This window comes from Phoenix dactylifera, chromosome 16 (assembly GCF_051530095.1).
Source record: "Phoenix dactylifera cultivar Ajwa chromosome 16, Ajwa_hap1_PhDact_Kaust_v1.1, whole genome shotgun sequence".
NCBI lineage: Eukaryota > Viridiplantae > Streptophyta > Magnoliopsida > Arecales > Arecaceae > Phoenix > Phoenix dactylifera.
Window position 1 is genome coordinate 11768650 of NC_143205.1, and position 72089 is coordinate 11840738.

General features: G+C 37.6%; 4 protein-coding genes across 13 annotated transcripts in view; 1 reads left to right on the forward strand and 3 right to left on the reverse strand.

Annotated features, from left to right (window-relative positions):
* Positions 1-4642: 4642 nt before the first annotated feature.
* On the reverse strand, positions 4643-24204 carry LOC103707362 (eukaryotic translation initiation factor 4G-like). Of its 3 annotated transcripts, none has more exons than XM_008791815.6 (10): positions 24043-24204; positions 23590-23818; positions 23339-23454; positions 23034-23180; positions 22719-22786; positions 22553-22597; positions 20832-22187; positions 17424-20743; positions 5263-5457; positions 4643-5160 (listed from the first exon to the last, which is right to left on the reverse strand). In XM_008791815.6, exons 2-10 carry the CDS (start codon positions 23793-23795, stop codon positions 4830-4832), a joined length of 5784 nt encoding a protein of 1927 aa, XP_008790037.4. In that variant the 5' UTR covers positions 23796-23818; positions 24043-24204; the 3' UTR covers positions 4643-4829. The 3 variants fall into 3 exon arrangements, with proteins under 3 accessions (XP_008790037.4, XP_008790036.4, XP_088568240.2); XM_008791814.6 differs by having other exon boundaries at positions 23312-23454; XM_088712114.2 differs by lacking the exons at positions 4643-5160; positions 5263-5457 and adding an exon at positions 16214-16431 and having other exon boundaries at positions 23312-23454.
* A 6047-nt stretch (positions 24205-30251) lies between these two features.
* On the reverse strand, positions 30252-34954 carry LOC103707389 (65-kDa microtubule-associated protein 3-like). Of its 5 annotated transcripts, none has more exons than XM_026804771.4 (14): positions 34779-34954; positions 34614-34647; positions 33967-34058; positions 33355-33561; positions 32680-32928; positions 32355-32564; positions 32121-32276; positions 31856-32015; positions 31616-31767; positions 31447-31534; positions 31273-31346; positions 31098-31172; positions 30793-31015; positions 30252-30694 (listed from the first exon to the last, which is right to left on the reverse strand). In XM_026804771.4, exons 3-14 carry the CDS (start codon positions 34036-34038, stop codon positions 30432-30434), a joined length of 1929 nt encoding a protein of 642 aa, XP_026660572.4. In that variant the 5' UTR covers positions 34039-34058; positions 34614-34647; positions 34779-34954; the 3' UTR covers positions 30252-30431. The 5 variants fall into 5 exon arrangements, with proteins under 5 accessions (XP_026660572.4, XP_026660571.4, XP_038970696.3 ...); XM_026804770.4 differs by having other exon boundaries at positions 34614-34688; positions 34779-34870; XM_039114768.3 differs by lacking the exon at positions 34614-34647 and having other exon boundaries at positions 34779-34887.
* A 1800-nt stretch (positions 34955-36754) lies between these two features.
* Positions 36755-48005, reverse strand: LOC103707363 (eukaryotic translation initiation factor 4G-like). 4 transcript variants are annotated; one of them, XM_088712116.2, is made up of 11 exons: positions 47768-47878; positions 47365-47594; positions 47112-47260; positions 46796-46939; positions 46510-46577; positions 46348-46404; positions 44642-45967; positions 44432-44515; positions 41202-44290; positions 37297-37491; positions 36755-37203 (listed from the first exon to the last, which is right to left on the reverse strand). In XM_088712116.2, the coding sequence occupies exons 1-11, from the start codon at positions 47819-47821 to the stop codon at positions 36873-36875; spliced, it is 5727 nt and encodes a 1908-aa protein (XP_088568242.2). In that variant the 5' UTR covers positions 47822-47878; the 3' UTR covers positions 36755-36872. The 4 variants fall into 4 exon arrangements, with proteins under 4 accessions (XP_088568242.2, XP_008790038.6, XP_088568243.2 ...); XM_008791816.6 differs by having other exon boundaries at positions 41202-44515; positions 47830-48005; XM_088712117.2 differs by having other exon boundaries at positions 41202-44515.
* Positions 48006-59231: 11226 nt separating this feature from the next.
* Positions 59232-72089, forward strand: part of LOC103707364 (RNA demethylase ALKBH9B-like) — an 18666-nt gene continuing 5808 nt past the window's right edge. Inside the window, exons 1-2 of the mRNA XM_008791818.6 lie at positions 59232-59479; positions 59583-60071. Coding sequence (XP_008790040.3) covers positions 59332-59479; positions 59583-60071 — 637 coding nt within the window. The 5' untranslated portion in view covers positions 59232-59331. The remainder of the gene's footprint in view (positions 59480-59582; positions 60072-72089) is intronic.

A 72089-nucleotide genomic window follows, 5' to 3' on the forward strand; every position in this document is an offset into this window, starting at 1 on the left:
AGGGTTAGAAAAAGAAATTCGACTCAAATTGTATTAGGACGGACCTCATATTATAAATAGAGGTTGTGTACCTTATTTTTTTAATCATTAATAAAAGAAAAGGAGACTTAAGTCTTACTTTCAAAATTCTTCTATTTTTTTTTTAGTTATCTTTCGAGAGATTCGAGTTGAGCGAATTGAAGAAAATCTTCCTTCTTTCTGATCGGATCAAGTTGGTATCAAAGCTTTGGTTCTGTATATCAGAGCTCCACCATCCAATGAGGAGGACAAGGATGAGCAACCTACGAGTATGAGAAATCTTTCTTTCAACTATTTGAAGTTGAGGCTCGAATCAAGCTCCCTATATATGACGGGGTTGTTGAAGTGAAAAAGCTAGATGACTGGCTAGACCAATTAGATACATACTTTACTATCTATGAATACTCTAGCATCCAAAAGGTAGTTTTTGCCCATCTCAAGCTTTCTAGCCATGCTCTTGCCTAGTATAATTCGTATATGAGGAACAACGACGTTTCAAATCTGACATGGAATAAATTCAAGGGCCTAATCAAGAAGCACTTCTACCCATTTGGCCATGAGGAGGATCGGTTAATCATGACAGAAATATGATCGGTCTGTCCACGACTACACCACCGAATTTCACAAGCAAGCAATCTCACTTGAAATATCATTCGATGATTATGCAATTTTTTATGAAGTACACCGGAAGTCACCATGAGATTATCCAAAAGGAACTAAAACTCTTCAAAGTTGAAAACATCAGCGGAGCCAACATGAAGGCCAATTGAGGAGAAGAATCAGCCTAGTAAAAGTAAAAAAGGGCAACAAGTTCAGAAAAAGTGGCAAAAATCCATGTTAAGACAGGGAGCAAGGCAACAAGCATGCCTACATGACTCAAGAAAATTATTGCAATCATTGTGACCTCCGTGGGCAAGAAAAAATGTTAGAAACTTCACCTTGAGCTGCAACCGAAGAGAAAAACATAGAAAGATGAGGATTCCAAAAAGAAGAAAAAGACGGTTCTCAATACTGTAGATGTTGAGGAGCTGCCCAAGCTTGAGCAAGTAGACTCTAAATTGAGCTTGACAGCAAGAAAATCCGAGATAGCAACAGAAGCAGATCTATAGATGCAATAGGAACTCTTTTGCTTGAAGATTTGGATGAAGTAGATGATTGTTGAGGCCATTGTAGATCCCGAAAGCCAGAAAAATCTCATCTCTAAAATTTTGGTTCATAAGCTAGGGTTGCAGGCTAAGCCTCATCTACGTTCCTACTCTCTTAGTTGAATTCAGAAAGACGTCGAATTGAAGATCACAAAGTAGTACCTTCAAATTCGCTATAACTAAGAGGTATATCGTAGATGCAACTTGTGAAATAGTTCTTTTGGATATTTGCCGAATTATCCTTGGGAGCCCATACCTTTGGGATAGAGATGCAGTCTTTTACCAACATTTGAAGAAGTATCAGTTTGTGAAGGACGGGAAGAAGTTTATGATTAACGCTTCCAAAATACAAGAAAATGTAGACCTTCCAATTGCCGCCCAAGCGAAGCAACTTGTTAATGTCTGCAACATGTTTGTGATGATGGTACGAAAATCTGATAATACTTATGATATCGATCTACCGAGATCAAGACAGAGAGTCGACATAGTTGTCATCGACGAGGAAGGACAGCAAGAAGTGTCCCTACCACGAAGTTCAGATGCAAGAGCAGAGTAAGTGGTTCACTGAGACTTTAGAGCGAAGAAGAGCCAAGCCAGAAACTATCTCTAAGCAAAGCTAGATGGTTCAACCGTGAGATGGAAAAGCAGACATTTCTCCATCTTCTGTTTTGATTTGGCAAGAGCTAAATCTCCTAAACAAGAAAGCCCTGATCTAAGAACAAAAATATGCATTGAGATTGTTCTGTTGCTTCAATTGGGATTTGTGAAATAGTATAACAAATTCTTAAGAAAGAAACTACTGGATATGAACAATCCGGAATTAGGGACTCAGTGACGATGACTAGGTTTTGTGTGTTGTGCGTGTGTGTGTGTGTGTGTGTGTGTGTGTGTGTGTGTGTGTGTGTGTGTTCCATATTCTTTATTATTAGGAGGGAAGTCCAAACTTTAATTAGGATCTCCTGGCCCTATTTGTGTCATGTTTGGTATAAGGGTTTTAATTAGGATCGTGTAAGGGTCAAGTTTTCTGATCCAAACTTTTAAATGGTTCAAGTATGGATCCTAGTTTTGACCCAACTATGGTTATGAGAGCTAGTTCTGTTGAGTAGAAAAATTTTCAAGGGATTTAGTCATAATTTTAGAGGAGAATCGAATGATTGATCTTTTCTCAATACTATGTATTCAAATCATTTTAGAAAATATTTTATAAGAACGGTAAAGGCTTAATTTGATACGTTAAGATAGGTTTGTTAGTAATTTGAGTCTTCCAAAATAAATTACGCTGTGATCAAATGGGTTATCTCAAATGACCTGTGATGTGTATGGGTTGAGAAGTCTTTGATCCGAAGTTGGGACGGATCATGTATGAGCCAAGATTTTAAATATTATTGTCCTTACTTGACCTGACCCCGGCTTGAGCCAATCCATTATCACCCTACTTACAGGAGAAAAGGAAGAAGTACAATAGGCCGGTCTAAGACATGAACCAAGGACTCAAAATCTTAGAACAGGGTACTCAAAGTTGAAATCTCGAGGAATAAAACCACTCAGGACTTGAACCATACCTGCCGCTTGGGGAAGGAGACAACTACTAAAGTCATAATATACTCCTAATTATCATGGCACAACCATGAGCCACTTCATATACAGAATTTCATAAATAAATAAATAGGTTATATTTATATTCAATAATTTATAAAACTGACACTTACACTCAGTTAAATTAACAATATTAGTAAAACCGTTTATCTCATATAAAAAGTCAAAATTATCCTTGAGTGAGATGCTATGCTACTTAAAGTTATTTTAGACATTTGTATTATTTTTTTAACATAACATTTGGATCTTATTTAAGAATAATGATTTGACTAACGTTCTGTCGAGTTATGAGTTGAAATGTTGAACAAAACTAAACCTCGGAGGAATAACCGTAGATTTTTCAAACAATTGGGTGTAAGTGTAATTCACCTCTAATTTTAGAAGGGTTTTTATAATTTACTCTAAATAAAATGGTAGTAATGCAATAGCCTAGCTACACAAACTTCTATTAAATATTGGAAGATTTTCGCTTTTTTTCAGTGGCATATTAGTAAATTTTGCTTGGGTCATACACTAATGATGCTTCTGTAGAAACTGATTTTGCTTTGTGGATGTGATATCCTGCATTAAGTTGAGATTTCAGGTTTGTGTTACTAGATGGTCTGCTTCAAACAATTACCATTATCCATGCATCAAACAACTATGGATGACCAAACTAGACCCTCTGACAATTGAGGATAACTCACCCACACACAAATAAGAATACATATAGGATATTGAAAACAAATGCAAATGTAAAATGTATATTAGATTTTATAGCTGAATTGTTATTTTATGTTTTTTAACTCAAAAAAATAATATAAGCATCTCTTTTTTTTTCATCACCCTCATCTTTTTACAACAAAAAAATGGTACCAAAAACAACAAAGGTATAGCCGCATTGACTTAATTAACTGATGCCTTAATAAAAAAAATAAAGATGGAATAATGCATGAGGCTCCCATCACTATGAAGTCTCATCCTCCCCTGGGATTGTTCTGTGTTTTAAACCATGATACCTAGATTACAATTGAGCAACCTTATTATTGTACCAAGACTTACCCTCTCATATAACTACTCTAAAACATCCTAATAATCTTGCCATGCCATGTTGACCACTTTCAATTAATTATTAAGTATACACCAAATGTAACTATTTGAAAAAAAAAAAACAAACTAAAGACATATTGATGATGAAACTCATACTATTTTAGAGTTTATGTGCTACATAAGATTAAAAAGGATTGCAGACATATTTGCATATCCAGATACATATCAGATATTCGCGTATTATGCATCCACATGCATGTCCAATTTTTTGTGTCATATCCAAATGTAGAAATTATTCAAATGTTAATATTTATATACATATTCAGGCATAATTGAATTAATTAAAAAGGATCCAGATGCATTGCAGGTGCAAATGGATTCAGTTTCTGAAGTCATTGGGAAACATTGTACTGGTGACATGGTCTGTTGTCTTGCCTATGCTATTTACATTAATTACTTCAATAAATTGGATGGGGTTCGGTAACCCCTTAACTCCTTTTTCTTTTTTCTTAAAAAAAGGGTCCTTGAACAGATTTGTCTCCTCAATGTCTTTCATCCAAAAGACAACCAGCCTGCTAAAGGAACACTTCTCCAATCTCTTAATAACTTAATTCTTCCTTCCGTACTGGTTTTCTTTTTCTTGTTGCAGATGCTGTGGTATGGGTTTCATTGAATGTAATGGGCCTTCAACCCTCACACACACACATATACATACATATATATATATACATATATATACATACATATATATACATACATATATATACACATATATACACATATATATACACATATATAAACTCACTCATGTTGCTGAGACAAAACACAGGACAAAGTTGATAGACAATTGCTGGTTGATGCTTTCTAACAAGCTGCTCTAATAATGCTCTATTTCCACCAACAAACATGTTCTATGAAGGCATTGGAATATTAGAAAATAAAAAATAATAGATAATAAAGAACCTTAAAGGACAAGCATTTCCGCAGAAGTACCCCATAAGACCTAACAAGATAATCTAACCAAATATAGAGCATCTTCATCTAAAGAAATGCATCCAGTTTCTTTGCCTTGATCGGATGCGGTGGTCTGAAATCCTCCAAACGAAGATTGGAGCTCAGACATATTTCATTCAAAACAGCATCCCCTTTCTCCATTTTGATTACTTCCAGGATGCTGCCAAGGACCTCAGCTGCAAGCCCGATCCCCAATAAGCGTCCGGGCTCCTCTCCACCTTCATGGATTAATTTTCCTATATCTCTGAGTGGAACCACATTTTCCAATATAACTCTTGCAAAGATGCGGCCGAGAAACTCTGCTGCTCTGGGAGCATCATTTACAGCATCCTCCAGCAAGGTGAGAACAGAGACAAACCTGGAAAAAATGTGGAAGTTTTCAAGATTTCTTTCATCGAAACAAATGAATAGATGTTCCTTTCCTAACTTTTTATCGGGTTTTAACAACTGGCATTCATACCCCTGGATGAGCTGTACTTGACTTAACAGGCTATCTCGAGACTTGCAAAGGTTGACGAGAAGTCTAGCCAAGAGATCCCTCTCCATGTCTTTCCGCTCAAAGGAGTCGGTCACCCAGAGTGATATCATAGCTGGATAAAAGTTTGGACAATTCAGTTCTTTGATGCACAAAGATACCTCTCCCTCGTCCCTGGCACTGATGAGATGAAGCGGAACAGGAAAATAATCAGAAACCACTCTCCAATCAAGGTACAACAATTTAGGAACAAGTAGGGAAGGAAATACAACCTCACCACTCCAACTTAACATGCATGGCAAGTAATAGACAAGGCCCAAAGGGACCTTGAGAATCATAAACCAAAACACGAGGTTTGAGAAGTGAAAATTCATTTCAGGGGTAAAAGAATGCATGGCCTCAGGATTTTTTAAAAAGAAGCTACTCGAACTCATAAATTAAACAAAATTAATACAAAAATAAACAAATCCATAGCAAAAATCCCACTACACAAGCATGCTTTTAGGAAGATGGCTCTCAGCCCAGTCCTCCCCACAAAAATCCCAATTACTCAGGGAAAGTCATGTCCCCAGCAATGGGGAGCGAATATACTCTAGCGTCCACATCCAGACCATAAAACAATGAAGTGCATTCCAATATCTGCATCAATCTGGAAGCATTCATACCCAACATAAAAACACAACTTTGCTTCTAGTTTGCCTGTAGTAATGACAAATTTCCGACCAAAAAGCTAGATTTTTTTTTTTTTTTGTTGTTGCGCTTCTGTAAGGTTGGAATGCAATCTATGGTTGCTTATGCATGAAGTTCAACTCTTTGGTAAAATCTACACAAAGTTGGTAATGTTCAAACTAATAAGTTCTGGAAAATATATAAAAATCGAAATAACTCAAAATATACTTAATGAGGAAATGACTTAAAACATGGGGAAAAACCTCATCTCACGAAAAAAAAAAAAAACTAATTTCATATAGTTTGAAAGAGATATGGGAAATAAGGATGCTAAATGATATAAGAATGGAAAATTATATGCCTAATCATTAAATATAGATAAACCAGCATGACAAAGGGGAAAAGAATGCAATCACAGTTTAAAGAAATAAAGCAACAATGAAAGCTCCAAGATCATGCTGTACAATCAACGGGGAAAGAAGTGAAAATGGGATGGGGAAAAGGAAGATAATGAATGAGATGGGGAGAAAGAAGAAAAAAGAGGCAAGCAGCTGCAAATTTTTCTTGCACACTAATCATGAATGCTACACAGAGTGCCATATATTATTATAAAACATAGAAGAGAAGACATACATTTAGGATTTAGGTTAAAAGACCAGACGTAAACATTCCTGAAATTTGTTGATCCAACCAATGGAATTAATCTATGTTCTACCTGTTGGTGTAAATCTAAATTAATCTATATGATAAGATGACTAATGTTAAAAAGAGTGAAAACCTATAAGAAAAAAGCAAAGTATCTTTTCTCCTCATCACAGGGCTGCTGCCAGAGATCAGCTAAACTGGTGACTCCAACAATGAGAACCATAAGCAAACAAGTGTGGAAACGAAGGGGATGCCAGCTAACAAAGCACTACTGGCAAAATAATTGGCTGATTGGCTGGCAAGGTTAAAAGGCACTAATCTAGACTGGTTAATAGAGACACTAGAACCTAACATGCAGAAGATGCCAGAATTTACAGGGGTTTTCTCTTGATCATTAAGGATAGAAGATAATTGTCGATGAAAGGAAAAGGGGCCAGAAAATCCCACGTAGCATGACCAAACAACAGATACGCCTGCAATAGATGCTAAAAACTTAGCTAAGAAGAAAGATAAGTCTTATGCAGCACAAGTGGTAAACAGTGGAAGGTTATATCAAGATATGTGCAAGATAAGCAGCCAAGCAGTGTTACCTAGACACTCCAAATTTTGGGCCTCTTGACACGTCGGACACTTGGACACTTGGGAGTCGGAAAGTTTGACACTCCTTGACTCTTTCATACCATCAAATTTATGATGCCATAAATTATTACATGTCTAGTTTCGGCACTTCTATTTGAAAGTATTTAGTTAGAAACAATTTATGAAATTAAGGAGAGTAAGTCTAGCTTATAACATGTGCATATATCAATATACATCCACACATACATATTTAAGACATAGACATGTTCCTTATTTGTTTTTCAGAAGATTTCTATATCAGATTCTTTTGGACAATTGGACACCTAACATCTGACAGTAGTGTCATGTGTCCAAGTAATATTGCGGCTAAGACATGGATATTGATGTAAGTATTCATCTAGTATGTGGTCTTGTGCAGAGGGTTAACAAAATTATATGATAGCAATAAGTGGATTCAATGGACCTAGCCATCACAATGGTGAGTCAACATATGAAAGTCAAATAAATAGGCATAAGAGCCATACTGAGACCATTTTAAAGAAGGAAAACAAAATTTCAAACTCAAGGGTGGACAACAATCAAGAGAAGTCAAGGGCATAAACAATGACAAGTAAGAAAAAATGTGAAATGAAGGCAACACAATGGCACAAAATGTATATGCTGATTAGAGAATGAGAAAGCAAGGGCTCAAATAAGATGTCTGGACCAAATTAAGCAAAAAAAGCCTCAGGCAACCCTAAAGCTGCAGGAAACTAATGTCCAAACGAGACCATAAAATAAGTCCAACAAAAACAATGGATGATGGTACAGAGAACCAAATAAAGCAATAGAATCAAATCTCCAAGCAGAAAAGAAAGAATACCATGGACAAAGTGGCATACTAAAGACTTATGGGACAGCCATTGCAGGCTGGCAGGAAAGAATTAGGATCCAAGGGCTAGAAAGAGAAGGGGGTCCCATGGAATGGCTCGATGACCCAAAAAACCTATTTTTCCAGTCAAAGAAGAGTCAACCATTAAGATTTCTAAGATATTCCTTTGTAAGGCATTAGGGGGCTACCATGACACCGAGGTGTGAGCTCTGAATTATCAAAGGTAATGGGAACTGATTTAGATTTTGACTAAACCCACGAAAACCACAAAAAAGTTGAGAATTATATCATTTGGTGGTGAAACATTGAGGAGCATTTACACTACTAAAAAAAAAAAAAACAAGAAGACACTATGGAATGTTCCTAGCATGAAGATTGATGAGTGATCTTTTCTTAAAAAAAGAATAGGCAAAGAAACAGCAAACAGACACAAAGGATGCTAAATAAGTTCCACTAATAAAAGAAGAAAACTGTCAAATTGATTTGGACAATCAAACTGTCAATATTCTATCATCTCAACATCTCTTAGAAATTATGGCCCTAAACTGAGTGAAATGGAGAAAAGAATTCATGTAGGCGACCCAACTAGCTTAGGATTAAGGCTTACTTGAGTTCAGTTAAGACTGTCAATACTCCATGATGTAAAATTCAGGTCATTTGATAATAAAAAGTATAATGAAAGAATAAACTAAATCAAATGACACGTAAGTCAATCCTAAAGATTTTTGCAATTTACACTACCTACAGGGGGAAAAAATTCTTGAAACTTCACATTAAGCAGTAAAATTGTGATTCAAACAAATAGACATGGGATTAGGGAACCTTTAGACATATAGTTTCCTTCAAACCACACAATCGTTTCCAGTTTTTAAATAGTATTAGAAGTCTAGAAAAACCAGGGCTAGGACATCATGTGATCCAGTGCAAGCCATTTCTCCTATGTCAGGATTGGGCATCTTAACACACAATTTGGAGAGAAGACCCATACTCAACCCATCGTGTGATTCGATGCCTGATGAGGAGGTTCAAAGCCTAACTGGAATGCCCAATCCACAGTTCATAGAGAAATGACCTCTCGACCTCCTCTATCATTCCTGCAATTTTTCAGGACTCAGAAAGCAGTACTCAGAAGAAAGCTTAACGAGGAGAGCTAGGGTATAGACTCCTTACAAGCACAGCCTTGTTTTTAGCCACCATCACATCCTGGCCAAGTACGGCCAACATCCTGAGCCATCATCACTACCCACCCACCAGTACCCAAGCCCCAACACCACTCTACCACCTCCCAGGAGACCTTTTCCTTTGTGTACTCGAACATAGGTTAGGCTTTCTAACTTGGAAGATTTTTCTCTCTCATGGGACGAAAATCTGGGTCTTATCCCATGGGGTATATACCCCTAGTACCTCAATAGTCCCTCATAGAGAATTTTTAAAACAAGGAAATCAATAATGGTCAGTTGCTGATTGCAGAACATAAATCAATAAATTACCAGAAATTTTCTTGGAGAAAAATGTTTCTGTTAAAGTTTGGCCAACCATAAGCCAATACTTAAGCAGTGCAGTAAGAAGATCTTGATTAGAAGAAATGTTGTCAAGCATTGTTATTAAAATCCTAGAAACCACAATCTGAATCATATGATCTGCATTAAAATGGGTTCAAAGAATTTGGAGTTCAGATCTACAAAGAGGTTGGGAACAACATGGTTGCTTGAGGTGTCTGTCTCTGCAACAGAACAACTTCTATCACAGTCATTAGAGGAAATTTTTCTCAATAAAGACTTGGCATGTATAGGGACAATAGAAACAAGGATTGGCAATTTCCTTGGCAATAGGGGTGTTTATAGGTTGGGCCAACCCAAACAGCACGAAGGCCTAACCCAATTTTCATGGGCCTCAAAATCAAAAGCTAAACTTGCATGTTAGGCTTGGATTGAACAAACATACCAACAATCAATCAGTCTAGAATTGGGCTTGGGCTTTGAAAAAAGTAAGGATTTAGCTAAAATTTCAAGTCTGACATAGCATGGTTAGATTATTTTATATGAATATGATTGGACCTAGCTAATGCAATAGCATGGATCAAAGCCTAGTAGTCCTAGCAAGGACCGCCAAACCGGTACCGGGACCCGTACTGGTCAACGCCCAGTACGGTTCTGTACCAGTTCGGGTTGAACCAAACTGGTAGGGCGTGCCAAATATCCCCTCTAGATGAGAGTAGGTCCTCACAAGTGGGTCCGCATGAAATAAATCAAATTTGATTTGCCTACTACTCCGACCTTGGCCACACCCTTTTTTGTTTGAGTTCTCACTCTTTTCGAACTTTTTCTATGAATTTAAGTATAATTTGATGTTTTTTTGATGTTTTTCGGATGTTTTTTTTTAGGCTTTTTGATGTTTCTATGATTCCGGTTTAACCTAGATAATACATCCTAGATAATACATCTTATTACTTTAAAATGATACAAATCATAAAATGAAAACAACATAAAATATTCTCAAATCAAGATACAATCAATTACATACTTTTAAAGTCCAACATATATATGGATATCTAAAATCGGATCGAGTAGCGATGCATCTCGTAAATATCCAGATCATTAGCATAATCAGGAGGCACATCAACCCACTCCTCTAACCAAGGGGCATTGTAGTCTTATACGTTCATCCCATAAGAAATGTGCGCCGAGTTTTAAGCACTCTCGGATCCCTCACTGAAGCTCTGGCTAATAATACGGCTGTGGAGGGGTCTATCCGAATATGCCAACAGCAAATTCCGACTCGTAAGATGCTCCAGACTGTGTAGGATAGTAGCCACCGAAAGATGCCTCAAATGCTCTATATTTATATCCGTATCCGTATGAATCATAGGCTGTCTGTGGCTGCGGATAATAGAATCCAGTATACGATTCGAAATCTGATACGTTTATGGATCCTACTTCACGTGCGAGATCATCTGCAATTGCATCGTGTCCTCCTGAATGACCTCGAGAAGCCCATCTCCTATATGCAATCGTATTTTCACGGATTCTATCAGATCGTGTATCGTGATCCCTATCCTATATAGCATGCATAAATTAGAACTCACCGGTATATCGAAGACCACCCTGCGGCTGTCTCATAACCAGTAGCTTGCATGCCCCTAAATACGTTTCTAATTTTATAATTTTTTCTTATTTTTTATTTATTTATCAAATTTATTCTTTTTTAATCCAAATATATATTTTTAATTTTTAAAAATTATATAAAATCCAAAAATTAAATATTTTTATGTCAGCGTATATATTGTCCATAAATCTATATCATATAAAAAATCAAGTCCAAATCAAAAAATTTGGCATAATCTCTTATTTTGTAATTTTTGAACTATTTTTTCAAGCCCTTCCCAAAAAAAGAAAGGAAAGAGATAAGAGAGAGGAAGCACGCCTTATTTAACCTTGGCTCTTCCTTCTGATAGCCTGAATCAATGTTGTTTATGAATTTTTTAGAAAGGAGAAGCCTTGGCTCTATGTGGACTGACCGTTAGGAAAGCCTTCTCGGGCCTTCCCCTTCGGTGGCGTTGGGCTTTTAAAGCTAGCTCTAACACTGTGGCATGCCACAATAATGCCACAGTGTTCCTTGACTCGGTTCGCACCGAGTCGGCATCGAATCGGACGGAACCATTTTTAGAAAGCGAACCGACCTGATTTCGTACCGGGACGGTTTAGTACTGTCTGAACCGAGCAGTACGGCCTAATTTGGCAGACCTTGAGTCCTAGTTATCTAAGATTCAGAGTAGATTGATTATGCATCTGAAAAGTTTTATTTGCAGTTAGTTGCTACTTCATATGAGATTTTAAAGTTTTTAGCTAATCTTAAGGCCTGTTCTATAGTAACATATCAAGAAAAGCTGGATAATCCTGCTGGATGTGGATCGGGCAGCTCATTTGGGTACGGCCCACATCAACCTAGCCCTGCCCCCACCTTGCAAGTTTGTATCCTGCAAGGGTGGAAAATGGATTGTCGTGAGTCTTTTCTTTTCCCTTGCAGGTTACAGGCTGGAGGGACCAGTTGATGTGGGTTGTGCCCAGATGGGCTACTCAGTCCACAAATCTAGTGGGATTGATCTGGTTGTTTCTGTTGAATTACCTAAGCAAGCACCTAGGGGTTTCTAAAACTTTTAGGAATTTTAATATTCAACATTCGAGATAAAATTTCAGCACAGTTCAGCAATAGCTCATCCTAGTCACCAAATAAGAGAAACCAACCTAATGAAGCCCATATCGGATAAGAAGGCTCCGGACATCATGCACCATAGACAAGATAAAGGGATGCCTATTTCCACTTAGGTACATGAAAAGGATTGTGGGAAAATTAAAAAAATAAAAAAGTGTGACAGGAAAAGAGAGAAAGAGGGAGGAAAAGGAAAAGAGAGGAAAGAAGGAAAGAAACGAAAGAAAAGGAGATCATTACCTAGGCTGTCTGCTACTCTTTCTATCCCTTTTCCTAATTTTACAGTACATTTCTCCTTTATTTCCATCTTTTGGATCATATGATTGTCCTAAGGCCTATAGGATCTAGACTAGGATTTTTCTCATAGTATAAAAAGAAGAAGGATACAATGTAAAAAAGCAATAATGAACAAAACAAATTACATTTTCATGATTTTCTATTTCCTTCTTTTGTTCTCTTTGGGCTCAAAAATTCACCCCAAATCATGGATAAATGGTATGATTTCCTGCGGGCTTTTTTTTTAGCAAAAAAGATTGGAAAGGTAATTCTGATGCAACCGAAAAATCAGATCTTACCCGAAAATTAGATTTAGCCCCTCCAATGGATTCGATATGTAAACTGGGTCTACATTGAATTGGTAATCTTATCTTCTTCCTTGTAGAAGGTTATGGTGGCTTTGGCTTTAACTAAGAGAATGAAACATAAGTTCTATCATCAAATCCACAACCAAAGGGAGGCTTCCGTGCCATTAGTGGAAGACCTACCTGCACTTGTGGCAAGCATCTCAAACATCTGGATCATATAAGTTATCCCAATTTTTGGTATCTTAAGAGTAACAAAGGGTTCCAAGCAGTTTCTTTTCAAAAGAATCATTAGGTAAACTTCTTTTTGATTGAATACCTAGTTAAAATGTCCTTTTCATCCATCTTGAGAAGCTAGGGTTTGAAGGTACAATGAGAGGGAAAAGATTCAGGGAGTCTGATAAGGAAGCAAAGGCACTTGTTTGCCAGATGGAACATTTGTGTGGTTTCTTTCTAGTTGTCTACTTGAGCTTCGGCACCCTTTGAAAGACATGGCGATCAAAATTGCAAAATTGTTTTATAATAGGTTTTCTCTAAAAAGGTGTACCTTATACCCTTAGGACGTATATGCACTGAGAGATCATGAATCTAAAACTTTGCTTATGGTGTTTTTGATGTTGCTTCTACTTCTATAATAAGGTTTTACAAGGACTGTGATTTAAGTGTTTTAAGTTGTTTCTACTTCTATAATAGGGTTTTGCAAGGACTTTGATTTAAGTGTTTTAACGAGAGCTGAGAAGAACTCCACATGCTCAATTTTTGGTAAACTTTCAATGCAGAGAAACAGTTCAGTAAGAAGAAAAAAAATATTGAGATAACAAGCTCATGTCTCACGAGAACTAGTGTTAACCTAATCAGAAATAGGATTTAGTATTTAGACATGGAATCAACCACTTACTTGGAACAAACCATGCAAGTCCAACTTAGATAGAGAGTGGGTTTCAGTTTATAAGTTTGACTTAGAACACAATGTATTCAATCTCAAGGACAAAATTTTGCAAAACTTCATTGACCTGAAAGGAGGCTTAGGGCTGAATCAAGGACTTGCACCTAATCCTCAAACTCAGATTTTGGTGAGGGGCAGGTTGGTGATGAGTCAGATTAGATTTGAATTACCAAATTATTAGCACCGTCAATGAGCTTGCTTTCAGGTAAGATATATTTGTCAATTATAGGAAATACAAGTGCCACTTCCAAGAGTAGAAAGATTGCAAGTTGGATCGAGCAGGTTAAGGAGGTCACAAATTATATTCAGGGGTAGAACCATGATTTCTGAGAGATCATGCTAATGTTGGCTCACTACCAAAAATTGTAAAAAAAAAAATAATTAAATGAAGACAAAAATACATTAAATATATATTATACAGATAAAAATGTTTTGAAATATTTAAACAATTATGATTATATTAAAATTTGAAATTTTAAAATACTATAATTAGAAACAATGAAAAATAGCTTACTGGTGAACTCCAGTAAAGATTTCTATCACTTTTCATGCATCTGGTAACTGACTACTATCGATGGAGGAACGAAGAGACAGAAAAGGGAATTAAGTTAGGACATCATTCATCAAGATTATGATAAGGAGATTTGTTTGCAACTTCAAATTTATTCTAATTTAGTTGAGGGCCTTTTTTGCAAGCATTGACTACTCAGATATGATAGCAACTAAGAACTCTATGAGAGAAAAGAGCCCCAACCTAATCTGCAAGAAATTTAGTATTTTGGTAGCCTGAGCAGTTTAATACTAAGTACCCTCACACGCAATTCTCATGTTCCTATGTTTTGCACCCTCGGTTGCATTTGGATGCTGAATAGCTAACTATCACCTGCATAACTTTAACCTTCGGTATTCATCCCCTAATCAGCTAACCAGCGAATAACTTCATTTACTATTTGGATGGTGCTCCCATGGTTAGTGGGATAAAATAGTGGATAAAGCAAAGAGGGAGCAGGAGAGTTTTGGGTGGCGGAAGACGTTCCACCTTCCCCACCTTGAAATAACTTTAAACTGGTTAAGCACCCTTTTCACCCTTTGACCAAATAAGTTTATTCATCACGTAAAAAGTGGTATTGGCTGGTCAGCTAGATAACCATATATTATCTATCATTTAACCAACTTCCAAACACAGTCCTAGTATAATTTATAAATTAGAAAGTGCTGACTGGACAGGTTATTGTGAGAAAATTCTCTTTGGTTTATTTGAATTCCTAATTTGACCATCAATGGGCATCACATGGACTACGAGTGGGGAACTGAGCCAAGAGGGAAGGGGGCCATGATTGGGATTTGACTGATTTTAGCAGGAGACCAGAAGTGGAACTCAGTGGGGCCACTAGGCACACGATTGAGCGCCTAAGGGCATTAGAGTAATTGAGAGGGGACCATGGGCCATCTTCTATGTAATGCAGCTCCATCCCTGATCATATTTGACAATCCATTAAACCTAACTAGAAACCCCACCTTTACGCATCATAAGCAAGAGAGAAGAGAGAGAGAGAGAGAGAGAGAGAGAGAGAGAGAGAGAGAGAAGGGAGCAACAATAACTGTATCCAATGGCCATGGGATCTAGAGGCTTCAAGTGGCAATGGTAGAGTTAAAGTGTTTGTAGGTCTCTTTCTCTCCCCCCTCCTTTCCTCCTCCTCCTATTCCTCCTCACCTCCATTTCTTTCGATTTCTTTTTTCCTATTGTCACAACTAGAAACCTTTGCTTCTATGCATCTGAGCATATTGGAGGGAAAGAGCATAAGATGGCTCCTCATAGTCCCACCTTTTAGCACTAGAGCTCCTTCCCCTCCTGTTTCACCCTCTCTTGCTGACTTGTTGCATTACATCAAAAGAAAGTCGTCCACCAATAATGTCCTCAAATGATTGTTGTGTCAGAAGTGCACAATAGCAAGTAAATTGATGAATTATTGTTAGGTGATAGAACTGATCTTCATGACAACCATTATAACCAATGGACGTCTTCTACCTTATTTCTTCAAACATTAGATTATAAATATATTTTCTTGTATGAATTTTGGCTTTTCTATTGATAGATTGTTTTGAATAGACTGACATTTTTTGACTGATAGATCAATTAGGCATACTGGCATTCTTATTAATTGTTGTAATCAAAAAATAACAAAAATAAATGTGTAATAACTAGGTTTGTTAAAAATATTTGTTCATTCGTTGCAATATCCTTGTATCATTATCCCTTTTTTTTCAAATTTTGTGGTATACAGCATGTTCATATAATGCTATATCCTAATCAATTATCTCATTCCATCTTCATGCTTCACAGACAGGTATAGATAATAATCGATCATTGGTGAGTGCATTTAGGACAAAAAACAAGTTTCACCTCTTTCTGGCCTATTTTTATGTACTTGCTGCATAACATATTCCTAGTTATGTAATATTCTGAGTATAAGCAACATTAAATGAAATAAGTCCACAGTTAAAGCATTGCATTATTTAACTAGTATATCAGATATTACACTGTGACTAGCTGATAAATAAGTTTGGACAGAATTTGCCAATACGAACTGCTAGATAATGATTTAGAACAACCATGCAAACTAAAAGGCTGATAGAACATTGGATCTTCCAGTCTGCATGACAATATAGTCTAGTCAGTACTAAGACATTCAGAAACCGGTAAATAACTACGAAAACTGAACAGCTCCTTGAATGTTTAAATGGGTACCACATAGGTTGATAGGCATCACATAGCTGTTTGCATTACTGTTTACGAACTTTAAGTGCCGATTTTAAAAAATGAAACAAGGGAATGTCAAAAAGATTTGAAGATGATAATCAAAGAGTAGTAGTTGGAAAGAGTGTAATTCTGATGGTGCAAGAATATGGAAGAATGTCATCGGTCAGGTAGAGAGTGCAAACTAGGAACTAAGATAAAAGATACAAAAAAGGTCAAAAAAATTAAAAGAGCACACACAGATTTATGTCCTCAACAGGGAAAAATTAACATCAAGAAAAAATGATCATGAACTTTTATTTCCAGACAAGATTAGTGGCTAGTTTAAGTACAAAAAAAACAAACAATTCAGGAAATCAAATACTATTCAATACTCCAAGCCAAAAGCAAGACATCCAACATAGTTATAGCAGTACAAATTTATGAAATAGAATAACAAGACATATCACTTTATGAGACGCATGCACGTCATGGATGATATGTTTTGAAGCAATCTATATAGACAAGAAATATATATATAGTTCGAAGCAATCAATAAGGACAAGCAAAATATATGGCAAATTAGATTATGATAAAGACAAACTAAATATGCAAGTATCCCCTTTCAGAAAGATGAGAGGTTAGCGGCCAAATGAGTGTTTTAATATCCCATAACCATGTGAATTATCTACATAGTTGAAATATTTGTATCAGGATCAACTAAATTCCGTGTTACCCCTAAACAGGCAGTAAACCTACAACTGCCATGTAACCTTATTACTGTTTAACCTGCCTTCTATAATAATCTTCACCATCAGGCACAAAAACAATGGCATGCATCTTCATGATAACATAAAGATCTTCCAACAGTTCTCAGAAAAGTAAAAGTGAAACAAAAAAATATGGTACCTATAGAATTCCCTTATTGCTGATAATGACTTTTCTAGAAAAACCTCTTCAGACAATGGTTTTGCTTCAGAAGATGCAACCGCACTGCCACTTAAAGATCCCTGCGCATGACCAGCAGAAATGGTAGATGCCGCAGATCGTTCAAAAGAACGATCGGCAATCTTGTCCCTGCTTCCTAAATAAGTATTACGATCTTGAGGATTCAGTTGATCATGGCTTGCTCCAGAGAACCTATCTGGCATATATTTTGGCACCATTTCTTCTTTTAAGTTATAAGGTGTCCGATCAGGTGCTGGGCTGCAGCCATTTGGACCTGATGGCATTCTGCGACTATCACCAACATTTGAAGAAATATCAGCCATGGGAGCACCTGGCATCAAAGACTGTGCTCGAACAGACATGCCCCTAGCGAGACCACCTTGTGGGCCAAGGGTAATTGAATCATCATCAGTAAGTCTTTGAGGAAGGGGAACTGACAATGTTCTACTTTCAAATGGATGTCTATCCTCTGATCGAACATCTTGAGTTCCATATCCACGGACCTGAGGAGGTAAATTGCGTACACTACCAATCTGGGAGCTTGGAGAAGGTAATATAGTGGACCCCCTTGGACCATAATCAACAGGTGGTCCTCTTCTTGAGACGGAAATACCAGAACCACGAGTTGATCTGCTTGCTTGAGCGTGCCGCTCCTGAGCTGCATCTCTATGCACCTCCTCAATTTTCTTTGGGCCTTCAACTTTCCTTCTTTGTTGCCATTTATTCTTCCTCAGATCAATTGCATCCTTCAGCATGAACCTAACCCGAGATGATAGCTTCTGATTTATTGATAGTTTTGCCATCATGTCAAAATATGCGTCCATATGTTCCTTGGCCTTGGGGTGGTCTATCATCTCACCAATTGTACTCATCAACTTGCACAAAGCTTCAATATCTTCCTCATCAGGATTCTGATACTGCCCAAGCAATTTCTTGATGCATTCATGCATAATTCTCTCAGTCAACATTCTTTTCTTGTACAATTCCCCAATTAACCGGATATTTCCCAGCATACGCCTCCGTGCCTTGATCTTTTTCTCCTCCTTTTCCTGTTCAGATTTTTCAGTCTCACCTTCCTCTTCAGGTTTATTAGCCTCAGCTTGCTCTCTCTCACCTCTTTCAAATTCCTCTTGGCACTTGTTTAAGAGCAACCTTTTAAAGGTAATCTTTTCATTGCCCTCTGTGAAATCAGGTAATTCACGAGCAAGATGATAACAGAAATCAGCATACATCTCACAAAAAGTTGGCTCCATCAAAGCTTTGTCAAAAATCTGATCGATAACACCAGTAAGAGTAACAGTATTGTCAATATTAACCTCTTGGACTTGCTGAAATAGCTTCTCAAAATTCTGAGGCGTCAGCTTGTTCAGTATGCCTTTCAATTGCCTTTGCTTTGCCTCTTCTTCGTCATTCACCTTACCCACTAAATATCTATTCGGAGCTTTGTGCATTACTTGTGCAGGCGTTTGAGGAGAAGGAATTAACCCTCTTTGAGTGCCAGAACGCTGCCACCTGTCTGCATCAGCACCATTTCGTTGTATTCCTCCCTGAGTTGCCAGTGACTGCATTGGCCCGGAGGGAATCCCTCCAGCAAACTGACTAGATGACTGCCCACGTGGATGTCTCAAAACTCCTTGGTTAACTCCTTGTCCTGGCCGAAAGTTCATAATAGATGATCCATGAGCCATCTCTGGCCGAAGATCACGTACAGAAGCAAAAGAACTAGACGCTTTCATCCATTTATCATCATCCACAATGCCAACCATACGGCGATCCGCCCGGGAAGCTCCTGGAGATCTATCTGTAATCCTTCCAGGACTTGGGTAGGTTTCACGATCAACAATACGGGAAGCGCCAACTGAGACACTCATCAAAAAATCAGCTATATCAGATCTAATCTCAAACCCTGCAGGAAGATCAGCACATTGCTCAGAAAAGGTTAATAGAAAATCCCTGGAATACTTCTTCCTCATAGTCTCATTTCTGTTATCATTCTTTGCTTGACTAGCTTGCAGTCCATCCTCTGATATTCTCAATTTTGGGGTGGAGATATCGGCAGCATCTTCCCAATCATCCACTTCAACTTTACTCTGCTCATCTCCCTCAACAGCAACAATGTCTTTATCAGTATCAGCGGTCACATGTTTTCCATCCGCTACTGCAGAACTATCCACACTTTCTGAGCTATTAGTAATTTCATGTTTTTCTTCAGGACCCTTGTATGCAGTGTAAAGATCAGAAGTTCCCGCAGCTTCAGCCTTTGAAAGAATTTCTCTCTTCTTCTTCTTTTTCCCAGAAGCAGGCTTACCCCGGGGAGGCTCCAAAGAAGACTTATCCTTGGGTCCAGATGACAAAGCAGAAACCAGATCCCCACTAGACAGCTCCATAGCTTTTCCTTCCAGTTTTATGGTCACTTTAGAAGTAACAGGGGCTGAAATAGCAGCTGTCTCTGGTTGTGAGGCATCATGTTCACTCAAGCCAGCATCGTGGCTGTGTAATGCTTTACTTGTATTTGAGATGGCATCTGGAGAGGAAGGCTTTTCTTCTTCAACATTTACAGATGAAAGATGACATGAAGGAACCGCATCAGCTTCTGTGAAGTCTGAAGATGACCTAGCAGATATGTCTATTTCCTCAGTTGTCTTCCCAACCACTAAGCTTGGCTCCACTGCTTCATTGTGGGCATCAAACTGTTGCCTTTCAGCATCATAAGACTCACATACGGTTGAACTTTCTGAATTTTCTCCCCCAGCCCCATCTTGCTCGACCAGCTCAACTGGCTTTCCACCTTCGACACATTCAGTAGTGGCAGGTACTGGAAACACTTTAGAACTACCAGTCTCTCTTGAGGAATCACCAAATACTTCAGTTTCACCATTTTTATTCTTTGCCACTGTTTCTTGTCCTGGTTCAACATCCAACAAGATAGAATTTTCCCGACTAAATGTAGGATACAAATTCTCCTGTACAGTTTCATCCATCTCAAGACCACTAGATGTTGATGTCTCAGAATAACCTTTCTTTTTAACTAGAGTTATACTATCAGTTCTCCCAAAAACGTCTTGTAGTATTTCCTTCCCCAAAATAACTCCAGCTGATCCTGATTCAGTAGGCACTAATTGGCTTTCAACAGCTTTCAATATTCTGGCTTCAGTGGAACTACTCTGTTCTAAACCTGCATCTTCAGGATTTCTGGATATTTGCCAAGTTGCTGCATCTCCAGAGCCACCCTGGCTAAATGAAGACAAGTGCACACTACCTGCAGAATCAGATGTATCCACCTGCACCATCCAATCATCACCAAAAGTTGCACATAAAAATTACAATGAGAGGGAGAAGAAAAGAAAAGGAGTAAGAAACATGTCACACCTGTTGTTGGTGTTGCGAATGTCTGGGATCCTTCTTACTGGGCTTTTTCAGGTGATCCTTCAATGAGTCCGATCTTCGAATAGGTTCTTTTCTTCTGCCATCAGTTCCTGTCTCAGCAGATCCAGAATCTCCATGAGGAGCAACAAGAACTGGTGAGGTTGCAGCCTGTGTGGTTTCCAATGGCTGAGTAGATGATTTGGGCTGCTGAACAGAACTTTCTGGGCTGATTTTAATGTCATTTTGTGGATTGGAAGAAGTGGCTTCTCCAGAAGGCTTTGATATCTTAGGTGCTTCAGCATTGTTTATGGGTGGGCTAACTGTCATTAAAGTTGTCCCAGCCTTATTCCCATGCAGACCAACAACTGGCTTCACCATTCCCTGTACAGGAGCTGTTGGTTCAGATACTGGCACAGCTTCCACTTTTGGTGGTTCAGAAGGACTATGCAAAGAAGGTCCAGAATTGCTGCCAGCCATGGGCTTATGGACAGATGTGTTCATAAATGGAATGCCTTGGCCACTCTGGCCAACTGAATAGCTATATCTTGGTACCTGTGAACCAGAATGCAACTGGCTGCTTGTCAAAGGAAGAGAAGTTGAGCTAGGGAAGAACATCTGTGATGAGCTATAAGCATTAGGTTGCAATGGAGGATAGTAATGCGGGGGAGCAAGTGATGCAACTGGTTGAGATTGAGACGTTACATTAGGAAGGGGCCTTTGCCCTCCAGAACCACCATCTGCATATGAATCTGTCCTTCTGTCAAGTTTCAGCTCCTCATGCGTCTCTGGGTGAGTTATCTTTACAGTGGTCTTACGAGGAGCACCTAATTTTCCAGGCTGCTGTTGTACAAATTGGGGCGTGGCAATACCCATTCCCATGCCTCCTATCTGTGGAGGCAGCTGATGGCCCATTTGAGGTGCAAAGCCCAAGCCTTGTGCCTGGTGAATTATGGCCTGAGGCTGCAGAGGATGAGACTGGAGACCATGGAGAAACATCTGTTGTGGTACTTGGGGGATACTTCCAACAGGTAAAGTCATTGGCATTTGCAGTGAACTGGCTGCAGCACCCTGTGACTGCATCTGAGGGCTGGGCCCACCAAATTGCAGGGGAACTTGCGGATGTTGAAAGGCCACCGGCACAGACAACCCAGCCATGGGAAGAACAGAAGATTTGGGTAGTGGTACAGCAGGGGAACCTGAAATTTGTGTGTGCCCATCCTGCTTTACCTGAGCAGGAGGTTGAGATTCTCCTGTATTTGATTGGTTAAGACCACTCATATCCTTCTTAGGTTGTTGAGGATGCTGTGATCTAGAGGGTATAGGCACTTTCGGCATCATCCCGAATGAACCATGGCGAGCCTGCATGATTGAATTCAAGATTATAAAAGAAGAAAAATTGAAATTTGAAAAAAAAAAAAACGATAATGGTTATTAGGTGTCTATTTGACAGTGATCAAAACTTCCTCAAAATGCAGACTCAACATTTGGACAAAATGACCCAACCCAAGCCAGAGCAGTTATGCATCTGTTTGATATGTATCAAAAATCACAGTGTTTGATTCATCCAAACTTATAAAGCTACAAAGTGATACGAGTAATATGGAATATGGACAGCTACAGGAATATAATGTCTGTTCATCAATCATCAAAGCAAAATTAATTTGAATATCAACATACAACCCAATTTTTTTGTGTGAAAAGGTAACAGTACAGTATCAACAAACCTGCTCATCCAGATTAGGTGGAGCTGACGTAGTCCGAGCAGGAATCTACATTGATCATTTTGCCAAATCAGAAGGTGCATTGCAAAAAATAAAATAAAATAAAATCAACAGCAGCCAAAACAAATAGAGAAAAAAATAACTTGAAGCATAAAGCAAGAATATTTACCTGCATTCCATCCATGAGACCAGGACTTATAGACCCAAATTGGAGAATAAATGTCTTCGGTCCATCACCTGAAGGAAAGAAACATTTAACAAATGAACCTAATTGCAATAAAATTAAAAAATAGTTCTCACTGCAATAAATTAAAAAAAAATAGCTTTCACATTTGAAGATGACCTCCTGCAGAGATGTTATCACTATTTGCAAACCATGCACCAAAAACAGTCAGTATAGAAAGGAGAAAAGGCATCTAAACATACCCAACGCACTAGAGAGAAAACATTCAAATAATAATATTAATAAATGCACAAGAATTACCTTTGGCTGGAGTCACAGGGGCTGCTGCAGAATCTGAAGCTCCTGCAGCAGAACGAGGAATCGGAGCACTTGGGTGGGCTCGCGAACTTCTCGGGATGGGTGCATCCACAGGTCTCGCAGCACTTGGTGCTGGTGCATCAGACGGTCCTGAGCAACATGAAGACGAGTTAAATTTAAGGATATAAATATTTTTTCCCCTTTTTAAACCCAAGAATCAACCAAAATTGATAAATCTCAATATATAAAATAATCATAAATGAAGAAGAAATTCGAACAACCAAGCAAGGACGGCTGGACATAGGCACCATTCTGCACAGCCCGTGGAGCAACAGGAGCTGCAGAGGCAACGGCAACACTCGCCCCCGAACTCGAAGAATTTCCCCTGGATGACCCCCCTTGTCCATTTCCAGACTTCTTGAAACTAGAAAAACAACAACAAAGAACCAATAAAAACCCTAACTTTCGAATGTCTATTTGCCCAAATCAACAAATAAGGCGGATTCGATCGAGGAAGGACGGCATCACAGGCGGCAAGGTAGATGAAGTCTTTCTTTACCTCCGATTCGATGAGAGGGGCGGGTGGGTCGATGAAGAAGGGGGCAAAGAGGAGGAAGAAGAGAGCTGGGGAGGAGGGGCGGAACCGCCGCCGCCCTTCCCGCCGCCGCTGGAATATCCTCTGTGCTGGCCGGAGCTGCCGGAACGACCGCTCTTCCTCAGCTGCTGGCCGTCACTCCTATCTACCCTGGATTGATTGAAGGACATAAATCCGTCTTTCTTCCACCCACCTAGAACACCAAAAATCAATCTCAAACAACCAAAAAAAAATCCAGATCCCATGAATCGATCAAAACCGACGAAATAACCCTAGACTTTGCCGTCCCCAAATCCAGAAAAAATAAAACAAAACAGCACCAGAGATTCAAAAAAGTATCCCAAAACAATGATTAAAAAACCCAACTTTAACGCATTGGCAAACTCGATTTCGAGGGTTTTGAGATCAATCACTCACCTGAAGCCTGCGAAGGGATAGAATCGCGGATTCCGGGAAAGATTAGGGTTTCCCCTCGTCGCTATCGGGAGGAAAAACGGTCGAATAGGTTGGTGAAGCGAGCGTGGGGAAGAGAGAGAGACAGAAGCGAAGGATTCGAAAGGGTTTAATCGGAGAGAATACAAATATATGAGGGAAAATAAAAGGTTATTTATATTTATGTCACTATACCATAAGTAGTAGGAGAGAAGGTAATGAACTCCTCTTCTAAATGGGCTGGCTGATGGGCCTGGGCCCTGGCCTAAATTGTTCCATATGAAGCTTTCATTGATTCCAATTATTGATCAAGTGGACTCAACTTCTTCATGATTTGAGGCCATCAATCCATGAACTTAGGCAGCATTTGATTTGGCAATAAAGCAGGTATAAAGCTTGGCGTAAGTCTTATACATGTAAAACAGGTATACGCAACGCATACGAGAACTCAAGTGTAGGAATTCGGGTCGCGCATGATTTTTGTGGAGAAAATAAACTAGTTGAACCCCTAGCTAATAAGGGCTCGGGAGATATCATTTGTGTTAGAATGGTTATCCATGAGAGTTGTCGAGCAAGCCGACGTCAACAAGATGTATCGGAATTACAAGATTGTGACTCCACCTTTCTGTTACCAATAATTGCAAATATGCGAAGTATAAATTGTTATATCATCCAAATTTGCTTAGGCCCTGTTTGGGGGAGCTTTTGGAGGGCCAGAAAGCACTTTCTGGCCCTCCAAAAGTACTTTTAGATGAAAAACTGTGTTTGGTAAATTTTTCAAAAAGCTGTTTCAGCTTTTGCGGGAAGCTGAAAACAGCTTTTGGGAGGAAGCTCCAATTTGGAGCTTTTGGGAGGAAGCTGTTTCAGCTTTTTCGGAAAGCTGTATTTTTGACAAAAATGCCCATATTAAAATAACATAATTACATAGTTTGTCCCTTTATAAACCTAAAAATCTGCTGGAGCCAAGAACCCTAGCCGTCAGACTCCCTTCCATAAGAAAAGGTATTTTTCTTTTCAATTTTGTATGCATCTCTTGAACCACATTTTAGAAGAAAAAAATTTTAATCCTTTTCCATACCTTCCAAAATCATTCTATTGTTTTTTTTTTATCATCAACCTCGCGGCCCACGCTGAGGTCCTCCTCGAGCGTGGACCACGAAGAAGAGCCCCTGGACCGCGGAAAATTATTTTATGAGAAATTATGAAAAATTATTTTATACTAATAATTATAATATTTTATACCTTTATTTTTGTGTTATACTATAAATATAATATCATATTATATTATATCATAATACATTAATATGTTATGTTAAATAATTTAATATTATGTTATATTATGCAAAATTAATTTATACTAATAATTATAATATTTTATACCTTTATTTTTGTATTATACTATAAATATAATATCATATTATATTATATCATAATACATTAATATGTTATGTTAAATAATTTAATATTATGTTATATTATGGAAAATTAATTTATACTAATAATTATAATATTTTATAACTTTATTATTGTATTATACTATAAATATTATATTATATTACATTACATTATAATACATTAATATGTTATTTTAAATAATTTAATATTATGTTATATTATGAGAAATTAATTTATACTAATAATTATAATATTTTATACTTTTATTATTGTATTATACTATAAATATAATATATATTATATTATATCAGCATACATTAATATGTTATGTTAAATAATTTAATATTATGTTATATTACCAAATATTAATTTACTCTAATAATTATATTACTATTATGCTATATCAACATAATATTATTTTATATTACAATAATATTATACTATATCATATATTTATGTATTAATTTATGTTATGTTTTATTATGTTCTGTTGTATAATACTATGCAATGTCCTTTATGGTAATTTTGTCATATAAAAGTACTTTCTCAGTTTGTTTACCAAACACAAAATAAAGTACCACAGCACTTTACGAATGTAGTTACCAAACAGCAAACAGCTTTTTATAACAGCTCTACTTCAGACAGCTCTACTTCCAACAGCTCTACTTCTAACAGCTCTACTGCCAACAGCTCCCCCAAACAGGGCCACTATTGCCAAGTGTTAGTATATGAAGAAGAAGCCATTATTTATGCCTATCTCTTATTTTTCTAATGAATAAAAATATTCCTAACTAAGGTTACAACTACTTCAAGAGGCATAACTTTATTCCTGAATCAAAAGCAAGACCACAAGATGTCAATGGTCCCAATCTTGAATAGATGACGGTGGGCCAAATCTAAAAGCCCCTGGCCCAATATGTGAAGTAAATGCCAGCTTGCGTGTCTCAGGGAACACCGAGATCGGATATTTTGTGGTGTTTATTTGAAGTTCTTTCTTTTTTGAGGGAGCACTTGGATGCCATAAAGTAAGTAGTTCTTTAATAATTAATCAAAAGAAGGGCTTTAAGATGAACGCAGGGTGGATGCGAGTCGACGGCCGAGTCAACGTCAATGTATAGTTTAGAGCATGCATACAAAACGCACTAAGGTTTTGCTTACATGGGAAGTAAAGAAATGAAGTTTGGCTTGTGGATACCCACATTCATCTCTCTTGTTTATGTTTTATGGAAGGGAAATTGTTTTGTAGCACAGCCAGGTGGTGGCGTACTGAAGTCGCTTATGGGAGGGTTGCCTATTATTTTTCCACCATCAAAATTTGTCGATTTTTTTTTTATTGAACCTAGGGCATTTCAGAACTTGCTATTTTTGACTTTTTTTTTTAATTTGTATGAGTCTTCTGTTATAGTAAAATGAAATAAAATAAAATAAAATAATTTCTAGAGCAGAACCACAAATCGATCACTCGCCTGCCGAGAAATGAACATGGAATGTTTTGCAAATCCTCTATGAATATTTCTATGTATGTCTCATGAAATACCTAATGATGATTTGAGGCGATAATTTAAGAATTTTTTGCATGGATATCCTTCTAAATATCGAATTGTGCATGAATACCCTTCCAAAATTGATATTTACATGTATACCCTCGTAAAACTCTGTTATTGTATATATATCCCTAATATAACGGTTATTCTAACGGTGTTAAGAAAATCAAATTTATATTAATTAAAAATAAAAATAAAATTTTAAAATTACACCATTATTCCTGTCTTCTTTTTTGCTGTCGTGATCGTGATCTATTTGCATATCTACCCATTAAGGGTATTTTAGTCATTTTAATTTGAAACTGTTAATTTTTTAATGTCATTAGATAGTATGGGTATATATGCTAAAACAAACATAAAAAAAAGTTAGAATAGCAAAACAAATATTTTACGAGGGTTAATTTTGGAAGAGTATTCATGCAAAATCCAATATTTAGGAGGGTATTCATGCAAAAAAACCCATAATTTAACAACTCTATTTTTTAGGGGGAGAGATAATTTGACATGTCAAACATGTGCTTGGATCATTTATCTGCCACACCAGTGTTGAAAGATCCAGGACTACCTTAGAGATTGTTGCATATATGTTGGCTATTTTGAAGGTACATATTCTTTGAAACATGGGAAACATTTAACCTTGTATGATAATTTGAAAGTTATCTATCATCTAGGATGCATGAAAAGTGCATGTTGGTTCTCTGAAGATCCAAAGAGAATACATAAATGCAATCTTCTATATGTTGGTTAAACGTGAGTCCCATCAATCTAAACCTTAGCTACTCTTATTAAGGACATGTTGACCATCTAATAGGGATTTTTGCAGTAGTATAAAATAATAAGCATGGGATTGTATCGTCTCTTACAATAAATCACCATGAACCCATAATTACATGTATAATGAAGAGGTGTATATCTTCTAGAAAACATTGAGACCATGAAGCATTTGATTCGCTGAGACTTACTAACCTTAGCCACTTCATTCAATATGTTTATCTAAAGCTTTGTCTAACTTTGTGCATCTAGCAATGATGTATTGTAAAAAAGATTTATCTCACAAGTTTTTTCTCTCTGTCTTTCTTTCTAACTCTTAGAGAAGGAAGAACTCTTGTCCTTTGTGCGTCTCTCTTTCTAACTCTTAAAAATGGAAGAACTCAGTGCTCTTTGTGCATCTCTTAGGACATAAAATGACCATGCTACGGAGGGGTATAGCTCATAACAACACGAAACTAATAGCCATAATCTCAAATAACATAGAAGATTCAAATCCATCATCTATTAAATAATTGAATAAATGCTGGTTCAGAGCAACTAAATCTAAATTTAGATGCCAAAATCCATAACTTCAAAATTCAAAGAGTCGCCCGCTACAAATTTATAGTTAATTAAAGAACTAAAATTCTGCTACAAAATCGCAGCTTGATAGTGCAAACTCCAAGCCCAAACTATTCTTTATTCCCGGTAACCCTATTTGTCTAAAAAAGAAAAAAAAATAAAGAGAGATGTAAGCTACACAGCTCGGTAAATAAAACTTATACTACTATATCGGAACAAATATAAGTTTTTCTATGAACAATGCATCATTTAAAGAATCATAAATATTATAAAAATAGAGAATTTTATAATACAATATGATAAAACAAGTTATAAAGCCAATCATACACGCATAAATCATCAATATTTCAAAAACATGGTTCCAAGTATATTGTACAAATAAAATTATAAATCATTCTTTGTCAATAGTCATATCATAGTTCAAACCATTGCTTAGGGTCCGTGTTTGTAATCGACAGAGTATCATGTTCTATATGCCAACTTTATACCTGCTAGTAGGGCCTATGTTCGTACGGAACTAGTTCCGGATGTCGTTCTTCCCCAATTCTAGAGGTCATACATAGCTATCCAAGAGCCTTAAAAATATTTATAATTTTTTTTAAATCATACATGTAAGTAGATGAACAAGTATTAAATGTCATGATAAAAATTTGTATTCCATAAACAAGTTATTTTTGTTAAACAAATATTCATGGAACCACTTTTTGTAACAAATCATATGTTGATCCAATAATTTAAAAAAATATCATATCATCAATAACAGACTATATGCACAAAAAATATATGATAGTTTGAAAATTAATAAGAAGTATAAGATCTACTTACCTCATCCACTTTGAGCCTTCAAAATTTCTTAAGCGAGTCAGCTAAACCTATTTAAAGACATCAATCAGGCAATTAATTCCTCAATAACTATAATATTAGTAAAATGACAAGGAAAAGTGGATAAATGGCCAGGTGACAACATTCGACAGCTCCGAGTGAGTCAGGTCTAAATGATTCAATCAATGAATCATGAAGTACGAACTTGATCAAAACCAAGATCGTTTGATAGGGTGCATCAATAGTGACTTAGTGAGTTTTAAGGATTCTCAACAAGGGTCGAGGTGATCGATCCGATAGGCTGCCAGGGCACCGGGGCAGTAGGATTCATGCACTACATGTCATAAGCCAACTATTATTTTGTTTTCTATCAAGAAATATATCAAAATTTGGGTCAGTTACAGTCTCTGCTCTGCAGGATTTACGTAAAGAGCAGGCCACTTGTTCGATGATACTCCGAACTTCTTAGATGATTTATTCTCCTTCCTTCTCCATGGAACTTTAAAAATTCATGTAGAAAAATGGAGGTTGTGATCTAGGTCCTCAGTGCCAAGGGATGAGGACTACTTAGTTTCAGTGAGTGGATCTAGAGTTACAGGAACTTTCACTGATAAATTTTTAGGGTCTCCTAGCAACTCACTGCAAGAAGTTTAGCAAGGTAGCCACATTAATAAAAGAAACCTTCTCATTCCGACCATAATATTGACATGAATAAAAGAAAGACAATGAAGCCTAACTGGCCAATGCTAAATTTTTATGAAGTCCCATTATCCTACCTGTTTTGCCACTGCTATAGATGACTAGAGGAGCCTTTCATAGCTTTATAAGACTGATAGCCTAAACAATGTCTTATCATAAAACTTTTTGCAACAAAGGTGTCATCCTATTCAAATTTTTGTTCTCATGTTTTTAAGAGGAAAAATTTTACCAAAAGAACTAGAACCCACCGCATGGAAAATGTTCTACCAGTGAGTTGTAGGACTTTATTCCTTTAACCTATGATAATGACATAGAAACCTGAAAATCTTTGTATCTAAATGATTTTACAGCCTCCAAGACCATCCAATCTTTTCAACTATAGATTATGATTCAACAGTCACCTTGGAAACAAGAAGCTAATTTCTTTTTCGAGAAAGGAAATAGCAAGCTAAATTCAAGCCTGAATATGTTAAAAGTACAAGCTTCAAGAAGCCAGTCATAATTGACTTGCATCGATTACCGAGAGGAGGAAAAAAGACTCGCGAATAACAGATAGTGGTGGTATATCAAATCTTTACAAGCTTAAGATGAGCTTTTGATGACAAAGCCAGCTCTTCTCTCTTCAAAAGAGTACTCCATATCCTTAGGCATGTCTATGACTTCAGCTTGACAAATCACAGAGACTGGAGCATTAGTTTCTATCTTCATACAGCTCTTGCGAGTACCGATCTCCTCTTCAGCATTGTCAGAATTGCGCTTGGTGGGTGTGGATGGCATGTTGCTGTCTGAAACTACAGGAGAAAAAGGCTTACGGGGCATGGTTGTAGCATCCAGATCTCTCCTGACTACAAGCATTCAGCTGACACTGTCAAATAAAATAACACTTGATAATTCTGAGCTGCAACATTGATAAAACAAATGCTAAAGGAAAGCAGATTCTAACCAGCAGATAAGCCACTCCCATCATCAGACTTCCTGTGGGCATGTGAGGACTTCGCGGACTGCGGCATATCAGATTGCGACGTGGCTCCAGGTGTGGATGGTCTTCTACTTGGACCCGAAGAGAAAGTCCTAGTTACCTTTTTCATATTTTTCAAAGGGCTTGGCTTAGAGCCAAAAAGTGCTTCTTGCGCTGCAATAAGCTGACCCTGAAGTCTCCTCTGATCCTGCATCAAAATTATGTTACAAATGTGAGCCAAGCAGTGAGGATTCTATTTGAGTTTGATACTCGTAATGATAAAAGAATACCCTGTGTCTTTTGCGCTCTTGCTCTTTCTCCTGCCTCATAGTGGTGTAGTCTTCCAGCATCGACAAAAGTCTGACCTATAAGCAGTAGGGAAAAAGGAAGAGAATAGATGAGTAGTTTGGAATCGTCTGTCAAACTGAACCAAGATTCAAATGTGCAGCTATGAGAAATGCTTACACCATCATATATAAACTCATTGCCCCTTTCTTTCTCCCAAGCTGTAGTTTTGACTGACAATGCCTCTACCATTGCTGCTCCATATAGAAACAGCAAATAGGAGCCTTAAGTTTTGGTGTTTGAGAAATCAAAATTTCTCCAAAACTGTTAATAGTTAAAAACATAACTTCGAACCTGGAATTTTGCTGACAAGAGTGCGTGCTTTTTCAGCGCGCTTCAGTGCAAGGTGGGTACCTCTTCCGGCACTATAACGGCTCTCATCCTAAAAAACCATAGATAATGAAATATAACTACTCAAAAATATATAGTGGATAAATTTTCACCAATAGGTGGGTATTCAAACCCTATTGTACTCCTCCAGCCAGGACTCTTCTTCGCAAGCTGCCAGCCATTTTTCGACCCTTTCGAGCATATCTTTCCTGCTGAATGCCTCTTCTTTAGCAGCTGAAATTTGAAACTCAATCTGGCCAAGGATCAAAGAGGGGTCAGCATCACCTGCAATAGAAAAGATGAACAAAAGTTCAAGGAAGCAGAATCTGGTGATTTGAAGAACAAATTTAAAAAGAAAATATTAGACTAATACCGGTCTCAACAGCTTCATATGCAAATTCTGTTTCAGTATCTCCTTCTGCTACCAAATGTGCCCGCCTACGAATCTCTTCTAGCTCGCTTTTTTTTCTAAGGACAAGTTCTTTCATCTTGCTATTTTTCAGTTCTTCGAGCCTCAAAACTTCTGCCTCAACCTACATTTTAGATTCATTCCTGCTTTCATTCTTACAGTCAAACTAATCATGCTGCCGATGAGCATACAAAAGATGATCATCTCCGTACTTCAGATTATAACTCACATGTTTGATGAAGTCCACAGAAAGAGCATCAGGCTCTGTTATTTCATGTTCTGAAGCAGCTATATTACATGTTACATTCTGAAAATTTAGTTGCTCTTCAGTTGGTGTGTCCATCAGGTTCCACAGCTCCAACATAGTACTCGCAAGATCTTGAAGCTGTCACAGCTTAGATTTTTAATTAACAGAATGGATTCTTTATTAAAAAAAGGGCAAATTTTAATCTAAATCACTTGCCTTTTCCATTCTTTGCCGCTTAATATCTCGCAATCTCTGAATTGCAGAGGACAACCTTTCAATTGTATCATCACTAGTATTTTTGCATCCTCCAGTTTCATTCAGATTAGGGTCTACCTCACTAACCATTTGCTTGAAATCTTTACCAAGTACCAAACACAGGGAATTCAAAGTATTCAGGTGGTCCATGACCTTTCTGAGCCGGTCAGCCTATAGCAGTAGAAAATTAAGCAAAATAAGTTTCAAGAAAATAATGAACAAAAGAATGGTTCTGTGGAACTGATAACTATATAAATAGAATTATTTCTAAGAAATAAGCTCTAACCTTCTCCTCTTGAAGTAGCTGTAACTGCCCACGCAATTCTTCAACCCTTCTCACAGATAGGGCAGATTCATCAGCAGCCACGGTGGATAAATCATAACCTGTTGGCCTAATCTCGATTAATATCTCCCGTATCTGCTCCACAACTTCAAGAATTTGATTCTTTCTATTGTTCTTCCTCTTTTTCATCTCCTCTAGCTGTGGAATAATGGCCTTGAGCTCTTCCTTCAAGCTTCCAGCATTTTGATTCCACTGACAATGCAACCACAAGTAAGAACATAAAAAAAAAAATATCCCATGACTTATTTTATTACAGTCTTTGTGAACATGCCCCGATCACCATATATGTTTAAAAAGTTCCATTTCTTGCTGCCTGATCTGAGTCTACTAAAACAGAACATAGAAAGCACTTCAGTTCCAGTATTCTTTCCTTCTAATGTAGGACTCAAAGGTAGAGAGTTAAAATCAATCTCCCATACGACTGGAGAGAAGAGTTTGTATAAATATGTTTATATATATATATATTGGAGAAATGAGGAGGGTCTAGGAGTTTTAGTGATGCAAATGCAAATAGATAAAAAATGCAGACAGCTTTTTGCATAAAACAGTAAATCATCTGATAAAAAATTGGTTCTCTCATTGCACTTTTTTTATCAGAAGTTCAAAGAGTAGACAGACCTGCCAAACATGCACTGGTGGCTCACCCATTGCAGAACATATGGCTGCAATCTCTGCTTCAGCATCGGCAATAGCCTGCCGCAGCTGAGCTTTAGACCTGTTTGCCTGGTCAACTTTTCTTCTATATAACTCCAAGCACTCCTGTTCTAGCTCAAGTAGCATTTTATTCCTTTCAGCTTCAGATTCTCCAACTTCATCCCAAATTATCTGCAATCAATCATATCAACAGGCACAATGACCTTTATAGACTTCCAAACAAAGAAGTGATTGGCTGGATAAATTATGCATCTAAGATGGATGTAGCATGCTTCAAATTAAATCCAACACATCAACGAAAACATGATTCGATGCATCAAACATATGCTGTGCTAGAGGTTCTCTTTTTCTTTTTTTGAGAAACGAAGGGAGAAAAAGAATAAGAAGAACCTCTATCCATGTGAGAGATTCTGGAATGCACTGTTCAGATATTTTTCGAAACTATGATCATGTACCATTTTGCCATACTAACAATGCCTTCAGTAGGAAGAACATAATGACAAACATCAGCAACGATTGAAAACAAGGACAAGTAAACATATCCTGCATATAATTCATCGAGGCCTAAAAGCTTACCTTGAGTTCATGTAACAGCGATCCGTGAGTGCTCTCCATTTGTAAAGATTGTTGACTTGGAAGCTTAGCCATATGTTACACCAACTACTACTCTGCAAAAGCAACGGCAAGAAGACGGTTCAAGAGTTACTCGCAGAGGCAATTTTTTTCCCACATCATTCAATAAGAGGAGGATTTTCTTAATCCCTTTTTCCATCATTCAAATGTATCAGAATAAACAAAATTAAACCAGCAATCACCAGATAGGTCAAGTGCTTGAAAGGCATCAAACCTCAATTTCTTTCATGAATAATTTGATTTTCAAGGACAAGATGTAATTACAGTAGGGATGAATATAGTTTATCCTTGGTGCCAAATCACCACCATTTAGGATTGGAGGCAAATACTCCCATTAAAATAATTCTCAAATAAAAATGGGCATGAAAGGGGAAAAAAAGGCATTGAACGGATTGATTGCTTTCTCAATTATCTCTTATAAACCACATTTTAATACTGACGCAGTTATCAATTGTTTCATGAAACAAGCATCATTGCCCCCCAAACTTTTATTTCTCTGAATTACTGTTCTCATAATCGATGGATTTAAACTCCTAAATTCCTAAGAATTCAAAGCGCAGAAACCTGATAGATCTATAACAAGGAAATACCTTGGACAATTGAGGATACGAGGAACCAAATTGACTGTGGAGACGGCCCAAAAGTCAATTGAATTAAGGAAAAACCTGGCAGAACTAATGAGAACTCTGCATGGAATGGAAAACAAAAGCAAATGTGAAGAACAAAATAAAACGAGGATCCCAAAACGAACTAACCGGATGGATATATGTTGTCCGACAACAGAGAATCCAGCAAAACAACCAGAAGGCAACTTCTTCCTACGGCTTCATGGCTGAGAAACGAAAGGAGCAATTTTTTCAGAAAAGAAAACAAACCGGTGGTTTTGAGGATGACAGCGAAAAAGAGAGAGAGAGTCTTGCGCGGCAAAAGCAGCGGAAGACACGGACGGATCGGATTGCTTTGAGCCTCTGACAGCAACCGGGCTGGAAGTTAACATGGTCCCAGATGTGAAAACAAGACATTTAACGGCTTAACTGCTTCCGCTTAAATAGGAAACAAGCTGCGCTAAATTTCTCAAATCTATTGAGAGAAAGAAAAAGAAAAAGAACAAATTTGTTGTCTTTTCTGGTTTCTTATCCTCCTGGATCCTCATCTCAAGCAACCCATACCACCCTCTTCTCTCTGCCAAGACTTTGGCTTTTATATATATATATGATTGGCAACCAGCAGTTACCACCTTCTTACCTTCTTCTCTCTTCTATCTTCGTGCTGTCCGGCTCGTGGAATGTGAGACTTACGTTAGCATCCACTAGCTATGCCAAACACAAAACATTTATAGTTTGATACTCCATTATGATTATTATCACATTTTTATTGTTTTACTTTATATATTGTTTTTATTTTCTTGTTTATTTGCATATTGAATGAATTTATTTTGCTTCAATTATATCATTTTATTTACCACATGATTAAGTTGTGTTGTTCAAAAAATATTAAATATTATTTATGACATTTGTTTAAAATGCAAATAATTACTTTTATTTCTTATGGAAAAACTTCAAAAAATTTGCACGATGCATGTTGGTTGTTACTGAAAGGCTGCATAATCCAAAAAAAAACTAGTTATTTTTGAATCTCCTATCTTTTTCTTCTTCTCTAAACCGATTTTCTTGCTCATAGGGACATCCTGACATCCTACTAAAATTTGGGCTCATTATTCGAAATTTCACCTTAATACCAATAATTTCTAGATATTTATTCTACTCAAGTTGGTTATATAAAAATATAGATAATGGAACACAAGCATAAATGTAAACTCCAGTATACTGTTGCATGCCATTAATATGGGTCTCTTGTCAAGTAGGCTAGCACTGCCTTCAGTAACTAGCTGCATCATCGATTCATTGACCATTGAACTGCATTATGATACAAATACTGGCTGAACTAAGAAAGCATGGCCTATCATGCCATAATAGCACGGCAAACCCGAGGCTCCCCGGCTATTTCTCGACATCTTAAAAGTAATATTTTTAGCTTGCCATCATACTAATTTCCTAAGTGAATCCAATTGACATTATCCAAGTTCGATTCAAATTAAACTAATGGACGTCTTCTTTGAATTATCAAAAAAAATTACAAATTTTCTATTTTTTGACCAAATGACTCTCAAATTTCAATATATTATACTATTATTTAATTTGTTTATTATTCTTGAATTATTTGCAAATTTTACAATTTATTCACAAATTAGTTTCAACTAATTTTAAATATTTTGGTGTTACAAATTAATTAACAATATCATATACTATTACCAGAGATGATTTTTTTTTTACCATAATTTATTATTTTTTAACCTTCTATGCTGATTTTTAAGTAAATAAATTTATAAATATTTTAGAATGCTTATATTTTTGAAAAAAAATATTAATTTTCTCATTTTTCCTTGCCCCAACTCTTTTCAAATTTTTTATGATTTTTATTTTTATTTCTTTTCGAACTCCAACTCATTATATCCAACCAATTGGTTCCCTAACACTAAATTTGTGACTGATAACCATCCGCTTGGGCATGCTCCAATCAGGCCAAGACAGTCAATGGTTGGTACTCAGAAGTCTCTAATCTGAAGGGCCTTCCTGTTTAGACAAAAGGGCAAGGTTGAATGGCAGGTGTAGCCAATGCCCGTCAATTAGCAGCTCAATTGATGCTTTCTTTCCAATATTGAAGATGAGAATTCTATGAAGGCATTGGAAAATTTTTTTTTCAAAAAAAAAAAACTTACAGGAAAAGAATTTTTTGAGGAAGAGCCCTAAGAGAACCTATACATGATAAGCTAACCAAAAACAAAGAATCTAAAGAAATGCATCCAATTTCTTTGCCTTGATTGAATGCGGTGGTCTGAAATCCTCCAGCCGAAGATTGGAGATCGCACATATCTCATTCAAGACAGATTCCCCTTTCTCCTTCTTGATCACCTCCAAGATGCTTCCAAGGACCTCAGATGCAAGTCCCAGTTCTAATAAGCGCCCAGGCTCTTCCCCACCTTGGTGAATTAATTTTCCTACCTCTCTGAGTGGAACCACATTTTCCAATATAACTTTCGCAAAAACGCAGCCGAGAAACTCTGCTGCTCTGGGAGCATCATTCACAGCATCCTCCAGTGAGGCCAGAGCAGATTCAAACCTAGCAAAAAAGCGAAAAGCTTGTAAGATTTCATTTCTCGAGTCAAATATTGCTTTTGTATCTTCATTGGGTTTTAACAACTAGCGTTCCTACCCCTGGATGAGTTGTACTTGATTCAGCAAGCTATCTGGAGACTTGCAAAGGTTGACTAGAAGTGTAGCCAAGATATCCCTCTCCATGTCTTTCCGCTCGAAAGAATCTATGACCCACAGTGATATCATGGCAGGATGAAAGTTTGGACAATTCAGCTCTTTGATGCACAGAGATACCTCCTCTTCATCTCTGGCACTGGTGAGATGAAATTAAAAAGGAAAATTCAGCAATCAAACCACAATCAAGATAAAACATTTGGAAATAGATCGCAAGAAAAATACAACCAACACTTCTACTCAACATGCATAAGCAATCAATAGCCAAGGAACTTAAGGATCATAAACCTAAGAATGAGGTCATGAGAAGTTAAAATACATTTCAGAAAATAGACAACCTTGGAACTTACAAAAAAGAAGCTACCCAACCATGTTTCAACAAAAATGATACAGCTCTCAGCCTCCCACCCAGCCCCGGACACAACCCCAATTGCTCAGGGAAGGTCATGTCACCAACACTGGGTGTGCATAGACCACAATTTCTGCATCATATGAAACCATAGAAGGATAAAGTATACTTCTGCGTCATTCCAGAAGAATATTATACCCAACATAAAAACACAAACTTGCTTCCAGGTAGCCAGTAGCAGTTACAATTTTCCCACTAGAAAAATGAAGTGTATCTCAATATCTCTGTCATTCCTAAATAATCTTATACCCAACACAATAACACAAAAGCTTGATGGTTTGCCTGTAGTCATTACAATTTGCCCACCAGAAAAATGAAAGGTTTGATTCTATATTGGATTTATGAACTGAAATGCCTCACTGATCGAAGAAAAACATCCAAAGCTGACCCTTTCTAACAGCCAACTCAATGTCTATATTACATTGGAAATAAGAGAATGAGAGAGCATGGGCTGAAATAAGATGATTGGACCAAATGACACCAGGAAGCAAATGCCTAAAGAGAACATAAAATAAGTCTAACAAAAGAAATCAACAATTGTACCAGGAACCGTCGAGCAATTAAATAACAAGAATTCCCCGAAGCAGCAAATGAAGAATACCAAGGAACGAGTACGATAAGTCGATACTAAAAAGACTGGTGGAGCGGCAACCGCAGATTGGAAATGAAGAATCCTAGGGACCAGCAAAAGAATGTGAATGCATGGAATGACTGCATGAGCCACAAAAACCAACATCTCAAGGCAAAGAAAAATCAAGCATTAAGATTTCTAAGGTATTCAAGTGTAAGATACAAGGGGGCTATTATGACACCAAGGTGTGACCTGTCGATTACCAAGGTTAATTAGGAACTGATTTAGATATTGACTAAACAAAGGAAAACCACAAGAATTTTGAACAATATATTATTTAGTGGTGAAGCATTAAGGATTGTTATGATATACCACAAAAAAAAGACAAGAAAAAAAGAAGCATTACAAAATGGAAGGTTCCTAACAAGAAAATCAATGAAAGAGGCTAGAAAAGGAAAGAAATAAGTTAAGAAACAGCAGAGACTGAAAAATATAGAAATAAATTAAGAAACAGCAAACAAACACTGAACAAGCATAAAGAATGCTAAGTTTATGGGTCGCAACCATGAGGAGCTAGGGTTTGATTGGGTCTTTCGTATTCATACAAAGTCATTTGGAGCTAAATTCTAAAAGACTTCCCCAGCACCTCCCCCCCCGGGGAAAAAAAAAAAAAAACAACCACCACAAAATAAAAAAATAAAAATAAAATTTAGTAGGAAACTTGAGGGACCCTATTAAAATGCCTGCCTAATCAGACAGATGAAAAGAAGAGCAGTTCAACCTTGATCAAATGGACTATGTTGTGATCAGCAGGTTCAAGTGCCAACCAAATAATGGAGCCTAACAATGTCATAGATCACCAAAAGATTTTTTTATTCTAATCCACCACCCCTCTATCTCATTCCATTTCCTTTTACTGTCACAATGGGTTGAAAGTTGAAACCTTTGCTTCTGTGCACATGAACAAAATGGGGAGAAAATGTATACTGGGCTCCTCGCAGACCACCATCAGGCCTCCTTCCCTTCCTATCTCTCTCTGTCAAATGTCGCTACAACTTGCAGGCTTGTTGCATTACATCAAAAGGAAAGCTATCGACCAATGATGCCCACAAATGATTGCCATGTCCATAATGAACTGCCAGAAACACCTTAAACAGGATTATCCTTAAGTGATGGAACTGATATTTTTATGGCAATTGTCATAACTAGGGGATGTCCTTTACCTTATTTAAGTTACTAATACATTTTACAATGGCCTTTAGTACCAACCATACTGGCATACCAACTCATACCTGTAGGAAACTGATACACAGTACACCCCTTGTACCAAGTGTTATTTTCAAGAACCAGACCAACAATGCACAATTGGGTATCAATAAGGGTACTGAAACCAGATTTGAAACCCTTGTCATGTTACATTATTTTGAACCTCTTCGTTTGTGTTTTGGCTTTTCCTTGATAAATAAATTAGGGATGCTGACATCATCACTAAAAATCATAATTTATGGCTTAGAGTTTTCCAAAATATTTAACAAAATATATCTTGCTAATATGTAATTATGTATTTCTGTATTTGCTTATTCATTGCAATGTCCTCATATCAATACCCTGTTTTCTCAGAATTGTCATATTGGCATGTTCATATAATGCTATTTCCTGATCAACCATGCCATTCCATTTACATGCTTCATAGGGAGGTAGGGATGATAAACCGATCCTTTTAGAGTGCATATAGAGCAAAAGACAACCTTATGATATTCTTAGGTTGCTTTTCATTAACTTACATGTAACAAATTCTTAATTATGTAGTGTCCTGAGAATAAGAAACATTAAATGGAATTTGCAGAATCAAAGGATTACACCTTTTAACAAGTGTAATAGATATTATATTCTAAAAACAGTCCATAATAAAATGAATGTGGACAGAAAAATTTACCAATATCAACTGATAAATAATGATTTAAACGATTGAACAAATAAATGGCTGCTAAAACATTTGATCTTCTAGTCTACATGATGACATATTCTAGTCTGAGTTAAAGCTTGAAGCAACAGCTGAATAACTAGAAAAATTGAATAACTTCTTAAATGTTCAAACAGGTGCCTCTTAAGTGGCGAGGCATTGAAAAGCTGTTCAAGTGACTGCTTAAGCACTTAAGCAGCCATTTTTACTATTGACTAAGGGAATGTCAAAAAGATTAGTAGATGGTAATATAAAAGAATTGTTTAGAAAGAGAGTTATTATGATGCTGTCAGGTAAAGAATTCTAAACCAAGAACTAAGTTAAAAGGTAACAAAAAGGTGAAGAAATATTGAAGAACACACACAGATTTATGTCCTCGACAAGTAAAAAACTGCATTAAGAATAAATGATCATCAATAACTCAAGCCAAATATAAGACTCTCAACAGAGAATTAGCAGAATAGTGGTATAGAACAACCAAGATGGCAAAACATCACTTGATGAGAAGCATGGAAAGGATATTCAAGGATGATACAATTCAAAGCATTGCAATAGAGACACCCAAAATATACATGAATGATAGCAAAGATAAATTTTTAAATATATAAATATCCCCTTCTGACAAAGAATGATAGGTAAGATGCAAATGGGTACATTAATAATCCCATAACCATGTGAAATTGTTTATGCAGTCAGACTTTTTACATGGTCATAATCACCTAAATTCAATGTTGACCCTAAACAAGCAGTAAGCCTACAACTACCATGTAGCCCTATTATCGTTTAACCTTCATTTTCTAAATTCTTCCCAGTAGACACAATCAATTGTATGCATGCTGCATGATAGCATATAGGATTTTCAGTAGTAGTCAGAAAAAGGAAAAATATATAAGAAAAAGGTGTTACCTATAGAATTCCCTTATTGCTGATATCGATTTTTCCTGCAGAACCTCTTCAGACAACTGTTTTACTTCAGAAGGTGCACCAGCACTGCCACTTAAAGATACCTGCACATGACCAGCAGGGATGATACTTGCTGCAGATCTATCAAAAGAACAATCTAAAATCTTTCCCCTGCTTCCAAAATAGGTACTACGATCTTGGGGATTCATTGGATCATGTGGTGCTCCAGAGAACCTATCTGGCATATTTTTTGGCATTATTTCTTCTTTTGAGCTGTCAGGTGCCCGCCTGTAACCATTTGGACCTGATGGCATCCTACGATAGTCACCAACACTGGGAGAAATATCAGGCGACAAAACATTTGATATCAAAGAGTGTCCTCTTGCAGACATACCCCTAGCAAGTCCACCTTGTGGGCCAAGGGTAATTGAATCATCATTGTTAGGTCTTTGAGGAAGGGGAACTGACAATGTTTTACTTCCGAATGGATGTCTATCCTTCAATCGAACACCTTGAGATCCATAACCACGGACCTGAGGTGATAAATTGTGCATATTACCAACCTGGGAGCTTGGAGGAGGTAACATACTGGATGCTCGCAGACCATAGTCAACAGGTTGTCCTCTTCTTGAGGCTGCACTAATGCCAGAACCACGAGCTGATCTACTTGCTTGAGCTTGCCGCTCTTGCACTGCATCTCTGTGCACCTCTTCAATTTTCTTTGGGCCTTCAACTTTCCTTCTTTGTTGCCATTTATTCTTTCTCAGATCAATTGCATCCTTCAACATGAACCTAACTCTAGATGATAGCTTCTGATTTGTTGATAGTTTTGCCATCATGTCAAAATATGCATCCATATGTTCCTTGGCCTTGGGATGGTCTATCATCTCACCTATTGTACTCATTAACTTGCACAAAGCTTCAATATCTTCCTCGTCAGGATTCTGGTACTGCCCGAGCAACTTCTTGATGCATTCATGCATAATTCTCTCCGTTAACATTCTTTTCTTGTACAATTCACCAATTAGCCGAATATTTCCAAGCATACGCCTCCGTGCCTTGATCTTTTTCTTCTCTCTTTCCTCCTCAGATTGTTTAGCCTCACCTTCCTCTTCGGATTTGTTAGCTTCAGCTTCCTCTCTCTCCCCTCTTTCAAATTCCTCCTGGCACTTATTTAGAAGCAACCTTTTAAAGGTAATCTTTTCACTGTCCTCAGTGAAATCAGGTAATTCATTAGCAAGATGGTAACAGAAATCAGCATACATCTCACAGAAAGTTGGCTCCATCAAAGCTTTGTCAAAAATCTGTGAGATTACACCTGTAAGAGTAACAGTATTGTCAATATTAACCTCCTTGACTTGTTGAAAAAGCTTCTCAAAATTCTGAGGTGTCAGTTTGTTCAGTACGGCTTTCAATTGCCTTTGTTTTGCCTCTTCCTTGTCGGTCGCTTTACCCACTTCATATCTTTTCTCAGCTCTGTGTATTACTTGCGCAGGTGTTTGAGGAGAAGGTATTAACCCTCTTTGAGTGCCAGGAGAACGCTGCCACCTGTCTGCGTCAACACCATTACGTGGTATCCCTCCCTGAGATGCCAGCGTTTGCACTAGCCCAGAAAGAATGCCACCAGCAAACTGACTGGATGACTGCCCACGTGGATGCCTTAAAACTCCATGACTTACTCCTTGTCCTGGCCGAAAGTTCATAATAGCTGCTCCATGTCCCATCTCTGGCCGAAGATCACGTACAGAAGCAAAAGAACTAGATGCTTTCGTCCATTTATCATCATCCAGAGTTCCAACCATATGGCGGTCCACACGGGAACCTCCTGGAGATCTATTTGTAATCCTTCCAGGACTAGGATAGGGTTCATGGTCAACAACAAGGGAAGCCCCAACAGAAACACTCATCAAAGCATCAGATATATCAGATCTAATCTCAAATCCCACAGGAAGATCAGTATATTGCTCTGAAAATGTTAATAGAAAATCCCTGGAATATTTTCTGCTCATACTCTCATTTCCGTCATCAACCTTGCATTTCTCTACTTGACAGACTTGCTGTCCGTTCTCTGGTATTTTCAATTTTGGAGTGGAGATATCAGCTGCATCTTCCCAATCATCCACTTCAACTTTGCTCTGCCCATCTCCCTCGCTAGCAACAACATTCTTATCTGTATCTGCAACCACAGGTTTTTCAGCATCTACTACTCCAGGACCATCTACACTTTCTGGGGTAGTGGTAATTTCATGTTTTTCCTCAGGACCCTTGTATGCATTGTAAAGATCTGAAGTTCCTGCAGCATCAGCTTTTGAGAGAATTTCCTTCCTCTTCTTCCTTTTTCCAGAAGGCTGAGCCCTGGGAGAATCCAAAGCAGTCTTGTCCTCTGGCCTGGATGACAAAACAGAAACCAGTTCCTCACTAGACAGCTCTGTAACTTTTCCTTCCAGTTTCTCTGTCACCTTATTAGTAACAGGGGCTGAAACAGCAGCTGTCTCCAGTTGTGAGACATCAGGATTGCTCAAGGCAATATCTTGGCTGTATATTTCTTTGCTTGTGATGGCATCTAGAGAAGAAGGTTTGTTTTCTTCAATGTTTGCAGATGAAAGATGACTAGAAGAAACTGCATCAGCTTTCTTGAAGTCCAAAGACATACTAGAAGAGATGTATAATTCCTCATTTGTCTTCTCAACCATCAAGCTTTGCTCCCCTGCTTCATTGTAGGAACCAGACTGTTGCCTTTCAGCATCATAAGACTCACAGACAGTCGAACTTTCTGAATTACATTTTCCAGTCCCATCTTGCTCAGCCAACTCAACTTGTTTTCCACCTTCAACACATTCTGTCAAAACAGATATTGGATGCATTTTCGCATTACCAGTATCTTGAGAGAAATCACTAGATACTCTTGTTTTTCTGAGTTCCTTTTCAGCAAGTGTTTCTTGTTCTGGTTCAACATCTAACAAGATAGAATTGTCCCGACTAAGAAATGTCTCATCCATCTCAAGACCTGTAGAAGTTGATGTCTCAGAATAACCTTTCTCTTTAACTAGAATTCCACTGTCACCTCTCAAACAAACATCTCCAGGTACTTCCTTCACCAAATCAATACCAGATGAATCTGAATCAGTAGGGACTAATTTACTTTCAACATCTTTAAAAGCTCTAATTTCAGTTGAAGTACTTTGTTCTAAACTAAGTGAAGACAAGCTTGTTGGAGTGGTTAACATATCTACCCCAGAAAATTCCTGAGCTTTCTCAGAGTTTCTGGATAATTGCCCCGTTGTTCCATCTCTGTCTGCAGATTCAGAAGCATCTGTCTGCACCATGTAATCAAGTCCAAAAGTTACAAATAGAAATTCGCTTATATATAACAGCAGCAAAATATATCCTCTACATGAGAAGATGAGAAAAGAAAAAAATAAGAAAAATCTAGAAACTCAGACCTGTTGTGGGTTCTGTGAATATCTGAGGTCCTTCTTATTTTGCTTTTTTTGGTTATCCTTCAATAAAGTCATTCTTTCAACAGGTTCTTTTATTCTGCCACCAGTTCCTGTCTCAACAGGTTCATAATCCCCATGAGGAACAACAGGAACTGATGAAACTGCAGCCTGTGTGGTCTCCGACGGCGGAGAAGCTGATTTAGACTGCTGAACAGAACATCGTAGACTGACCTTACTGTTACTTTGTGGATGAGAAGACGTGGCTTCTCCAGAAGGCTTTAACACCACAGGTGCTTCAGCATTGCTTGTACGCAAGCTAACTATCTCTGAAGCAGTTCCAGCTTTATTCCCATGAACTGTAGCTGATGGAGCAGAAACTGGCACAGCTTCCACTATCATTGGTTCAGTGAGACCATGCAAAGGAGAGCCAGCTTTGCTACCAGGCATGGGCTTAATGACAGATGGATGCGTGAATGTAGTGGCTTGGCCAACCTGGCCAACTGGATAGCTATATCTTGCTGCCTGTGAACCAGAAGCCATCTGGCTGTTCGTCAAAGGAAGAGAAGTTGAGGTAGAGAAGAACATCTGTGATGAGTTATAAGCATTGGGTTGAAATGGAGGAGAATAATGGGGCGGGAACAATGATGGAACAGGTTGGGATTGAGAGGTTGCATTGGGAAGGGACCTTTGCTGTGTAAAACCACCATCAGTATATGAATCTGTCCTTTTATGAAGTCTCAGCTCCTCATGGGTCTCTGGGTGAGTTATCTTTACAGTGGTCTTGCGAGGAGCACCAAATTTTCCAGATTGCTGTTGTGCAAACTGTTGGGTGGCAATACTGATTCCAAGGTTTCCTAACTGAGGAGGAAGTTGGCGACCCATTTGAGGTGCAAAGTTCAAGCCTTGTCCCTGGTGCATCATCAGCTGAGGCTGCAGAGGATGAGACTGAAGGCCATGGAGAAACATCTGCTGTGGTACTTGGGGAACATTTCCAACAGGTAATGTCATTGGCATTTGCAGTGAAGTGGCTACAACACCCTGTGACTGCAGCTGAGGACTGGGGCCACCAAATTGCAAGGGGACTTGGGGCTTTTGAAAGGCCATCGGCATAGATATTCCAGCTATGGGAAGAATAGAAGATTTGGGTAGCAGTACAGCAGGCGCAGCTGAAATTTGTGAGTGCATATCCCGCTTTACCTGGGCAGGAGGTAGAGACTCTCCAATATTAGATTGGTTAACACCACCTGCATCCTTCTTAGGCTGTAGTGGCTGCTGTGGTCCAGAGGGTATGGGAACTTTGGGCACACCCCTGAATGAACCATGGTGAGCCTGCATGATGGAATTCAAAATCTTAAAATCATGACAGAACAAACTGAGAAAACTCAATGACGTCAACTAGGATCACAAAGACTTCCATTAGGTATACATCTGACAATGATCAAGATTTCCTCATGATAGGGACTCAACGTTTGGATAATATTACCTATCACAAGCAGAGAATTTATAAATCTGCTTGACATGTACTAAAAAATATAAAGTGAATGCTCCAGCTAACGGAGCAAAGGGATAAAGGCCATATAGAAGATGAACAGCTACTGGAATATAACGTTGGTTCATCCATCATCAAAGCAAAATTAGTCTAGATATCAATTTACAGCCCTTTTTTTGCTGAAAAGTAAAGTTTACAAGTCCACTATAAATCTACAAACCTTGTCCTTCTTCTGCTCATCCAGATTAGGTGGAGCTGAGGTAGTCCGAGCAGGAATCTATAATAATCATAACAAATTTTGCCAAATCAGAATTGCAAAGGACAGCACAAATAACACATAAAACATAAAATTTTATTTGAAGCAAAATGCTAGAATAAATACCTGCATTCCATCCATGATACCAGGGCTTATAGACCCAAATTGAAGGGTAAATGTCTCGGATCCGTCACCTCAAGAGAAGGAAGCAGTAAATCAATAAGACTATCCAAATAATAAATTAAAAGAATAGTTACTATGCATGAAGATGACCTCCGAAAAAAATCATCAGTTGCAGAAAAACAAGCACCAGCTTATAACAGTTAGCACAGAGAAAGAAACACATCCGACATAAACAAGCCACTAGCATAAGCATTCAAACAACGAAGTGAACAAATACACAAGAAATTACCTTTGGCCGGAGTCACAGGGGCTTCGGCATCTGAAGTTCCTGCAGCAGACTGAGAAATTGGAGCCCTTGGATGGGCTCGCAGGTTTCTTGGAATGGGTGCATCCACAGGGTTTGCAGAACTTGATGCTGCTGCATCAGATGATCCTGAACAACATGAAGATGAGTAAATTTAAGAGTATAGCAGCATTTCTTTTCTTCTTTTTTTTTTTTTTTGCTTTCTGATCCACGGTTCATGAGTAGCGCTCAATCCAAGCAATCAATCAGAACCGATAAATTTTGATAAAAAAATAAACATAAAAAAAGGAATTTGAACAACCATGCAAAGGTGGTTGGACATGGGGACCATTCTGCACGGCCCGCAGAGCAACGGGAGCAGCGGGGGCACCAACAAAACTCGTCCCAGAACTCGAACTCGATGAATTCGCCCTAGATGACCCTCCTTGTCCATTTCCAGACTTCTTGAATCTAGAAGCCGACAACAAGAAACTAATCAAAACCTAAATTTTGAACGCCCATTTGCCCAAATCAACGGAGAAGAGTGATTTCATCAAGCAAGATAAAATCTTTACGTCCGATTTGTCCAGAGGGGCGGGTGGTCCGACGAAGAGGAGGGAAAAGAGGAGGAAGAGGAGAGTTGGGGAGGAGGGGCAGAGCCGCCGCCCTTTCCGCCGCTGCCGCCGGAATATCCCCTTTGCTGGCCGGAGCTGCCGGAACGACCGCTCTTCCTCAGCTGCTGGCCCTCGCTCTTCTCTGCCCTGGATTGATTGAAGGACATAAATCCGCCTTTTCTTCCTCCCACCTATAGCACCAAAAACAAAAAAACAATCTCAAACGAGAAAAAACAACAAAAGAACGGAAAGATCCATCAACCCAACAAAACCGAACAAAGCCCCAGATTTTGGCACCATCAAATCGAAGAAAGACAAAAAAACACAAAGGTTCGAAATTTATCCCAAAAAAAAAGAGACAAACTTCGAGGCATCGGGGAATGCCGGGGGACCTCGACTTCCAGGGTCTTGAGATCATTCTCTCACCTAAAGCCTGCGAAGAAATCAATTCGCGGATTCGGGGAATAGTTAGGGTTCCCCCCTCAGAGTGATGGGGAGGGAAACCGGTCGAATAGGCTGGACGGAATCATGAGGAGACCGAGAGAGAGAGAAAGAGAGAGACAGAGAGTGGGGGAAAAAGAGGATTCGAAAGAGTTTCACCAGAGACGGGGAAGAGAGTTATCAATAAAATAAAAGACAGGGGTAAAAAAGGTAGAGAGAGAGCAGACGCTGTGTGACGGTGCTCCTGACACGTTATCAAAATTCATTACTTAATATAAAAAAATCAAATTATTAATTTATTAAATCTTTTTGTTTACCATAATTTATTTTATTATTATATTATATTATAAAAATAATTTAAAAAAAATGGCATACTCCATGCATCACCAGGGCTAATATTAGTTAGAAGAAAGGTTTCGTGAAGGTTTAACTTCACCCAGAATGTTTGATGTTGATATTAATGATGCCAGTATTAATAACTATAATTTTTGTATAGCATTCGCTAAAGCTCATTACTTAAATATAACAAAAATAATTATAACTTCTATTTATTATAATTTATTATGTTATTATATTGCATTTTTAAGGAGAAAAATATTGTATCCCATGCATCATGCAGATTATATGCTAGTAACATATGGATACTCGAGATTGTAAATTGGACCCTCCAATTCACAATCCATGAGACATATGCTATGTAATTTATGATAAGAGAAAATAACAACTCATTTGTAAGATCTATTTGAATATTTAAGGTGTATATATACGCATGCATATATATATATATATATATATATATATATATATATATATATATATATATATATATATATATATATATATATATATATATATATATATATATATATAGGTATGTATGTGTGGGTGTAGACGTATGTACATGAAATTGGACATGAGATAAAATTTCACTGAGAAAGTTTTACAAATTAGAATTTTCATCATGTGTTTGGGCAAAGAGAATGAATTTTCCAAACTCTATGAGATAGATAAGCAATTGGATGTTAAATCAATATATCTAAAAGTATAGCCTACTTTTAACTCCATACAACATGGCTAGGGACATGACCAAGTTAAGATTACTGCTTATTTAGTGGAAGCCGGTTACAAATCTAAGAACATCTTGAAAAAGGCTGGGTCTTCACTTAAATTGGTCTCTGGGTCTATAATATCCTAATCCATATCTCTAATTATATATAATTTGTTGATAATTGTATTTACTCTTTGATAATTGATTGAGGTAGTATAATAGCGAAGTTAAATTGTAATTTAACTACAAGCTTAGTTAAATATTCAATATATTTTTGGTTGTAGTAGTTTGAGACCCGGAATGATCTGATCGAGGGAAAAAAAATTCTTTAAACTCGCTCTAACTCAAGTCTCTCAAAAATATTATGGAAAAATAAAAAAAGATTGGCAAAAGTAAGATTTTGTCCTTTTTTTTATTGTTCCATCCGAAACTAAGGTACATAGCCTCTATTCATGACGTTAGTCCTTGCACAATTCGAGTCGGATTTCTCGCTTAGTTCGAACAGAACTAGCTTTTCCAATATATATATAACTAATAAAAATAAACATAAAAAGCTAATAGTTAGATCAACACAATGCATGCAAAACAAAATACCGATCCCACAAAAGCTCAAACAACAAACAATTAGATCAAAATTATAGAAAAATTAAAGAATAATAAATAATAACAACAACAAAAATAAAGTAAAAATTTTGGCTTCTTTAGTAAGCCGCTATAGATCGCCCACAGAACGATTTAAGTCAAAAATATATCGATCCTATCAAACAAAGTTTGATCCAAAAAAGGCTGAAACCTAGGGTGATACAAGGACCCGACCCGGAGTAATATCTCGAGGAAGAAGACCTAGGGTTTCGAAGAACCAAAGAAGGGAGGAATACATAAAGGAAGAAGAAAGGGAGGATGGAGGAGAACAAGGTAGGGCAAGTTGTAGATATAGGGTTTCAGAGGACTTGGGAGTCGGGATGAAGCATGCCGAAGTCGCCGGACGCCGAAGAAACTCACTGAAATGTTGTAGGCTCTAGGGTTTTGCACAAGCATGAAGGGGGGGATCGATCTGATTCGGGAAGGGAGGGTTTTGCACTTTTGCTGAGGCTCTAAATGGTCCTCAACCTTAGGGGAGATCGAGAGAGAGAGCGATTGGAAAACAGAGAAAGCCGAATAGCTGAAAGCCTGAAGCAAGAAGGGTTTTGCACTCCAAATGGTCCTCAGCCTCAAGGAGATCTAGAGAGAGAGCGGTTGGAAAATAGGGAAAGCTAAATGCTTGAAAGCATGAAGTAGTGAAGGCTGAAGCGTGGAGCGATTAAGCCTCAAGGAGTCGGAGCAATGAAGTCGAAGACTCGTAGTTGTAGCGATTGAGATGACTCAGAACTCACAAGAGTAATTGAGCGATTGGATAATTCCTTGCAACTGTGGCCTCGTGCTGTGGGCCTGCGGGCCCAAAATGGATAATTCGGGTTTGGGTCGTTGGGTAAATGATCCAAAATTGATCAAAAATAATGAGTCAGGTCGTTTTGGGTTGGGTCAAGATTCAAAAATCCAAACCCGAACTAAAACATAGAACGGGTCCAATTTGAGACCCCGACCTATGCCGACCCTACGGATTCTTAAAAATGGGTCGGATTAGGTCTAAATAGGTTGGGTCGGGTCACGGGTCAATCCGACCTATTTACAACCTTATATATAATCCTCCACAAATCTCAAGGCCTAGTCCCTGGATGCGCCTCCCAAGTGGTGGGGCCGGATGTGGGGTTGCTACGATTGCTCCACTGATAGCTCCTTGGGCAAGTTCACATGCGCCTCCGGCGACTACGTCAACAGACGGATAGGTAACATGTGGCCACGCGAGCAAGACATTGCTGACCATGATAGCCAAGTTCACCATATAGGGAGACGATAACAAGGACTTCTACAACATGAGCTATATCGATGGCTTCAACTTTCCGCTCTTGATCAAGCCGCAAGGCGTGCTGGGATGCACCTCCCCTTCTTGTGTGGCGCACATCAATGCATGGTGCCCCAAGGAGTTGGACAGAACCTCGCTAGACCACGGTGCGGTTGTAGGTTGTAGGAGTGCCTGCAATGCTTTTGATACGGATGAATACTGCTGCTGGGGAGATTTTTAGGGTCCGAATGCGCGCAAGCCCTTGACTTACTCGCAACTATTTAAGGATGCATGCCCTCAGGCTTATAGTTACGCCTATAATGATGCGACCGACCTCTTCACTTGCGTCGGTGCTAGTATCTCATCATCTTCTGTCCTCCAAATTAAATTATTGTTAGTTTGATTTATTTCTAGTTTTATGTCTATAGGATTAAATAAGTGAAGCTTTAGGCATATGGTTATTGAATAAGTGAAGCAAAGATCTCGTCTTTAGTTTATAACATCTCTAATTAATTAGGTAATTTTGGTTTTACTTACCTCCGGTACGTGTCTCTTTCGCAGCTTACAACAAGCATATATGTAAATCAGATCAGGGTTAGATCTTGTGGCGCACATGATTTAACCTGAACTATATATTGGATCCAAATCTAGAGCATGATTTGCTTTCCAATGTCAGATCCGCAGTAGTAGTTGCTAGATTACGATTCTTTATGAGTTCATACTAGTCTAGTTTAGATATGGACTAGCCTTTCTCAAGCATACAGGTTCACAAGAACAATACTCTTCTGAGTTTATTAGTATGCTAGCATGTGCAAACTTATGTCCATGAGGAAAAACAATACTCGCAATTGTTAGCAACTTGAATCAATTTGACTGATTTTGATTGATAACTTTTTTAAATAATAATAATAATGCCTCGAAAGATTATTATGATGGGGAGGGTTGATGTCAAATATTTATAAGTGATAAGTGCTAAATAATGCATAAATTAATATCTTATTCATAACACTTATCATTATTTTAATTCACATATTTTGTAAATTCAACTAAAAGCCGTGTTACCCTCATCATTGCATTTTTATAAATTAATTCGAGTTTGATTTAATTATTTACTTATTAAGCTTAATGTGTGCAGGTCCAGTCCGATAATTCCCAAGTCATCCACTGTGGTTTAGTTTCTCCCACATCCAATTAAGTTCAACCTCTCTAAGATTAGTTTCATCATCTCCACGGTGCACTACTTGAACCCATACCACGACCGGATCCCAAACTTCTTCCACGCCCAGCCAAGACCCACGGACCCCTTCATTATCCGAACCCAGTGAGGATTCCAAACAACCAAATCCACGAATTATCTCCGTCTCTACATTTGCATGGGATCACCCGACCAAAGAACCCCCTGTTTTTCCGAGCAAATCTTTCTTCCCGAGCATCACGGAAGAGCTCGCTATCAGTATCCATTGCATCCACAACAATCCCAACCTTCATCCCGTCTGCGTTCCCTCCTCCACATCTTTCCCAATATCCCATGGATCATCTCCCCTGTTCCCAACCGAATCGAGTTCATCCTCCCGTATCCAACGAACAAAACCAATCCTCCGTCCACGGATTTCTCCCAGCATCCTCTCCCCTGATCCGAGAGTCCCTTCTCTTTCAGATAAGAACCAGCAACCGTACTCTACAAGCTCTCCCCCTCGCAGATTCAAATCAACCTCCGGATCCCCTGAGAATAGAGTTTATCCACAACTCCCTCATGTTCGTGATCTATCGTCAGCCGAATCCAACCTTCCATTATCCACGGAACAGCGCAGCTGCATCTCATCCGGATTAGCTCGCGTCCAGCCAGCCGCCCCCAAGCATCCATCCGTTCTCAGCATCCACGGGATAAGTTCAAATCTCCTTCCACGTCTACTAACAAAACCCATTCCAAGATGCTCTCAACATCCAGCCGGATTCCCAAATCTCCCAACATCCAAGTTCATCCCAGCTGCCGCGGATCGGATCAAGCAGCATCTCCGTGAACATCCCGAGCTTCACGATGAGTTCCCTTTCTTCTGGATAATCTCCCAGCTCACGCGTTTGTTCCCAGCAACCCAGACTTCACAGAAACAAAACAGAGCAGCTCACAAAACAACATCATCCGTATCCCGTATCCACTTCCTCCCAGTGTCCCACGCTCAATCCGAGTTTCTTGCTCACATCCCATTCGGATTAACTCTATTATAGATTACATCCTTATCCCCTGCTCCTGGATTACTCCCATTCGTTCCAACTCCCCTTTTCCAGCTTGCATCTTTATCTCTTATTTCGGAACAGAGGTTCAGCCATCCAGCTGAGATCTTCTCCGCGTTCTTCCCATCGGAACAGATTCATCCTCTCCATGAATCAAGCATCCCGTGATCTCTTTCCTTCGTTCCATTTCCTTCCCAACATCCCAAACTTCCACATGTGATCCCAACCAAATGCATAACATCCACGGCTCGTCAACGCCTCAAACGTCCAGCCTTCAACGTTCGCAGCCAAGCATCTCCGTATCAAGATCCGAACCACAGCAGCCCAGCAAATCCATGCATTTAGCCAAAGGCTTCGATCCATCCTTATCTTGACGTGAAATAGGGAAAAGAAGAGGGAGGTTGCAGCCTATAAAAGGCTCAGACGTGAAACAGGGGGAGACACTTCTCTTCGGAGACTCCTTAGAATATTTTACTTAAAGAGGGAGAATGGTTTGGGTACTTTGGGAATGATTTTCCAAAGGAAGAGATGACGATTTGTTGAGAGGGAGCCGACGGGAGGAAGGAGCCAATCATCATGAAGTCCTCCTGCAGTGCAGCTGTTCAACTCTTCATGGAAGCCTGAGCTCTTCTCCAGGGCTGGATGCAGCCCTAACAAAGGGACACGGGTTTTATATTTTATTTTATATTCTTGGGGTTGTATGAATTTATTGTTTTTAATGGATATCTTCTTTTGAATCATATTTAATTTCTGTGATTTAAGTATGATGTTCGTACAACTGTTCTTCATGATCACTAAGTAAATATAAGATAGTCCATGCTTAGGAAAGATGCAGTGTCCTGCCACATTAGTTTAGGATAGACATTTCATGCCAACTGAAGATGGATTATTCCTAAATTACTTTTGTGAATTTCTATTTAAATGCTTATTAGGCTTGTAGCCAATTTGCATATTAATCCAAGAATAGATTAAAATATAAATAATCCTTGTTCCGATATTAGTGGTGAATTCCTTGCCCTAGGTTTTCTCAAACTGATAACATTTTAATTACATTTTTTTATTATTAAATTCCTTAGTTTAATTTTTTTTCACAAACTCTTCCTTTTAAATATTTTTATTTTTTAAGAAAAACAACTATACCCCAATCCCTGTGGATCGATACCCGTAATCACTATCCTACCAGATACATGCTATTGCGTGGTCTTTAAAGTTGACTATCAATAAAAGACAAAAAAAAGGAGCTAACCTGCCTTTTAATTTTCAATAGAAGTTTTTATCCAATAAAAAATAGCAAATTGGTGCATTTAAGTAAGACACAATAAATATATAAATGCATATATTTTTGGAAATGACATCAATAAAAATTGATAAAAAATAAATTAAGAAATCAATATCATGTAAAAGAAAGAAATGCAATATAATAAAGTAAGTAATAGAAAAATATGAAAGTAAATATCCAAATATAACAAGGCAAAAAAATATCAAAAGGCAAAACTAGAACAAAACAAATTACAAATTAGGATGACACAATACTGCAAAACAACATATAATTTTCTATTAAAAAATAGACCAAAATAATTCAAGCTAATAAACCAAAATATAAAAATAAAAATTTAATATATAATGAAATAAAAAATAAAATTACATAAAGTAGACTACAATCAAAAGGAAATACATTAGGAAGGTAATAAATTGAAATGAAAAAGAATACAAAAGAAGGCAAAATAGATAAACTAAAACAGGCAGCAAATAAAATATAAAATATGAGAACACTTTTGAAACACTGAAACATGATATATTTAAAATAAGGAACAAAAACTAAAAAGTAAGATAATAATACCTAAACAGCAAGGTATGATAAAAACAAGATCATAAAGAGAAGAAAAAAATACATCAAATATAAATAAAAAAATAAGTTAGGATAATAAAACATAAAATCATTAAAGATATAAAATTAAAATAAAATTAAGATTAAAGTTAAAAATATGAAATTATAAGTTAAAACAAATGAAACTATTGAATATGAAATGTAGAGGAGTTGAAACAAATCGAGATACCAAACTAAAAATGATTGATGGAATCACCTGTAACTCTTCCTCTTTTGATTATTGAATATGCCATTTTGGCTTGATTGACATTATGAATTTTATGCTCAAACTACTTTCATCAAGTCGGGCATCAAGAAAGCTTTCAAACACCACTTGAATACTTTAATCAGAGCTCGGATGAGGAAATTATGAATAAAATACTAAAGTAGTGTCAATGCAATCCGAGAACAAAAATTAGATGCCAAGGTATTTGATGTTAAGACTACAAATAGGTTAGGTTGAGCAGTGACCTGACCCAACCCTAACTCGAATAGATCAGACCTTGTCCATATCTGAAGACCCTTGGAATATTCTCAAGTGTATATATTTGTATTAAAAATCATTGTTTGTAAAGTTAAAAATGATCGGTTATTTGGATGAAATTAAAAGTTTATAAATAAAAATTCAAGTTGATTCTTTTTGTTTTATTTAAATTTTTAATTATTTTATATTTATCTTTAACTATTATATTTTAGTTAAAAAGAGCAACTAAATGCTTGACTCAAAGATCCTACTCAATCTTGACCTAAAGCTAAACATTTTAGGCCTGGTTTGGGCAATACTTGACCTAACCCTACTTGAATGACTCGCTGGATCTAAAATCCTTTGCATAGATCTGATCTGACCCACTCAGCTAATGGATTGGATTTGAGTCCAAAATCATTACCCAAATATGAAATTGGATCAGGTGGAGGGGAAGTATGCCATAGTCCAACTTGATCTATTTGCATCCCCATATGTCATCAAACAATTAGATGATGTCCAATCAGATGTTAATTCACCTACAAGCTAATGCAGATTGAGTCCTAGGCGCCGTTGAAGTCGTACCAAATTGGGTCTAGGTCAATTTGGCAGTAGTTGATATTCCTTTAGATTGATTTGGATGATAGTAAGTGCATTATCGGATCTGTTTTTACTTCTATAAGCATTCTCACAATGACTTGACCTTGGTGGTTAAGTTAGAGAGAATAAAAGAAAAACGGAAACACAAAAAGATGAATAAAGAAACTACAATTTTTCACTTCAATCCAAATGCAGAAGGAACAAGAAGTTAGTAAAAAAATAAAAACACACACACACACAAACAAGAAGAACACAATTGTGGAAGGGAGGGGGATGAAGTCTAGAGCTCGCCTGACCTGCTTCCATTTTTTGCCCCCTCCTTGCATCATGACCTTGCAGGATATGACTTCCCCACTATCTCGAAACCACCAACCCACAGTGGAAAGAAAGGAAAAACCAAAAACAACTCCAACGAAACTTCTTCCATTCTCCAACTTTCTTTTCCCACACGAGGAAAGCAGAGCCCTTTCATCAAAAGGGCGCGTCTTACGTCAAAAGTCCACGCATTCTCCCATAGCACGACGGGGTAAAATTTTTCCTAAATACCGAGGATATTAGCTTGGAAAAAGCTTGGCAAAATGAAGCCCTTTTTCCAATCGTCGGAGCACCCTCCGTAACACCACGGGAGCCTCTCTCTCTCTCTCTCTCTCTCTCTCTCTCTCTCTCTCTCTCTCTATATATATATATATATATATATATATATATATATATATATATATATATATATATTAATGGGAGACGAAATGGATTGTCCAACCCACAGCTAAAAGGCCGTCCCGTTTTGGCCCAAGAAACGTCAACACCGACTGGTTGAATCCTTGGTCGGGCCCAGAATCAACTCGGCCTCCGACTTCACTAAAAGCTCCATTGGCTTCAAATATTTGCTGACTCCCCCAACTAAGTTCGGGGCACCTTCAATACTCGCCGACCCGCTCCGACCAAGCTCAGGGCGCCTACTTCAGTAGCACGCCTCGACCTTCGAGCTCGGGGTACTCCACCGAGCACACCTCGGAATACGGGAAGTTGAGCTACCCTCAACACCCGTCTAGCCGATCTCGCTAAACACATGACGCGACCTCTCAATGAGCTCAGCCTCGCCAACAACCACACCCATGCCCTCCTACATGGCCGTACATTACAACACCACCGCGCCATGCTTCGATAGCTGGCCCTCAACAGTCAAAGGATGACACCATGATTACTCCGGTATACCTTGCTGTGACTGTCAATACCTTACCATTCTCGAGAACGGATAGCACCACACGCTACCGACCAGCCTTAGCTGTGCGCCATTTGGTTTAGAGCCACGCCTCCTCTCATGATGAGGGCGGACAGTGCCTCTACCACATGGGCCTCTCCACCGGGACTATAAATAACCCAGTCATGTAACTTCTAAGGGACTTTTTGGCTGGACCAAATCTACCCACTCTAACTTGATCGTCGGAGGGCCCTCATCGGAAACACCGGTGAGGCTTTGTGCAGGTCCGCCACCGCCATCACGCAGGAGGTGGCCCCCGTCTTCTTCTTCCAACCACCGAAGACTCCCTTGATTCCTCCGGCATGGTCACCCTCGAGCCAAATTTGAACCACAACACACACACACACATATATATCTAACCCCATCCAAGATCGTTTTTATTCCTTGAAAATCCTACCTCCCCTGCATCTTAAAGTGAACTTCGACGGTAGCACCCTCGGTGTTGACGATAGAGCCAATTTTGTGATTAGAAACCATGACTCAAAGTTGATTGCCGTTGCGAGGCGACACATCATAGAATTGACAACCATAGAGACAGAGCTGAGGGCAACATAGGAAGGTATCACTTATACAAGACAGGTGCTGAAGGTCAAGCGCATCCTCCTTGAAGGAGACACAGTTATGGTGATCGAGTGGATACAGAAAGAGAGGCAAAGAGGGATGAAAATCCTCTGCTATGTGATATTCGTTGAATGGTGGGAGATTGTAGTGCCTTACAGGCCGTACATGTATACCGAGAGATGAATAGGACCACCGACTGAATCGTCTTCATTACTGTCCATTACTCCGAAGAGTTCTTTTAGACACACCCGAGCCTAAGGCTGCAAATGGGTCGGGTCAACCCGAGATCCGATCCGATCCGAATTTTAGGACCCGCGGGTCCGGATCGGGTCCTAAAATTGGACCCGAATCATTTTTTGGATCGGGTATGGGTTTACCGAACAGACCCGACCCAACCCGAATGGATCCGAAGAGAGAAAGAGAGGGAAAAAAAAAAGCAAAAAAGAGTTTTTTTTTCTTTTTTTGTGTGTGGGTCGTGGCACTATTGATCGGTCAAGATCCTCTCTCGATCTATTACACTGTTGATACCTCTGGTGTCTCGATAGTTGGCTTTTTTTTTTTTTTCCTTCTGTTTTTTTGTTTTTGTTTTTTTTAAAGTGAGGGAATGCTGAACTGAATATGGGTCACGTGCCGGTTTTCTGCAATGGAATTGGATTTTGGAAGAAGGTCTGGGATTTTTTTTGTCCTTGTGAGAGGGGAGCTAGGAGACACCAAGTTCCGTCCAATCAGTCATATGGACAAAAAATAGTGTGATATGAAATTCGGCTTGTAGACCGACTTACTTAGTAAGTCAGGGGTCATCTGTTCTGACTGGAGGTCAATTGCAAGTCTTTCGAGTCATGGGTCACCCAGCACCTCATAATTATGATATGACCCAATTAGATTTGCCCAAATTCTTTTTCAAAAAGTATAAAAAAATTGGATCCGATTTGAACCCGAACCCGATCCTACTCGAATTCGGATCCGATTCGGACCCAACTCGATCCGACCCGATTTTCAACCGGATTAGGTCTGGATCCAAAATTAGGATCCGAACAAAAAATCGGATCGAATCGGAATCATACAAAATCCGATCCGATCCGACCCATTTGCACCCTTGTCCGATCCGCTCCTCTATTGCACCATCGCCTAGTTTAGTGAAGGCCACTATTAGGGGGAAAAAAACACCAAATTATTGTACAAACGGATATCTAAGGAACACATCGACTTCGAATCAAATATATTTCCCGTGAGTCTGTACGCTTAGAATCAATCAAAAAAAAAAAAAGGAAGAAAAAATTATGTACGCCTCAATGAGATTCCACCGAAAACTGAGATCCTCTTAGACGAGAAGAGAATAAAGCAACAATCTTACCCTGCTGATTCCCTGATAAATACATATTAGCCATCCAGTAAGAAAGAACCAAAACAACCAAATATGGTAAAATCGTAGTTTAACATACATTGAAGGACTTCTCGCGTAAATATGCTCGCCCTCTTGCCGACCGACTGCTAGACCCCGCGAACTTCTCTCAAGACTCCCAACGTATCCACTTCACGAGAGAGGAGAGGGAGGGAGAGAGAGAGAGAGAGAGCCATGGACGACCCCTTCGTCCAAGACTACGAACCGTCGGAGCTCGAGATCGCGGCGGAGTTCCTAACCAACTGGCTCCCCTTCCTCACCCGCGACCTCTGCGACGGTTGCTCCGCCGCCCTCCGGCGCCGGATCCAATCCCTCCACCCAGGTCTGCACCCCTATCCGCCTCGATTCTAGGGTTTCCGGTTTTCCTCGCTCTCGATCGATCCGTTCTTCTTTTTCTTAACCCCGTAGATCTCGCGTTTTTGTAGGGGATGCGGCGGTCTCCGGCGGCCGAGAGGATCTCGGCGCTTCGAGCTCCCCCGGACCGCCGGAGCCTTCGGATTGGTCGGATCGGATCCGGCCGATGACGTGGGACTCGGAGCCTCCGCCGGAGTCCGCCAAGGTGCGGATGTCGTGGGCGGACATGGCGCAGGAGGACGAGCTGGAGGAGGAGGAAGAGGAGGCGAGGAGGAGGAGTTTGGAGGCGGGGGCGGGGGAGGAGGAAGGGGAGGTTGAGCGAGGGAAGGGGGAGGAGAAGAAGAAGCCGGAGCTGTCGAGGGAGCAGAGGGAGCTGATACGGTTCAGGAACGTGGGGAGGAAGAAGGATTTCATATGCCTGGAGAGGGTGAAAGGGAAGATTGCTAATATTCTTGATGGTCTGGAGCTGCACACTGGAGTTTTTAGCGCCGCGGAGCAGAAGAGGATTGTGGATTTCATCTATGAACTCCAAGAGAAGGGGAGGAACCATCAGTTGGGAGGTGAGGAAAAGTCCAGAGGTTATATGTTCTTGTTCTAGTTAGTTATGTTTACCATGTACAGTTTTCAATTTCAGAATCGTCACTTATCCTTTTCCTAGACTTAAAACTTTTGGATTTTGAAAATTGAGGCTATTTTTTTAGGAGATGTTTGGTTGTTAAAAAGAACATGTTGAAAAAGGAGAAAACTTACATGATGTGAATTTGGAAAGCTCTTCTCGTAATAGAAATTTGATTTCATGATTATGAGTTTTATGAAATTTCCATGCAACCAAATATGTAGTAGTACAAAACCGCGACATGCAATTTTAGGAAACATGTAAAAATCACATGAGGAGGGCGGGCCTTGGTGCCATGGTAAAGTTGCTCCATTACGGCCTAATTGTAATGGGCTTGAAACATAGAATCAACTTTTCTACATGTAGAGGTAAGGCTTCGTAGATCTAACCCTTACCCAACTTCGCAATGGCAGGAGCCTTGTACACTGAGATGCCTTTTATGTAAAATCATATGATCTCATAATTTTTGTTTAGATTCAAATGCTCCCTAAGTTCACTAGTGTTGGACATGTAAGATGCATGTAATTTGTTTAAGGCATGGGAATGATATCAATAGCAATCTTTCAGAGTGGATGGTAGACCTTTTCTTCTTAGTCATTTGTTTGAGAGCAAAAATTGTAAAGTGTTTTTTTTTTTCCACTACAAGAAGAGCTTTGAAGGAAAGTGTGACAAACAGGCCTAAGCACAAACATTGTCGCATGCAGAATATTGTTGATTAGAGATCTGGGATATTGGACTGCATCTTTTCTAATATAGTCTGTCAAAAATGTGCTAGAACTAGATGTTACAGAATAATGCTGTAATTACTTATTTAAATTGAGAAACGAACAAAATCGGGAAAAAAGAAAGAAAACTATGTTTTATATCATATAACTTGATATGGTGCTGTGTTTGAGATTAATTTTTTAAGTAGGAAGTAGGCAAGCCTTGGATGGGCAGTTGATGCGGTGAAATTCTTTAAACCCAACTTCAGCAAAAAATTTAACCAATCGAGAAGCATTGGGAGCAGTCAAGCTCTTTAAAGACATCCTTTTAATGTTATTAATTCTATTTTACAAAAAAAGAGCATGCTCTAATTCTGGTCATCACAATCTAAAGTAAGTATAGTTAGTTGGATGGGCAGGCGATGGCATCCATGCACATGATTTGAAAGTGGAAGGAAATTGTGATAGAAACTTTTCTAGTGATCTACTAGGATATGTTGGTTTACCTGGTTGCTCTTCTACAAGGTGACATAGTAAGGAAGTAATGCATGGAGAAGTTCAAATGAAATCATTGGTCCTTATCAAATTGGCAAAGTTGATTATTCAATATTCAATGCTCAAAATAAAACTTCTTTCAATTTGATGAGAAACAACCACTTTGAGGTTGTAAGGAGTAGATGAGCGGCTATGGATAGTTCTCTCAGCTGTTTGAGAGTTAAGTAGCCACTATTAGTAAGGCTTGATTTTCTAAATACATTATGGATATTAGAACTTGGACTGCAAGCAGTGCTTCTTCTACAATTCAATCAGTAAAGCCAAAAAATATTACCTTTGGTTGTAATTCAAAGTAAGGTTACTCTAAATTACATGATGCGACAATTCATCATTAAAATCTTTAGATGTAAAGGTAATTCTTGTTATACAGCTAAGTGATGTAATTATTCTAGAGGGATGTGAGTTAGAAGTGGTCGAAATGAAGGTAGATGAAAAGACGAGGAATTGGATAAGAAAGTGCATGTCTGTGTGAACATGGCTAACTTATTGTGGGTTGACATTTGTAATGCCTCGTATGGATGAAGAGAGATATTTGCTACTGCTTGTCATCTTTCTTATTTATTTCAAGAACATCTAAAGAAATGAGGCTTAATCATTGACAAACAGATCATCAGATTTTAGGGGTCTCAATAGATTGGATGGGGCTTTGGCTATACTTTGCCTGGACGAATGAGGATCTCAGTTTTCAAGTTGATGCAGGACCACTTGGATAGCGAAGTATGCATAGATAAACCTAAAGGTTCGTTTGGTTGGGGTATGTTAGATTAGGAGGTAATCTAATAATTTCTGAGAATCATTTATCTAGAAAAATGATTACGAGGGAAAACAGGTTTTAGCACATTTGATTGGTGAAAAATTACTCCGAAAAATGGCATCGAAAGAAGATTACTATATTCGGTTGGAGATAATCTTATATAGAAATATTGTAAAATTTTCAAAAATACCATTGAATAAATAATTCAAGTAATGATATTTTTTTTGTTTAGTCCATTTGTTGGCCATTTATGGCCCACTTACATAAAGGCTGTCAAATAGGACATTTTGAATATTTTAGTTAATAATTTTTTAAATTAATTTTACATATATTAAAAAATATATTTTTTATTATAAATACTTTTTTTTATTTTTTGTTAGATCAATAAATATATTAATTATAAATATTATAAATTTATTTATTAATAAATAAAATTTTAATTATAAATATCAATATTTTAATTGTTCTATTATTATTTATAAAGAATACTATTTGTATTTTAATATATTAATGATAATAAACTAGTTTATTATATTAATTATAATAAATAATTAAGAAATACAATAATTATATTGATGATATTAATATATTAATATAATAATTATTTATTTACTAACTAAATAATTAATAAACATACTAATTATCATAAATAATATATTTATTAAAATTAGTATATTTGTTAATATATTAATTTTATATATTTATTAAAATATTTTAATTTATATATTAATTATAAATATAAAATAATTAATATAAATATGTGTTAATTAAAAGTTAAATAAATAAATAATATAAATATATGACTATAATATATCAATTATATATTGTAATATATATTATATTAATATAAAGAGTTTATTTAATCATAAATATATATGCATATTAATATCTATTTAATAAACATTATTATGTCATAGTATACTAATATAAAATATTAAAATATTTATTATACACCCATCTAATATATTAAAATAAAATTAATATAACATATATTAATATAGTTAATATATTAACTATATGATATAATTAATATTAATATAAGTGAGGGTATTTTCGTTAAGCGATGATAATTTCAGAGTACCTCGACTTGGTAATTTGGCGTGGGAAAAAAATACCATTCCACTGGCCGTATCTGTTTTACTTTCTCTCTTTAAAAATTGGCTTCAGACCCACCATTTATTTTACTATCTCTCTCATCCTCTTCGTACCAAACATGGTAATCTAAGATGGGATTGATTTTTCTATACCACATTACTCCCAACCAAATGGACCCTATGGATGGAATTAAACTAGGATTTGAGTATAAATTACTTAAACTAGGATCTGAGTATAAATTACTTCAGTGTTGTGTTGTAAAAACATGGCAAAAATTCTTTTTCATCGTTAAAAGATGTGTCAAAAAATTTTATTTTGTGTTTTCTATAAGAGAAGTGAGTCATGGGCAGACGAATTTAGAGTTGATCAGGTGAATGATGCAGGTTGAAAGTTGATGGTAAAAGAATTTCAGATCTGTTTAATGAAATTATGTGGACAATGTGCATGCTATGAAAAAAAAATAATATATAAAAACATCCATGAAGTGATGAAAATTGCAGATTTTTGTGGTGCAGAGAACCAGCAGATAAGAGTAGTAACAATAGAAATATTTAAGTAAAACTGAAAATAGTGGGGAAGGAGAAGTCTGAAATGAAGCAATAAGAAGCACAAGGAGAAGGAGAGGGAAAAGAAAGACCAGAAAGAGAAGAGGAACAACACAAGAAAGGAATAAAGAGGGAATGGTTGGCCGAATTTGGCCTTCAATCCTTTTTCTATTTCATAAAAGAAAACAAGACACAATGCTTTTCTTAGTGCCAAACTGTAGGGCCATCTACAGCCTAAGTGAATCAGCATCTGCCGTGTGCATTCCTCATTTGGCTCAAATAACTCAAATTAAGGTCCCTAATATCTGTTAATAACCAACTTAATGCCCAGGTTTGAGTCCCTATAAGACTTTAGGTAAGGAAAGAATTCCACTTCCACTGTTCATGGCATCATCGCATGAATAGCAATCAACTAATTTAAAATACTCAGCTCAACTCAACTAAGCTTTAATCCTAATCTACTTGGATCAACTACAAGAATCCTTTTCTTCCATCATGCTCTGTTTAGGGCCATACTTTTTGAAAGATATAGCGGTATCAAGTCCTTCCTTACTACTTTATATCATGTGATTTTCAGTCTATCTCTACACCTCTTTCCTTCTGCATGTATTAAATTATGCCTTCATAGTAGTGCATTCCTTAGCTGCTTCATCTAAGCCATAATCCAAATCGACTAATTTCAAATCCTTATTGAAATTTGGATCTTAACTCAGGTTGTTAGAAAGCACATTTTTCATCAAAGATAGACTATTCTAGTGGTTGATGCTCAAGTATTTCTTGTTTTTGTTTTTTTTATCTTCATTTGTAATATATAGCTGTTACAAAGTATCTAAGTCCTTCTATATATGTACATATGTTTATGCATCTGCATGTTGTTGTCTATTATTTCATAAAGGAACCTTTTTTTTTATTTGAAAGATCTATATATTTAGCCATCTAAAGGAAAGTTAAGTATGTGATGGACCATAATTTAATAATATATACTACGAAATTGCATGACAAATTAGTTTATCTTCATGAGTGCACCAACTGGCTGAGTTGGTAAATTGTTTTGTGTTGATATGAGGACCTAGGTCTGGTCCCGCTTACTCCAGTATTTGTCTAGGCTTCCACCTGTCCTAGTGCTCTCCCCTCCCCAAAAAAAGATAAAAAATAACTGATATGGAGTGGCTAAGTTCAGATATGTGTTCATATATGCATGTCTAAACATAGATCAAGAATAGTGCAAGACTTTTATAGTCCATTGGGCTTGAGACCTATAGATGGGTTTGGCACATTTAGTTGGTTACCTGGATTTGATACCCTTATCCTCTCCCACTAAATATCATTTCTTGTCTATGCTATCTCTAAAATGCTCTGGGCTTGTCAAGCTAGCTGGATAGTTGTATTGTAGATTGTGATTTTCAACATGCTTCAAAAAGTCGAAGCCCTCTATATGTGAACATACTTGGCTGGATGTGGGAGCATTGCAATTATCTTTTGTGCTTTGTTTCCCCTATAAAGATTGTCCTAGTGGTTGACCATATCATAATGATTGAGATTTCAATGTGATAGAAAAACTAATGCTTACACCCTAATGTACCATAATGGGAAATCCTTGAGGCTGGCTTCACGCAGCTAGCCTCAAGGACTGATGATGCTGGGCTCCAACTTTAAACTAAACACCGGAAATCCCTTTGCATGATGAAGCCTTCCTTCTCAGAAAAGGAAATCTCTACATCTTTCCATGCCCTAAAATAAGCACCAAAAATCCTTCTGCATGATGAAGCCTTCCATCTCGGGAAAAAGAAATCTCCATACCTTTCCATGCGTTAAAATAAATACCGGAAACTCTTTCGTGTATGAAACCTTTGTTCTTAGGAAAAAAGAAATCCCTGTCTTTCCACGCATTTAAGATATCATGTATATCTTTTGTCCCGCTTCTCATCTCTGGTAGTGGGGTACACCATCCATATCCTCTATTAAAAAAAAATAAATATCATTCATCAAATATTACATCTCCTATTATAGCCATATATCTATCTACTAATAAATAATGGGAAAGGATCCACGTGTGCCCCAACCCCATGTCCCATGGAAAAAGTATTTTCTTATTTCCTTGATGTCTTTCCATAAATTGTCTCTTGCTCAAGTTTTTAGAAGGGTTAGAATTTTGAAATACGAGTTTTCAACTTCTGTAAGTTTCTTTTTTATATATCTAAAACTTTTTGTAATTAATACAAATCCTCTATTATTGGTAATTTTTAGATATATAGTATTATAATAGTACATTATTTTTAAAACACAAAAATCTTTTCTCCTTTGTTGAAGATATAGAAAATCTTTTTTTATCTATCTTTTATTAAAAGATCACAGCCATCAAAATGCAATTAAATTTCGCGTGCACCTCAAATGCGAGACTCTAGCATGTAGTAGTCATCAAATTGTTCTTCAAGCCCGTGAATAATGGGAGCATCTATATTAGGGGTGCAAGCGAGCCAAGTCGAGTAGCTAGAAGCTCAAGCTTGACTCAATTTAAAATACTCAGGCTCGAAACTCGACTCGAGATCAATCAAGCCTTAATATCCAAGCTCGAATTTGACTTGAATATTAATCGAGCCACACTGAGTTCAAGCTTGAATTCGAGCCTTGGTCACAATTTAAAAATATAGTTAAAAGTTATGAGTTAGATTAGATTAAAAAAATATAGATATTATATTTTTTAAATTTTGAATTAATAATATATTACAAATAAATATAATATTATATATATATATATATATATATATATATATATATATATATATATATATATATATATATATACATACTTGACTAGGTTTGCGAGTCTTCAAGCTGAGTATTTTGCTATTCGTGCTTGACGCAAAACATTATTGGAGCTACTCAAGCTCGAGTCGAGCTCGTTAATTGTTGAGTTGAGCTCAAGCAGCTCGCGAGTTGCTTATCTCATTTGCACCCTAAGTCTATATGAGGAGATATGAACAAAATAGTGATTCCAATTTTTCTTGTACTCAACTATATTAAGGCAAGAAATTAATGATACATATTTAATATGCAAAATCATGCTTGGTGATTTGAAGTATGATAATTCTTCTTGGTATATTGTGTTCCACACTTACCCACATTTAATTTGGTCAGCATACCATAATGATTGAGAATTTGTCTAGGAAGCATGGATATGAATATGGAATATGGATAGATACGATACAAATATGTTCATATAATAAATCTTGAATAAAAAGGATATGATATGGCCATAATATAACAAGAAATAAATATTATTTTTATTTTATGCTACAAAACATCTAGAAACCATGATTGGTTTATTATAAAACACCATTTAGTAACATTCAACATCACAAATTTAAATGAGTTCACAAGATGAAAACTTATAAATATTTAACAATATAATAAAAACAAATATAGTAACTATATTTGTATGTGTTTATGTATCTATAAGTTAGTAGACATAAATACCACAAACATTCTTTACCCTCAAAATATAAATGTAGCAAGGTAGCAATTTAACTAAAACAAATGCAACAAGCTAATAAGAACTTATGCAGCAAAATATATGAATAATTAGAGTAGCAGCAGTGAACGTGCGAGCTTGCCAAGGTGATAAAGTCTTTTGCAGATGTACGAAATGACCTGGGATCAAATCTCACCTTCACTAGGTTTTTGGGGTTTGGGGTATTTTTGGAAGGGCTATCCCCCATTGTGTAGCCTATTGCCTAGGGCCTCTTTCTTAATAAAAAAAGAACGGTAGCAGTACATATTTAGTGGGTCAGCAACAAGATTAAGAAAAATAGAAGAGTTGGAATCAGAAGAAAAAAATTAATGCAGAAAACCAGCAATATAATAAAAAATTATCTTCCAAAAAAATGCAGCAACATAAACAAAATACTGAATTATTACAAAATCACATGCAGAAATATTATATTATCTCAAAAAATGAGATTAGGACATAACCTGCCAGTTTTTCCATGTACCCTACCTATCATATGATACACATAGATGGGAAATACCAAAATGAAAGAAAAAAAAAAAGAAAAAGAAAATGAGTTTTGAATGAAGAAAGAGGAAAAAAAGGAAAAAAGGGACCTAATAACTTATTTAAATTATTGGTTTGGAGGCAAATTTAGGTTCAAAACCCACTTGACCCATGTCCAATCGATGATACGTCTGATTGATTTTAGTGATGCTATGATTCTATCACAATCGATGTGCCTAACTAGAAAGAGTATATGATGCATGATTGTAATCTCATATTTTATCCCCAAATTTTTATTTGTGTGAATGTTGTGGGATATAACCACATGGATGGCTATTATTCCATTACATATGATACACTTGGTACTTTAAACTAGGGCGAACAATAAAGATTTGACACACCATATAGTGGGCTTGCATTGTCATAAGATCAAATATTCATTTAATTTAATTTTCTGTCGATAGGTTAAAGAAGAAATATGATAGCATTTTTCTCCACTGTTTTAAAAGGGTAGAATTGGAAACATAAGAGGAAGAGTTGAAGGTAAAATTTGACAGAAAATTCCATGAATTGGAGGTGGTGAGCCAAGGAGCCACACGGGTGTTCACATTAGTAGTGTATAAATCCATGTTTTGGACTGTCTATACTTTTGTAAGCAGTTTAAGAAAGAAAAGGAAAGAGAACCTGCTAGCCAAGTTGCTGTTCTCTAGTAGGGGTGTTGACTATCTCCGCTTTCTCTCGTACTATCGCTTTTAGCAAGGTGCTGTGTCTTGTGCCTTAGCTCACCGCCGGTGCTTATGTAAACTGATATAGCCACTTTCATTAGTTCCATTATGGTAAGCTGGGCTTTAGGCTTAAGGGAAGTTTGATTGCTCAATTCACTCCTGAGGCGGAGAAGCAGTCTCTTCTTCCTTCCTATCTATACACTAAGCTAGTGGATTAGAAATAGAACCATTATCCAAATTGCACACGTGAATCCTTAATAACATGGAATCGATGGCTACAACATTTTTTTGCAACCCATGAAACTCCTTGCTCTCCTCTGCATTTTGCCTCGCATAAGATATTCCCTTGTTTTCCTTTGATCATCCTGCATATTGGATATGATCTATCTGAGAAAATTTTGCCCATTAAATCTCTGAGAATAGTTAAAAGCTGATTTATGACAATTTCATTGTATAGTATTCCTCTATGCTTGGCTTGTTATTGTCTGCTAAACAATATGGTTCTATCTAGAAAACCTTGCTCATTATCTTCCTCCTTTTTATCCACCTTCTACCCTTTGCAGTTTGCTCCTCCTTCCTTGCAACTCACCTTCAGTCTCAAATTAGTAATTGATTATATTATAAATCCATTTAGATCTCTCAACTTGTAAGGCTAGGTTCTTCATTTCTGGCAATTCTGTTCCTGAACCCTAATTATTGATGGGGGAATTAATATTGCCTTCATGGAATCCAATTTATACATTAGAAATTAGGTGCAGCTTGAAGAAGCAGCCTGTTTCCTTTTGCTTTTGAGAAACCTCATTAATTTTTGCATGGCTGGATCTTAAAGCCTTTTTTTTCCTAAGTTGTGATTACTTGGGATTCTCTTTTTTTCAATTTGAAGATAAAATTATTTTGGGAATCAGTATTTTTAATCTCCACTGTTCTACCAATTAGTACTTTCGGAAACCCAAAGCACCTATGGTTCCATCTCCATAGGAGTGGCGAGGTGTGGAGAACGTGTTTGTTTCTGCCTTAAGGTACTGGGTACTTAAGCCGTGTTTTACATTTGAAGAATCTTTTGGAATCCTGTGGTTCCTTGAAGCAGGAATTTGGATAGTCATAGTCTCTTCCTCTCCATTGAGTAGGATTTAGAACAGTAAAGATGCAGCCACACTGAATCTCATGAATTCCTATGACAAAAAACTTTTTTCCTTTTTAGCAAAGTTGTTGCTGAAGGGCTTCCTTAAGAAGAGTATGCATCTGCAGGAGAGGAGATAAGGGGAAAGAATCTTTGTGGGATCTCCCATCTGGCATCTGGATTCTTGTGATGAAAGACAGCTTTTTGATCATCGTCAAACCTTTAATAAATAAAAACCTCTATTCCAACTCCAAATCTGCTTTGCAGCAAAGGGACAGACCATTTACTAGAACTTCTTAAGTATGACATCAGGTTAACTACAAAAACAATTCATTGTACCATAGATCTCGCTAAAGAAAGGAATGGGAGAGAAAAACCTACAAAAACTTCTGAAATCCAACACCATTAATACTACATAGGAAACTAGATTTAAGTTAGATACCCCTCTTAGAATGTCTCTCAAAAGCTTTTTGCTGTTCTGGCAAATATGAGAAAAAAATGATATTTAGGTCTAGCATAAGGCCTGATAGTCTTTTACCAGCCCCTCACAATTATTGCATTCTATTCTTTATTTTGCATGTAACTTGCCTTAGTTCAACATCTCCAAGTGGCGGTCCTTCAACCATCTTGTATGCAATCCAACAACCCTCATCACAAGCAATGGGATATGTGTTGCGATCTTCTGAGTCTAACATGTTGTTTCTAAGCAAGGTCCGCCGTACCAACGTACCGGTGGGCACCGGTACCAGTACCAAACGGAGCCGAACCGGTGGGGCTGGTTCGGCCGAGTTTCAGCTTTGGCGTCGTTTTTTTTTTTTTTGGGGGGGGGGGGGGGGGGAGTTCTCATTTTAAAAGCTGTACCGGTGCGAACCGAGCCGGTTCGCACCGATAAAGCCCTGGAACCGACCGGTTCCGACCCCACCGATTTTAATTGCTGTACCGGACCGGTGCTCGTCGATATCGGTCTGATATGGGCTGAACTGACCGGTTCCAGTTGGTTTAGCAGACTCTGTTTCTAAGGCATAATCGTGACTAATTGGCTCATGTGGAATGACAATAGAAAAACTTATTCTCAAATCGAATAGGTGTTACAGCATGTTGCTTTGAACTTTGATAAAAAAACCACTATCCTTCCAATAAAATTTTCCTACCCTTGTTGAAATGAAAAAGAAAAGAAACACCTACTTTTTAAACTTCGCATAAAGGAAAGAGAAGGGGATTAGTGTTTCATGATGACTCGATTGTTGTCATTAAGCTGTTAATATAGGGTGTTCTTTTGGTCCCACATTTAAGTTAAGAATTTTCTCTTCTTTTTCTGATGAAATTTACTGCTGCTTTCAACTTTAGTAATCACCATATCCTTCTGATAGCCACAGGTTTCAAACTTTTAATGGTTTTAACATATTAGTATGCTTCCATTTGATCCTTGTGGGTAGAGTCTGGTTGTAGGATAGTCAATCTATATCTATTATAAGTATACTCTTTTCATCAAATATCAAAATTAAGGATCGCCGAACCTATACCGACACATGGTACAGGGCGATGTACCGGTGGGTCACCGCTATGGTACAATACTAGTTCAGTACTGTACCGACACATGATACAAGACGATGTACCGGTCATCTAAATGGTACATCGTTTTTTTTATTTTTTTATTTTTTTGTTTTCTTAATCTTTTTTGTTTTCACTTATTATTTTGATGATAATTGTTTAATTTGTAATTTTGACATTGTTTTGATATCTTTTTGGTCATAAAGTAGAATTGAAGTACGATAATGTATTTATAAGTGAATATACATAAAATATAACAAATGGAGTAGATTTAATGTATTTAAAGTACAAAATTCGTACCGACATGAAAAATTTTGTGGAGTGCCGATGTCCCTCATAGACGTCAGGAGCACGATCATAGTCTGGGCCTGGGATACCCACTTCAAGATTCTGAGAGGATTGCCCATAAATTTGGGCCTAAGTCTCTATGTGCATGATTGTGTCCAAAGTTAAATAAATTGCTATCAAATTTAGGTAGAAAGAATGATGAATACCCCTAAATATGCTACCAGTTTTACAAAATTTTTTTATCATTATTTTATTTTTTAATTCAAAAATATATTTTCTAATCTAAAAATTCAAAGATTGGTTGTATTGTGTAAATCACCTATAGGTCTATAGGATATCACGAAATTATGCCGAAACCCAAAAGTTTGGCACCTTCATTTTTTCTATTTTTTTATCGATTTTCAGCATGTAAAAGAAAAAAAAAAGAGAGGAGAGGGAAGGGAAGAAGGCCCTTTGCTTTGTTTTTGGGTTGGATCTAGTTTGAAATCAGCAAAATCCTCTCTGTCTTTGATTTTTTTTGGGGTTGGAAAAAAAAGAGACGTGAGTAGAGAAGGCATCCGGGCCTTCTCTGCCTCCCTCTCAATAATTTAAAGGGAGAGAGGGCCGAACCGTGTTGAACCAAGGATGGTTC

Bases quoted from the DNA above. Each gene is read 5' to 3' on its own strand.
- LOC103707362 (XM_008791814.6), bottom strand. From the start codon at position 23,795: ATGTCCTTCAATCAATCCAGGGTAGATAGGAGTGACGGCCAGCAGCTG. The intron at 20,744-20,831 runs GTGTGACATGTT...TGGATGGTGCAG, and splicing joins ATTCGCAACACCAACAACAG to GTGGATACATCTGATTCTGC. The intron at 5,458-17,423 runs GTACCATATTTT...TCATCTCATCAG, and splicing joins GCAATAAGGGAATTCTATAG to TGCCAGGGACGAGGGAGAGG.
- LOC103707389 (XM_026804771.4), bottom strand. From the start codon at position 34,038: ATGGCTAAGCTTCCAAGTCAACAATCTTTACAAATGGAGAGCACTCAC. The intron at 33,562-33,966 runs GTAAGCTTTTAG...GATTGATTGCAG, and splicing joins CGCTGTTACATGAACTCAAG to ATAATTTGGGATGAAGTTGG. The intron at 31,768-31,855 runs GTATTAGTCTAA...TTTCTATTGCAG, and splicing joins ATATGAAGCTGTTGAGACCG to GTGATGCTGACCCCTCTTTG.
- LOC103707363 (XM_088712117.2), bottom strand. From the start codon at position 47,821: ATGATCTCAAGACCCTGGAAGTCGAGGTCCCCCGGCATTCCCCGATGC. The intron at 46,940-47,111 runs GTTGTTCAAATT...CATGTTGTTCAG, and splicing joins TGTCCAACCACCTTTGCATG to GATCATCTGATGCAGCAGCA. The intron at 37,204-37,296 runs GTAGGAACGCTA...CTTTTTTGCTAG, and splicing joins CAAGTACAACTCATCCAGGG to GTTTGAATCTGCTCTGGCCT.